Below are 72,089 nucleotides of genomic sequence, written 5' to 3'. Positions count from 1 at the left end.
AAGGCAATGATCATTTTAGTCAGAAATTTCAATTATTAAAAGGGGTATTTTTGTCCCATTCAAGTGTTGGTAACTTTTCGCTAGGTGAAAAAGTTATTTATCCACCTAAGAAATGGGTATGTTTTTCCTGGTCCCCACATAAATCTGAAAAAAAGAATGCCCCCTTAAGCATTATATTGTGTGTAATCAACTGTAGGTATTTTGATAGGGTATTGGAGATCCATTATTCAAGCAGTGTAGTCTAAAGTAATGTTTTAAAAATTGATCTAGAGTCGGAACCACTTTGATCATTAATTTTTTGATCAGTGGTTCAACTGTTTGATTTGAATGAATGATGCTCGTTGCGATTTAAATAAATAATTAAAATAAAAATGGTCAAAACCATTGTTTGGACCAGACAGGTCAATGATTAATCGCTTGAATCAGTTGGTCATTGACAAATCAACAGCTTTTGGCAAAAGATCAGATAGGAGTAAAACGGAACCAGTTGCCTGGATGCTCTTCCATCACACAGGTCAATGACCGTTTGAAAATCGTGTCTTCAAGTATTCAGGTTCAGTTTTCTATCTTATTTAAATGATTAAATTAGATTTAATTTGTAAATAAATAATTTACTTTATTTGAGAAAATACGACCTGTATCCGCACCCATATAATGTTTTAATTTGCTAGATTTTTCATTTCCAAAAAATAAAAAAATAAAATGAGATTTGATTTGTTAAAAACGTTATGTTCCTTTGTGATGTAAATTCATTTAAACCAGCACAAATATATCAAGACTGAGAATGCGAAAAAAGTGAAGCTAGAAGCTGGAATTTAACTAAAACTGGAAGTATTACTAAGGAAATGGAAAGATATGATACAGCCCCAACGTGTAAATTTTATAGCGAATACGAGTGGTTTTGCAGTAAACAAACATAACCTGCTTAGCATAAAATTAAGTCAAATTTTATTTCTTTTTAAATGAAAAATCCAGTGAATTAAAGCATTTTATTAGTGTGCTTATAGGCTTTATTCATTCAAATTTCAAATTTCAAATGAAGTAAATTATTTAGGCTGTATTTGATTACAATACAAATAAATTTGCACTGATACAAAACCATGGTAGTGCATATGATTTGAGTGTAAATTCTGGCTTATTTTTGTTTCAAATTTTAGCCTATTTTGTTTGATTGCAGTACAAATGAAGTAAATTAAGAGATGAAGCAGAATGAAGTAAAACCCAAAACAAAATTAAACAAGAATTTACATTTTTTATATTTACACTCTCATGTATTTATACTAATACAAATAAATTTTCACTGCAACCAAACACAGCCTTAATTACAAATTAAACTTAATTTAATCATTTAAATGAATACTTAAAAACTGAATACTTAAAGACTGGACCGCTTGGATATATAGTGGATGTCAAAGACCCAAATAAAATACTTATGATTGATTATTAGACAATAAAACGCTTTGAGTGTGGTGTTTGTTAGGGCTGCAAATCAGATTGCCTGATTTGAAGAATTTCAACCACATCAGACCGGAGTTAGGATTTGGGCGCATTGAATACTTAATAACTCCGAATCCAACCCGACCTAACTTGCAGCCCCAATCCTTGCTCCTCCAAACATAACAAGATTACAGCAAAAATTATACATATAGGGCTTAGATATAAAATTACTAGAAAACCCAAAACCATGCATCAATTAAAAAGTTTTGCATTTTTCGAGTGTGTCTCCCATCTATTGACCTCGTTTAATGGCGTTGATGGATATAATATTTATAGGGTCAATGAAAATGCCTTAAGTTCAGGAATAAGAATATCCCAACTACTTTAGAAGAATATAGCTGGGAGCCCATCTAGGCTTGGGGGCTTTAGTTGGGCCTACATCAATTATATGCAGAACTTATTTGATCTCCTCCACAAAAGCTATGTCACAAGAACTTATTTGCTCATCAGAACATTTCATGATGCAAGCAACAGACAAGTTCTAGAAAGAAACTAGTATGGTGCACTTGATATTGCTCTTCTAATCACCAAAAACACAGAAGTTTGGCTAAAACAAAGAAAAAAATTGGGCCAGGCCCCACCCTAACTGAAATTAACCCCTAGGCATAAAAAATAAAACCATAAAAAGTCAAAGTGCTCAGCCACTTGACAATATAAGTTCTCAAACTTGAAACTTGTTGAAGTTCTCACCAAATTGACTAACCACAATCAAATATTTCTCAGCCAAGAAAGGCACCATGATTATTTGAGTTGGTTGAGAATTACTCAAGTTCTTGCTACTGCAACTATCTTGGGTTTGCTGTGGTGGCGATCAGATTCTAACACCATGAAAGGGATGCAAGCTCAGGTAATGACAGTATAAGTTCTCAAACTTGAAACTTGTTGAAGTTATCACCAAATTGACTAACCACAATCAAATATTTCTCAGCCAAGAAAGAGGCTACAAAACCCATCAAATGACCAACCTAGTAGGATGAACTTCAAAGTCAAAGTGCTGGTTGTACAGGCTCTTGTTCCATCTCTGAACTCTTCAATGCTCCCCCACCAACCCATCACAAGAACAGCTGGAATGACTCTGGTGGAAATCTTGAGGTGGTCCACAAACCTCAAATGATAAGTTTCATTCTCCCTTCTAAATAATTAAATTTGGTTTAATATGTAAATAAATAATTTACTTTATTTGAAAAAAAAGGACCTATATCCACACCCATATAATGTTTTAATTTAATGAATTTTTCATTTAGAGAATAAAATTAGATTTGATTTATTATCAAGTCTTAGTTTGGAAAGAGTACAAATACAATTATGTACAGAATAAATACATACAAATTAATACAAAATGCAAGATTTAAAAAATCAAAACTTATGTAGCTTTTTATTTATTTAGTATTTACCATTTGCATTTATTTTTATTTTTCTGTTTTTACTCAGACTAAAGTTCCATTACTATGCAGGTATAGCTTTAGGTATGGTGTTACTTTTTGCTAGTTATTGGTTGTATCATTAGAAAGTTAAAAAGATTAAAAGTTATATAGCTTTTATTTATTTACTATTTATCATTTGCATTTATTTTTATTTTTCTGTTTTAACTCAGACTAAAGTTTTGTTACTATGCAGGTATAGCTTTAGGTATGGTGTTGCTTTTTGCTAGTTATTGGTTGTATCAAATTTGGAAGAAAAGACAAATCAAAATGCGCAAAGAAAAATTCTTCAAAAGAAATGGTGGTTTGTTATTACAACAAGTCTCATCAAAAGAAAGTATTGTGGAGAAAATAAAAGTTTTTACTGCAGAAGAGTTAGCAAAGGCTACTGATCAATATAATGAGAATAGAATTCTTGGTCAAGGGGGACAAGGTACAGTTTATGAAGGCATGTTATCAGATGGAAGGAAAATCAACTTGAACCATTCATTAATGAGGTTGTCATACTTTCCCAAATCAATCATAGTAATGTGGTTAAACTATTGGGCTGTTGTTTAGAGACAGAAATTCCTCTATTAATTTATGAGTTCATCTCTGGTGGAACACTTCACCATAATATCATCATGAAAATGAAGATTTTCCATTGTCATGGGATGACCGCTTAAGAATTGCTACAGAAGCTGCAGGAGCAATTGCTTACTTAGCAGCTTCCATGCCAATCTATCATAGAGACATAAAATCTTCAAACATTCTCTTGGATGATAAACGTAGAGCTAAAATATCAGATTTTGGGATTTCAAGGTCAATTGCAATTGATAAAACCCACATAACTACATTGGTGCAAGGGACTTTAGGATACCTAGACCCTGAGTATTTTCAATCAAGCCAGTTCACCGAGAAAAGTGATGTTTATAGTTTTGGTGTTGTTCTAGTGGAGCTCTTAACAGGGGAGAAACCAGTTTCATCTACTAGACCAGTAGAGGAAAGAAGCATAATCATATATTTTGTTTCTTCAATAAATAAGAACCGGTTTTTTGAGATTCTTGATGCTGAAGTCATAAAAGAGGGTAGGAAAGAGGAGCTACAAGAGGTTGGTAACCTTGCAACAAGATATTTGAGGTTAAATGGGAAGGAAAGGCCAACAATGAAAGAAGTTGCATTGGAACTTGAGGGATTGAAGAGATACAAAAGATCTTCCATTCAAAAGACCATTCAAGAGGAATTCGTAACAGATGAACCAATAGGTTTATGGGATACAGGTTCAACATCAACTGGAGGTAAAAATTTGGAGAGCTATGTTACATTGCAAGTAGATGAACAACCACTATTGCCTAATCCAGCCTCTCGTTCATCTTAAATAAGATATTGATATAAATAGGATTGGTGTTGAGGGTTTCCTAGATAGATTGTGTGGACCATAAAATAACAGCTCCGATGTCACAAACAGGTCAGAAAATGAATAAAAAGACCTTGAAACTTTCCAAAGATCATTACTACTTTTGACCCTTTTTTGCATCCGGATATATGAATATTTGAAAGTAGTTCATTTTTAATTGTTATGTTGCCGTGTTATGCTTCTGTATTGTATGTAAATGGATTATGTAGTCGTTCTTGCTCATATATCCTTATTGATTTATAATGCCTGCTGCTTTATGGTTATATATCGCACTGGTCCATATTTAAATCATTTACCAGTACCCTTTCACAAGGAGATCGATGGCTACCTCAGGGTTACTTTTTCTTTCATTTCTATTTTTATGTAGTTCTTCTTTTAGTCACCTCAAGCTTTTATTGTCGTCTTCCTTTGTTTATTTTTCTTTTCATTGGCTGTTCTTTTGTGCCAGTTCTCTAGGTCAGAAGTCTCAGCTCTCATGTGATCCCACTGGACCCATTCCCATTTGTCTCTTCACGAACAACCTCTTTCGTTTTAAGAGGCTATGCTTCTGAGTAGGGCTGCCAATATTGGTCCATTTACAAATGGACTGGACCAAATCCGGCCAAACCCATTCAAACCGGATCCAGTCCAGTCTAATTGAAATGCAAATGGACTGGATTGAACCCAATCCAGTTCAAATTAAATGTTCTCCTCACAAAATGTTATTCCTAGAAAATATTTTGGTTGCAACTAAAATAATGAAGGGAAACAAAATGTTTTCATCAGAAAATAATACTCAATAAGGAATAAATTATTTCTCTAATTTCTCAGAAAATAAACAAAATAGTTTCCATCTCCATTTGCAATCAAACACCAACAAAATAATCATTTCTTAAAGAAATTGTTCATATCAAGAGGACCACATCCCGGTGCAACACTTGGTGGACTTCACCTATATCTAGTCAACAGACTAGATATTAAGTCAATTGTTTTTGCATTCTGTAAAAGGATGTTGTAGACAGTTTGACCATCTGAATCATTCTGCAATAGTCCAAGTATCCTAAAGAAGTTTGTTATCGGCATCAACAACTCATCAATAATCCAAAATATAAACAAGTATGGAAGAATTGTGCTGCACTCTGTTGCATGCTCAGCACTATGTATTACAAAAGAAACAAATACAGATGAAAGTTTATTTTACTAAGCATAAAGAGACTGACCCAAGGAGTACTCATCAACACTACCAAATGGCCATTTCTGGGTAAACAATCTTGGTGACTAGGCTATACAATGGAATTCATGGAGTGGAACTCAACCAGTGAGGCACCAAATTTACAATGTCCAAACTTTTGAAATAATATATGTTATTTTAAGAAAATAACATATCTATTGAAAGATAACGGAAGGTGTACAAGATTTGAAGTACACAAAGTATTTAAAGATGTAAAATATTCATCCTCAAAAATAATGGAGTGATAGAAATTACAGGACAAATTCTTCCCACTTCCCTCCTAACTAAATTATCAGCCATAGTGTTCTATTCCCTGATGATCGATCCATCTCAAAGAACAAAAGAGGAGTTCTAGATATCTAATATTTCTAATATCATTCAGAAAAGTAGCAAGTCTCTAAGGACAGGATCCTACTTTCCATGCCCATCTGACGGCATTTGATGAATCTCCAAGAACAAAGATTGAAGTACATCTCATTCTTTTAGCAATTCTTGAGCCACTAAGAGGGCCCAAACTTCGTCTTTAGTGGCATCATCCACAATAGGCCGACCAAAGTATCAGAAAAAATCTGCCTTCCAAATCTAGAAATTCCCTTCCAACCCTAGGCAACACCGCAATTGCCTTTAGAGATGCCATTGAAAAAGAAGATAATCTGCCCTCCCAGAACAGGCATCAGAAGTGAAGCATCACAAAGAGTTATCCCCTTTAAGATCAAAGATTTTAGATTCAAGATACAGAGTTCATTTCAATGTGACTTCTTCTACAGAGTGATTCCTTTAGGCTATGTTTGGTTTGAAGGAAAAGGCAAGGAAAGGAAGAGAAAAGTAGGAAAACTTATACAAGGTTTGCAAAGGTTTCCCTATCTTTCCCTTCCTTTCCCTATTTTTTCCTTCAAACCAAACACAACCTTAAAATCTCAACCCAAACAGGTTATATATGTAAGCATGACATTCTTCTACTTCTCATACAGCTTCAGAGGATTTTTGGACCATTGCTTATTTGCAGATGAGCACGCAATGGAGATCAATGTGATCAAGATTACCCAGCCTCAGAGGTACAATATACCATTTCTTCTAGAGAGCTTTTCTTTTATTCTTGTTCTTGCAATGGGGCTAACAGGTACATGTGTACAAGGGGAAGGTGGGAGAGCATGGTTTTTAAATGTATTTGATGAAGGCAGATTTGGCCCTCCACTGACATCATGACACATGGCATTTCGGAACAATTGGGTGACACCCCAGAACCACCTAGGTGACAACTTGCCTTAGGCAAAATGATGGAGTCCCAACTGGCGACTTGGTGACCTAGCGACTTGACGACCTACCTCTGTTGCCGACCTGGCGACCTGGTGACCTGGAAACCTAGGTGACCCCAGAAACCTCGAGGGCTTGTTGACCTGATTGAGGTCCAAGTGGCGACCTGCGAGATGTGCTCGCCGACAATTTTTGCATGCATCCCACCACTCCCGAGTCTCTCGAAAGTCAACTCTTACACCGAATGTTTTGGAGGAAACCGAGTAAGTCGCAAAGATTGGCCTACGTGCACAACTACCTCCGAGGACTTCGGAGCAGTTAGGCACGTCTTCCCGAAGACCCGAACGCATTGCGTGATGCCCACGCCAAACAATGCCTATATAAAGGCCTTACCTCCAACATTAGAAGGGACATGCGCAATTTTGTTCTTGCAGCAATCTAACTCTCAGACTTTCAGCTTTCTCACAATATACTCATTTTGAATATTTAGGGTTTGGACTAAATTAATGATTTTTAGGTTTTCAAAATATGTTAGAAAATAAAATTAAAAGGTTGTGGATTGGATCGGGTCAAAATTAGGTTGAGCCATATTGAGTTGGGTAAGGTTAAAAAATGCATGTTATTGAGTTGGTTTGAGTCAAGTTACATGAAAACATTGGAAATAGTCGGATAAGCCTTCAGGCAAACCCAGACCGAACTAGGCCTATAATGGCATCCTAACTACAATAGTAGTCCTTCAAGGTTAATTAATTAGTTAACTAATAATAATTAAAAGTTTTAGTTAATAAAAACATTTTAAATATTTAATCATTTAAAATATTCATCAATATAAATATTTTATAAAGTATAATTATTTTTAAATTAACTAAAACTTAACTTTACAATTAATTCATTTCATAACTAATTGATAAAAGTTTTAAAATTAAATAAAAATTAAAAAAATAATAATAACGGTAATAATTTTAGAGATAGTAGACAGCGTTTAACATAATTGTCATTAAAAGTTACGCTTTTTGTGGGAAAGACTTTAGTGAGGTTTGTTGTAAACGTCGTCAAAACGTAAATGAAATGATGCAAGAAACGTCATTTAGCAACAGTTATTGTTAACCGTTGCAATAAATGTTTTTTTGCCACAATTACTATTCACGTCACGAAAAAGTGTTCTTCAGCAACGTTTTATTTAAGCGTCGTAAAACAAACGTCGCAAATTCTGCATTTTTTTTAGTGATAAAAGGGAAATAAATTCTTTGATTAATAATCACACTTGGAATTATGATACTAGATTGTAAATGAATATTTAAGAAGAAATTAAAGTAAGATAGTACAAAAGATAAATTCAAGACTAAATTAATTATCAAATATTGTAGACAAAAGAAAAATATAGACTTGTTTTATATATATTCCCTAGTTACAAGGTTAACTATAATTAAAGTTCTATTTGCAATAGCATCCATATACAAATTCATGTTTTCAAGAAGGGAACCTTAATTTCGGTAGATCCCTAGCCCAAACCATTAAATTTTGAGCCCTCGATAGAAGGAGGGTTTATTTATCATTCCAATTAACATTTTCTTTTTTTTTTAACTACATGAATGGACAATGTTCAGAGTCTTAGGTAGATATTACCTTTCATCATTCACTAACAAATGTTCCATTATAAAGCATTGACCTATGTGAAATAGAATCAGTCCAATTACTTATATATAAACTTAAATAGGGTTATGGATATCACCAGTTCACCACTAGGTTTCTAGGTCCACTATACCACAGGAATGGATTTGCATTCCCATGGCCAATTCAGTGTTAGAATTTCCATAGTGGAATCCACAATTCAACCCATGGAAAGTTTAACAACATAGTGAATCACCAACATATCACAAACACAACACACCAAAAAAAAAGCTATACACAATATAGTTCTACGAATGAGCTGGATATAAGACTACTCGTACTTAAGAACTTGGAATAGATCTAGTCCTAAATTTCCTTCCAATGACTGCTTGTTCACAAATATGCACAAGCAACAACATGTTCACTTTTGGCAAAGACTACTAGGTATTTGGCTATGATTTTCAATCCTATGTTTACTTTTTGGCTTAGGGTTCTACTTACTTGAATCTTGTGGAATTGAAACCACATCCCTTCTAGGAGATCAATTCCAAAATTTTTGTGGAATTGATACCCTTAATCCCTCAAGTTTCTAAGTTAAGAAAAGCACCATTCCTTGGAGCTAAGCCATGAAATCCATCTACTTGAGGAATTTGATGCAACCAACATCATTTCCATCTCAAATTCCATTGATGTAGCTTAAAATCAGTATGTGATAGTTGGGAATATCTTAATATGTAGTAGTAGTAATATCACACAACTATCATTATGTGATATGATCTTATTCTCTTGTAGAGGCTAGTGGTGCCAACTCTAGACCCAACCTGCCATCCCACCCAAAGCCATCAAATTTTGTCCTTTGTGGCTTAATTTATAGTCTATAGAGCAATTCAACATTTTAATAATAATGGGTGCACAAAACAACAATAAGTTAAATAAAAACAGAAAAGAAGAAATAATGAAATTAAACGAACAAAATGTTGGAAGGGTTAGAAATCAGGTTTGTCATGGCTGAACCAAGTTTGGTGGTTGGACAAATTTTTAAAAATTTTCTAACCAACCCGAGAATTGATTTTCCCATTGATTTTAAAATTTGAAATTTCAGGATTGATCTTGCACTGAACCAAACCATATTTGAAACTCAAACTAAAATTGACCATTCCTGGTATGAATACCACAATGTGCAGCTCCTAGAGTGGTAGTTAATGCCCAATATCAGTCACAAAATCAGCCTCGAACTGAAAATGACACAATGTGTGTGTGAAGCTGATTCAGCAACATCGCTTTAGCAAAAACTAGTCTCTAACTTGTTTGGATCAAAGTGGGTATGTGAATCTGATATGCTCTAATGTTTTTCTTGCAAAAACACAATAGAGGACTGATGAAAATTGGTCCTTATCAAAGCTAGGTCTAATTAAGGTTTCTAGGAGACAAGGGAGAAGATGAAAGACCAAGAGAATGGGGATCCAAAATCAAATTTAGATCAAGAGTTTATTTTTAGTTGATAAGCAATATCTTCTTAAGATGATAGGTGTTCCATGTCCATTTTCAGCATAAGTCACATGACAACTTAACTAATCATATTAGTAATGGACCTTAGGGTGATTTTCTCTAATGGTTCACGTCCCAAGGTGTTGCATGAACGCTTTGGGCTTAAGTATTATTTGGCATGGAACCCACAAAGGTTTCACATAATTCTATAAGGGTTCGACCTTACCTTTGGAAGAGGTTAGGCTGAATTCATTGCTCAGGGCAGTGAACCCTTGACCCAATCAACTTGGGCTTAGTTTGGACCCGATATTTACACATAAATGATCATTGGATTCAGCCACCCTATTAAAACCCATGGATAATGGACTAATATAAGATAAAACCCGTTAGGTAATCAAACATGTAATGAGTTTTTACTCTTACACCTAACCTCGACTCATAATCATTAGAACACTGCCTATAGGAAAGGACCTCTTCCATGACTACAAAATGCACTGTCACACTCTTTTCTCGCATGGATCTTATAATTAAAACATTTTGCAAACCATTTTCGTAAAATAATAATATAGCATATAAATATATTTTTGGAATCAAATTTCAAATACAGTTGAAGTCCATTATCGGTTGTATAGGTTTTTATCAAAGAGAGTGTAAACTCTAACATTCACACCCTTTGACAAAGGGGTCAATTTTATCACTATGATCATTCACTCAAGTAACTTCCCAAACTATCTCAACATGCCCAAATATTTGAGTCTTGATGGATCTCACTAATTGGTACATCAAATGTACCTTAGTCCAATACATAGTGTAGTATCATAATCAAGTTTGGGGTCAAGCATAACATTTTAGTTTTTCCATCTATCTCCAAGGTCTAAGGCATAATTGGAAATTGGTCTGCATTTTAGTGTTTCATTTAAACATCCACTGGCTATGCTTAGGGTCGAACCCTAGCAGTTGAAACAAGCTACTCCATTAGTTTAGCAACACACTAATGTCAGCCTTGTTAGGATAAACTCCCTAAGTCTATCCAATGGTTAAGAACATTTTAAACTAACATGAGACTTTTAAGTGTTCAATTTAAGGAGTAATTCATAGAAGTATACAAATTTAACATAAAATAACGATGTACTTTATCTATTTACTAATAAATGTTTGTATACAACAATCTGATTAGAGCTAAGGGCATACACTGTCTAACATAAAAGACAGTTTCAACGTGTTAATTATAAGTAAAACAAACAATAATTAAGTGGCTACAGGGACTTTGTATATGGGTCCATTTAGGTTCCTAACACATACTAAGTCCCAAAAGATGGAGGCAAAGAGAAAGTAGACCAGCTATATGCCACCCCACTAGGGGTGTTACTTAAGTGGGACCAACCCAACCCACAATTTTACACATTCTGGGCTTCGATTTTTGGTCCTTAAGGCTAGATCTGGTCCAAAAGTTCAAGCTTCTTTATTTTTTGGTAGCCCAAAGCTAGCCCGAGGTCAACCCTATCTTATTCTAACCCAAGCATAACCCACCTTTGTGCATACATATATGTATATACAAACACATATATGCACTTACGCTTTGATAAATCATACACATGCATATGCTCACATTAAATTTTAGTGTGGGCTGATTGACTAACCGAAGCCCAACCCAAGAGCATCAAATTTCAGTTTTAATTATGTCCATGTTGAACAATTTGGGCTTGACCTTAGGCTTGAGCCTTAGGCCCAATGAGTCCATTGCTTCTACGAGGGAGCATTGGGCACTTGAGCAATGCGTGTGCCAACTGCATATTCAGCTGTCGAGTCAACGGTTAATTTATAGGAGACATTTGATATCAGTTGAATTGGCAGAACTGAAAAACTTATTAATTTGTCTTTTACTGAATAAGTTTTGAAGGAGGTTATGAGTTTTTTAAAGGCTGAACTTGAAGTTGGGCAAATAACCAGGATATCCTTCAATATTTTCTTGTTTAATCATTTACTTATCCATTAATTAAGTTGAATAAATAATTTTATTTAATAAACTTGTTAATAATTTTCCAAAGAAAATGAAAGAGAAAGGAATCAAAACCGAACCTGTCTTCAAACAGTCACATTCTTATTCACCACAATAATCGTGTTTTTCTTATCCTTCTCCCAACAAAGTTTATGTCATAAACATTAACACATGATCAACTGAAATATTATTCATTGATATAAACAACCATTTATAAACCTTTCTGTTTTAAGAATCCCATAGAGTGGAAATGTAGTAATAAGTACATCAACCATTTAATTAACAAGTTAGTTCAACAGCTGTCTTTATCGAAAGGAATTAATTATTCTAAAAAAGTTTGTCATATAGTCAGCTCACCAAACCCAATAGTAAAATGGCCTTATTATCACTTGAATTGATAAGAATTGGGAATCTAATTTCATATGCCCCTTATGCGTGGAGAAAAAACTAAAAACAATCATATGGGATAAAATAATATTTTTTCTTTTATATACAAAATAACAACAATAAATAATAATAATAATAATAATAATTGATGAGAACAGATTTGACCCTCCACTAACATCATGACATAATGATTCTGAGCTAAAAGAGTAATATTTTCATGATACTGAATCATTGATGTTTAATTGATTCTTATTATCTGTAATTCATGATCCACCGAAAGCAAGTAAATGGTTCAACTACCTGAATTAATGAATTGTTGACTAAGTCGATGATTTTTACACAAAAACTGGGTTTTGAATTAAAATTGGACCAGAATCATGATCCGATCTAACGCTTTGATGTAGGCTTGAAACCAGGCCCAGTCCAACCTTGGCCCATGTAAGCCTGGACCCAGGCTTATATTTTGGCATGGGTCTGAGTTGGGCTTAGACTTCCGGTGGGGCCCAATTATTACTCCACTTTGGCCCCCTTAAACATGGAGAGAATGCTCTATAAACGGTGGGTATCAAAGGCACTCTGCCCATGGGATTACAGTTCACGAACATTAAAAAAAAAAAATTGTCGGATTGATATTTTCCTCGCTTTAGAAAAAATCTGTGCCATCATAGTCTGTCACCACTCACCACGTTATTGTAAGGGAGACTTCTAAGTTTTCAAGGTGGCTCACAAGTTAGCATGGTACCTAGGTTATGTTTGGTTTTAAGGAAAATTAAGGTAGGGAAAGGAAGGGCAAGAGGTAGGGGTGTCAATTCGACTGGATTTGGTCCAATCCGATCCAGTCCAATGTGAATCCATTATAAATGGATTAGGTCTAATCCAATCCAATGACTGTTTTGGACCAATTTAGATTGGTCCAATTCAATATTTAGATCATTCAATCTGTTCAAATTCATTTTGATTTAGATTGGTTTCAATGCAAACCCGGTTCATTGACACATATATTCTTATCTTATAGCAAATTATAAATGCACCAAATATTGGCTTAATCCAACCCAATCCAATATAAATTTGTTATGAATGACAAAGTCCAATCTAATCTTTAATAAATATTTTGGATCGGATTAGTCCAATCCAATATATCTTGTTGGTCTGTCCAATCTGTCCAAATTGATCTTGGACTGTGATCGGATTAGTTCCGCTGAAGGTTTTGATACTATTACAAGTTACAAGTACACCCCTTATAATATTATGTGGCTGTTAATTAGTTGACAAAAATTGCATACATCATCAATTGATGATTGAACATTTTTAAATTTAAAGATTGCCGTTACATCGTGGCAATCGTGGGATGTGACTGTAACAGATCCCAATTCGTCACTTACAAATTCCATCTCGGGCCGACTTGATGGTGGGTTCCAATGTCAAATTAAGGTGTGCGATGTAAGATGATGTTGACAGAAGGTTGACACAGTAGATACCAATTTCACCTTGGGCCAACAAATTAAGGATGATTGCCTGATTTGCTACCCACAGTTTTATCAAGAATGATGACTGGTTCGACTCAATCTTTCCGTAAGCAAATTATGCACAAATTTTATTTCAGTTTTTTATTTTGAAAGGGAGCTATTTGTGTTTGGTTTGCTAATTTCTCAAAGTCAGCTCACGGTAATTCAGTTTGAGTTGAGTAGTTGGTCAATTCAGTTTGAGCTATTTGTATTTTTGTCTTTGTAGTATAAATAGAGGAAAATGAATTGTAGCAACACAAACTACAAGTAGATTAGTATTGGTCTATGCGTGAATCTATGCGTCATCAATTAATAACGGGACAATTACAGATCATTGGATAGTGGTCATTGGACCAGTATTGCTGGTGGAAATACTCTCTCTCTCTCAGATTTTAGCACTCAAAAAAAGAAACATTCTTTCTCTTCTCCTCTCTTCCCTTTCTCTTCTCTTCTTCTTCCCTTCATTGTATGACCAGATCTTAAAAACAAAGACTTTTCCAATTATTTATCAAGAAAAAAAATATTTTGCTTTATAAATGCCGTTATCTATGCAAATGGAAAGAAAACCCTTTAAATGATCAAGTCTCTCAGAGTTTCCTCTGGGCTTTTTGTTTAAAAACACTAAGATGATAAGAAAAGAAAATTTACAAACGATTCCATAGATATTACCATAACATCATGTATTCTTAATTTATCAAACATAATACTTAGATACTCAGACCCCTCAAATGGTCCATTTCCAAGACTCCGTCCAAAAACAAGGCCAGGTTCTTAAAAAAAGCACAAAAGTACATGGCCGCCACAAAGGCCAAGGCCAGTGAGCGCCTCTAAAACTAGAGGCCAAGTCTAATCGAGGAGCCATGTACAAGAAAAGGAAAGACAAGGGAGGCCACGACCACGACCGTGCCAACAAAGGTAGTGAAGTGGCCAGTAAACACATATACTAATGCAAGTTGGGAATGAGGAGTACATGAAGTGGCCAGCCAAGATTAAAAGTAATCCCAAAAGAAGCAACCCCAAGAAGTACTGCAAGTACCACTTGGCATTGGCTACAATACTGAGGACTGCTATGAAATCCATGATGAGATCGAGTCCCTCATCTGTCGTAGGCACCTAAAAGAGTATGTCAAAGACGATGCCAACACCTCGTCCTCGCAACGCTAGCAGCGGGCTGGGCCCCAGGCCCATCACCCCTTGGCTGGAGTTATTGATGTCATCGCTAGGGGATCAGACTAAGGCAGAGCATTGACCTCGGCCCAAAAGTCATATGCTCGACAACTTAACATCCAAAGCCTGGAGCCTAAAAGATTGAGGCCGAAAGATGCCATCTCCTTCACCGACAATGACCTACAAGGGATCTCACTGCCCCACGACGACGTGTTGGTAGTATCTATCACCATCGCCAACTATGTGGTGAGGAAAGTCCTCTTAGATAGCAGCTCCTTGGATGATATCTTGTTCTACAACATGTATGAGAAGATGCACATGATGCCAGATCGGTTGCAGCATATGGACACGCCGCTAGTCAAGTTCTCCAGAGAAGTCATCAAACCCAAGGGGAAGATAACCCTGCTAGTTACAATAAGGACCGAGCCTCGACAGGTCACCCGAATGACCAAGCTCTTGGTCGTGAAGATAGGCTCCCCATATAATGCCATAATAGAGAAGCGGTCGTCTCATCCTATCACCTAGCCATGAAGTTCCCTACTGAGCATGGCGTGGGAGTAGTCAGGGGGACCAACAAGTGGCTAGATAGTGCTATGCTACAACGCTCAAAGGCAAGAATTGAGGAGCCTTACCGCTAGGAGGGGATCGACCTTAGGGATGAACCGACAAGTCAAGGTCGAGCCTAAGAAGACAACATGAGCCAGGTCGAGCCCACCATGAAAGCACCAATGTCAACAAACTCCTTGGTCGAAGGCACCTTCATCCAAGCCTTCAGCCAGGCCACCAAAGGAGATGAGAAGCCTTGGTTCGCCTACACTCTGCACTCGAGTGGAAGACTAGTACTTCGCACTTAGAACGCTAAGGACTAAATGTATTGTCAATAATGTAAATATGACTAGTGGAAACTTTGTGAATAAAGTATGCAAGTTCCTCTCACCTTGGCTTGAGTCACTTTAGTGTTAACGTTCTTGTCTCTTCCAATCACCAGGACCCCTCGGCCATAGCACACAACCTTAGCCAAGGTTATACGCTTAGACTAGATGTCAGCCCTAGGAACACGACTCTTAGAGGGTCACATGCCTAGTCACCTTCTTTAGCTAAGGCCAAAGCTTGCGGGACCTCGACTAAAGTTAATGAGCAGGCTTTGACAACAGCCTCAGCCTCAAAGACCCCCCAAAGGAGCGAGTCTTTGTGTAAGCCAAAGAACTGACATCGACCCTCCACTTAACACAAAACACGATGCACAAACACACTAAATGAACAATGCTACCTTACTAAGGCAAAGTCACTCTACGACCTCGGCTGAGCACCATTCGTTGGGCCTCCGCCACACATGAGTCCAAACTCTAAACCCTTAAAGAAGAATACACCAGGCAGGCTAAGGCAACCACCTCCCTTATTTCTCGCGAAGGAAGTGGGTACCGAAACCTCGGCGATGAGAGTTGGCCTTGGCTTGACAACCTTATGGAGGAATGCCTTCATGAGTAGCTAAGCCAGGAGTTATGAGTTTTTTTTTTTTTTTTTTTTTGCAAATTATGCCTCTTTTGGGGAGGCATTGACCCCTTGCATAAAAAGAAAGAAAAGGCACAAATTTGACAAAAACTCAAAGTATGTTCAATGACCATTCCACTCTTTTCAAAAAGAGGCCTCTAATCGAGGAGGTTGATTCCCTTACAAAAGGAATGACAAAAAAGATGCAAAAGGATGTCTAGTGGAAGCCTCAGCCCTACATAAATGCCTTCATTGAACTTCGACATCAACACACTCGTCATCGGCCACCTCTTGTTGAGTAGGTTGTTCATCACCTTCCTAGCCCTCGGCTGGCCCTGTCACCTTGGCCGCTTGTTGGCTTGAAGGCTGCCCTAGCTGGCCAACATCAAAGTCTAGGAGAAGCGCCAGCACCTAAGCCTTGGAGTCCTTGATGCCCTCTAAGTATGGAGCAACACCGAACTAGGCCATCTCGTCCTTATAGGCCTTAGAGGCCTTATACTCCTCCACAGCTTGAACTGAGGCCACTTATAGCTTATGATCCGCCTTCTAAAGCTTTTGCCCCGCCTCGTCCAAGGAAATCCTTTCAGCCCTCAACTGCTCCCTCTTTGCTGTCACCTAAGCCTTGAGCTTCTTCAACGATCATGCTCCCTACGAGCCACCTCGAAAAAGGACTCTCGACTGGCCTGCTCCTCAGCTAGCTGACGCTTCAGCTATTTGTTCTCCTCTTACGAGGACTGGAGCTACTACAGTAGAACCTCTACTTTGTCACAAAGGCCAACAGTGTAGGAAGGTGTTTGCAGAAACACAAAGAAAAAATCTCCATCAGCTAAAAAACAAAGTAAAAATGAGCAAGCACTAAGTGTTAGATAGTGTATAGCTCCAATCAGCTTGATGTCCATTATGACATTTATTGTAAATGAATAAAGTACATACTTGATTCATGTTATTGTGGTAATACCCTTAAACTGGACACATATGAGACTCGTGTTAGTTTAGAATCTTCACAGTCGTTAGATAGATCTAGGGAGATTTATCCTACCAAGATTGACACTAATGTGCTATTGGTTGGGGTGGCTTGTCTCAGCTGCTAGGGTGAGACCTGAGGTGCATGCAGTATGGGTTTTCTTGAAACCCTAAATCGGACTAAATTCCAGTATTGCCCTGGACCTTGGAGATACATAGGCAAAACTAGAATGTTACACCTCACTCCTAGACTCAATTATGGTACTGCACTAGGTGTCGGATTGGGCTATCTTTGATATGCCAATCAATGAGATCCTTAGCGGGGGTCAAAACCTAGGTATGTTGAGACAGTCATTGGGCCTTCATAAGATGGCTGGACCCAATGACCATTTAGTGTAAATATTGGGCCCATTAAGAGCCCATGGTGATGGACTTAGGGGGTCACTGTATTCAGTAGTGAATTCGGCCAAACCTTGTAATAGAGGCTAGACTGAGCACATGTGGCTGATGTGTATGTCAATGATAGGGTCCCATGCCATACAAAGAGAGACAAGCTATCTAGCATTAAAAGGAAGTGAACCTAAAAGCTTAATGGGCCTATAGCCCATTTCCAATTGGGCTAATTTGATTAATTAAATAGGGGCAAATCTGGGTATGGATCAACAGATAAGGATAAGAAGATAACTCTTATTCACTTAAAGTGTCCAGATCCAAATAGAGATTTGAATCAAGAAACTACTAATTTTATTAGGAGTTGTTGATCTTGATATGTAGAAACGATAAGGGATTATCCTTATCACTTAAAGAGTTCAGATCCAAATAAAGATTTGGATCAAGAAACTCCTAATCAGATTAGGAGATCATCTCTTTAAGTCTATATATAAAGAGCAAGATGGACCTGAAAACTGATATCATAGAAAACACAGTTTGACTACTTCTGTCTTTAGTTCTTTCTCTCCCTCCTCTTTCCGCCCTACCCTATTCGATCTCCATTTTCTTGGAACTAATCAAGATTAGATCTTGATATTGTTTCTTGTTAGAAGAAACAATTTTGAAGCTGCGTTCACTACCCCACTCGATTCTTACTGAAGAATTAGAAGTTCTTGGTGAAGAACTACTTGCTGATCCTACCGCATCCTAAGCTGTCATCTTCATTGAAGAGAGGAGTTGGTACACTCTTTGGGCATGAACACCTGCGTTTGGAGGAGCATTTTTGCGTGGATTCCATATCAGGTATACCTCTCTCTAATTTTGGTTTCAAATTTGGTCCGGTTTGGTTACAAGAACGAACCTTGAAAATGCAGCTTTCTAAACTGGGAATGCGATTCCCAGATGGGAGAAAATGAATTTTTAAAATTTTGCCCAACTTTCCCACAAGGTTCGGCCATCCATATGATGGATCTCCCATCCCTCCATTGGTATCAGAGCCAGGTGCTTATCTTGAACCAAATTAGATCAAATCTGGATCTGCGCAAATGGGCGGAAGGCGTTCTATCGGATTTGCGCAGTTAGCATTTTTTCTGGGAATTGGTTCCCAGATTATGGGTGAATGATCTGGAAAATAAATCTTTATTGCTCTGTTATATTTATGAAATTGTTCTGTGAATGTTTCTGGAATATTTGGGCTACACGTGTGATGGAGATCGAAACTTTCTGGTGCCAAGATTTGCGCACCCTACTATTTCTTTTCTATTCAATTTGGTCTGTAAATAATTTTTTTTTAATTTTTAGACAAATTGTATAGGAATTCGATGTGATGTAATAATAGAAATATTTATTTTCATCTACATATTGCTGGAGTGCGTGACAGAGGAGAAGAAGATTTCACAGAAGGAAGTTCTACGATCTGCAATTTTGAAGATTTCAATTCTGCAATTTGTGATTAATTTTCTCTGTAGGTTTGTAGGATGCCCAAGAAAATGACAATGCAGTCCTCTGATTTCATTTTCTTGATAATTTTGATTATCTGGATTTAATTTATTTTTTAAACCGTTATTCTTGAATTAAATCTTGAACTGGACACCAAAACTTGGGCTGATTTGTACCAGATTTGGTCCAAACTATTTGGACCAAATTGTTGGTTCGATGGGGTTGGTGTTTTTGACCCAAATTTGATTTCGGCCAGAGGGTTGATGGCCCACTTCATGTTTTAATTCGCCCCCTGTAAAACACAGTTTTAATATGTTAAAACAGCACTAGCCCTGATTCAGCTATATGGGTCGAATTGCTTTTTGCAATACAACCCATGTACCTAGATTATGTTATATGATAATGTTATGGGCTCTATTGGGCTAATACTGATTTAACCTAATTAATTTAGGGTTTTAGAGATATTTTAATTGATTGGATCAATTTGTTTCATGCATGTGATGTATGGATGTGTGATGTGTTGAATGCACATCATTGGCATGGTGTCCATGAGATCATTGGATCATCTCTCTGATTGATGGGCCCTACATCAGCTTTCTCCCCAAGGGGAACCGTGAGGAACCCTAACTGTTTAGGGCCCGTTTAAATCTAACTTTGAGAAAGTCAGTGGGAGCCACTTTGATTTGACCTAAATCAGAACTAGGGCATAATATTTTGTTCCCTCTTGTGAAATATATATGCATGTAATAGGGAGATTCATATGATGACTCACTAAAGGCCTTCCATCATTAGCATGAAGATGGGCCCTTTAGTAATGACGAGATGCACCATAAAATTGGGCTATCCATTTGTTGTTGGATCTGTTGGATTGTTTCATTAGATGATAGGGGCATCATAGACTGATGTGGGAGGGGCCTATCCTAAAATGGAAGACTCTCTCACAATACCTTGGCGTTCACGAATATGATGGGTAAAAACTTATTAGACAAAAAGGTTTAACCTAAAATGGCAATGAACTTTGTTTGATAAAGGCCAGAGGAACATCTCATAAGATGAGTGGATATGATCCTTCATAGAAGGTGGTGGGGCTATGCAGCTGAAACAATTGGCTTCATGCACTGTATGTGGTTTCCCACATTACCAGAGACATAGTTCGCAGTTTCTGTCACTGAGATAGGAGGGAAATCTTAGAGATGAACAAATGGAAATGGAATATTGATTAAAAGTCATTTCTATGCAGATAACATGAATCAAATCAGGTTGTGGACTAATATTTGCTTTGCCTATTATTAGAAATGGCAAACAGAAAATTCGCCAAACTGTTGGACGATAATAAGCTTAAGGGCCCAAATTATGCTAACTAGTTCCGTAACTTTATGCTAGTTTTGACGTCCAAGAAATTGGACAAAGTTGCTAAGAACCCTGCTCTGGATTGTCCGGGTGATAGGGCTTCTGAGGCCCGCAGGAGGGAATATCAAGAATGGGAGGAGAAAAACTCTCTTGCCCAGTACTACATCATAGCCTCCTTAGACAAATAGAGACAACAATAGTTCAATCAAATCGAAGTGTCCAGTGATATCTTGGATGGTCTAAAGACCATGTACGAAGAGCATAATCGTTCTACTTGTCGAAAGGTCCTAAAGCAGTTTATGACCGCACAAATGTCCAAGAACCAGCTGGTTCATGACCATTATCTTAAGATGATGGGATATATTAATGAACTAGAGGCTTTTGGATCTGTGATAGATTATGTCACCAAAGTTGATGTCATCCTGAATTCTTAGCTCCTTCCTTCAATCAGCTCATTATGAATTATAATATGAACAAACTAAATGTTAGTCTTCAGGAACTCAGCAATATGTTGTAGAGGGCTGAAGAACTGATAAAGAAGGATGAGCTCATAGCCATTGTTGAAGGTGGCAAATTGGACAAGAAGAAGAGGAAGGCAAAGAAAAAACCTCAAAAGAAAGTTAGCAATGCAAAAAGGCAGAAGAAGGACAAAGCATCAGATGCTTGTCACTTTTGCAAGCAGACCGGCCACTGAAAGAGGAATTGTCCTCAATGTCTGGAGACCAAGAAACAAGGTAATTTTGAATCATTTGTCATAGAGACCAATATGTTCGTCACTTCTGGTTGGTGGCTGAGGTCTTTAGGATCACAAGCGAGAACTCACGGATCGAGCGAATATTGAGGACTCGCTCAACCAGCGCCCCTGTTTAAAGGAAAACGCACGACTCAGATTGCTTTGATCCAACGACCATGGAATTGTCGAACTGATAGCCTGAACCAACGTGTTACATGTTGTGTCGACCTCGGGGAGATGAAACAATGCTGAAGGAACAAGTCGGTCCGCCCATTGACTCCAGGTCAGGAGCAACCCAAACTAGATGACCCTTCATGTCGTCTTGCACACGGCCACAATCGTTTGACACTGACACCCATCCCGCACATGGATCCGCTCCGGATGACGACGACACCCGTACGTGGCATGGCTAGCGAACGTGGACCCTTCACACCCGTGTTGGCCACGATCCTACGCTCTCGGCCCATCGTGATCCTCTAATTAGGCGAGAAGCAAACAAGAAAATAGTCGCCACATAGTCGCCAAGAAGAGTCCTCAATAGCCAAGACCGACACCTCCACACAATTGCATGATACTCTCTTCGACTGAAGCCGAGGTCTTTGCTCAACACGCCATCCGATGCCTCAACACAACTATATAGTACTCTCTTCAACTAAGGTTGAGGCCTCTGCTTAATGCACTGCCTGACCTCGAGAGTGGGAGGCAAGTGATGTAGGTGTACTTGACAGGCCCCATATCACACCACATGGCATCAGCCAGATAGGATCGTAGTTGCACATCTCTAATTGCCTCCAACCACTCCATGGCAAGGTCAGCTATAAAGGGGGTGCTCATCTCAAGGTAAAAGGATCTTACTCTCACTTGCTCGTTTTGTATTCAGAATTTCATGAGAACTTTCGGCTAACTTGACCGTTCGAATCTCCGCCCCTGACATAAAACTTAGGGCCTATGACGCTTATTTTTCTCCTGCTCACAGGTGGGAGCCGTCTGCCTCGGACACCAGCCAAATCCCCTCGGCCCCATCCTTAGCAGCAACAACACAGATTGTTGTTGTAGAAAAAAGTAAAAGAAAAGGGGAGGGCGTTAGATTCAACGACCAAAATTGGCCTTCAACAGTCAACACCATGATTTTGTCGTGTTTTCCAAATCTCCATGGCTGCCTGAGTTGGTTCTGCCCTTGCTACTTATCTCCCTGGATGATTTTGTTTTCAAAACCTTTTTATCGTTTGGGTTTTTGTGGAAATTCTGTTTTCTAATGGATGCGGTATTGAAATAACACTTTCGTGCTATCGGGAATGAAAATTTTATTACCTATGCAGACTTGAATCACTCGAAATTTTGTCTGTGAAGGTGGTGGAGGAGGAATAGGGATGCAACCACTCCCATTTCGTCTTCCGTCGCCCTCATGGTCTCCCAGCCGTATTTGTGCAAATCGTTGATGGTAAGCAGTCATTCAAGGTAGGATCCGAGCATTCATTTATATCTGCAAACAATTTATGAAAAATTGGACTAATGGAGATCAAATTTTTAGAGAGACTCTTTTTTTCTGTCAGAGTTCAGGAAGGTGAAATTAAATATTAAAAATCAAGTACCTTGGCATCCATGTTGGAGATAAGGGTTGCCTTGGTATCCATCCAAACATTTGCATAGATATCCAAGATCGTTAGGAGACTTATGACATCCGCTGTTGTTGCCACACGCGTAAGTAGTCGCGTTTCTCATTGTAACATTTTCGCAAGATTCATTTTCTATTGACCAGTCCATTACTGTTGGAACCCTTCCTCTGTTCTTGGTATAGAAATCAAAGCCAAAAAGATCAGCTACCGAAAAGTTGTACCACTCCTTGTCAGCCATGAACGAGTATAAGCATGGATTGAAATCGGAGGAAGAGAAATTCTTGTTTACGGCCTCCAGAGTACAAGCAAAATACTTTAGTCCCCTGGTATTGGGGATGGTGGTCCGGCAATAACCCATCCCTGGATTGGTTGAAACCGGCGGCCTCGATACCAGACGGTACTAGCAATGCCGGAAACAATGTAGGCTCGAGCGTCGCAACCGATGGCTGTGAATATATTGCGGGTGTCGGAATAAGTGTAGGGCGTATCGCTCATATTCATGAGGCAATGAGGTCGTGTTAGGGCTAACGATTGAGGAATTGTTGTAGCAACTGTAGCCCATAAATGAATAGACGCGCAGTTGGCCTTGCAATGATACTTCTTCAACTTCCACTACCTTATCAGTAGACCAATAATCGATTTCCTCCCCTTTTCTGTCTTCACGAATGGAAATACCTGGTGCATACAATTTAGGAGGGATGAAAGTGTGGTTGCAGATTAGTTGGAAGCCAAATTCTTCTCTGTAACAGCGCGGTCGTCTCCCATGCCGAATGGGTAGGGAACGGTGATGTTCCCACATTTATCTGGGCAGCCGGGCTTTGCCGGCTCTGACATGACTGACGATGATGATGTTGTCGCAGTTGTTAGGCACAGGGAAAGGAGAAGCACAACCTGCAAAGCCATTGTTAAGTTGTGAGAATGAGCTTCCATATGTGTATTGTTTATGTTAAGTTAATTACTATATATGAGTAGAATATAAGTCGGCCGGGCTTCTTCCTTTGATTTCAACTCAACGACCTGGACTCCAATTTGAATCCTTCATGGAAGGATCGTCCTTCACATATTTAATTATAGTTTAAAGTTTAAACCTAATGTCGTTGATGACTTTGACAGGCCGGAGACGATCACGTAGTTACGGTGTGAATGAGGTTTGCCTTTTTCTTTTGGTGTTTTGAAATTTTTTGGTCTTGACCAGGCTTAGAAGCTCAAGCTAAAGCGATAACAAGAAGATAATTATCAAACCGTAAAGCTTGTTTGTTTGTTTCTTGAGCCTTGTATTGGGTTGGGATGAGAGGGTAAGGTTGTGTTTTGTTGTTGGGTTTTGATTTATCCCTCATTTGATAATGGTTAATAAAATTTTTAGATGGCCGACCTTCCACCTGAGTGAATTTAGGGATGAAAAAGAAAATCTGATGTAGAAAACCTTCCGCCAATAACATTTTACTATGGCTGTGTTTGGTTTGAAGGAAAAAGGAGGGAAAAGAAGGAAAAGATAAAGGAAATTTATACACGCTATGTAAAGGTTTTTCTACCTTTCCCTTCATTTTTTTAGTGTACCTCTACTATTTAAAAATTGATTAACCCTTCCCTTATTGTTTTTGACAATTGACTAGCTCTACTTTTACCATTTGTATCTATTAATATTCCGTTAAATTCATATACAGGTGATGTATATATTCTTTTTAAAACCCAATTTTACTCGTATCATCTTTTTCCTTTCAACAGAAAACAGAACTGGTTCGGTCCTTAACCTGCTGCTACATTAGCCTCCTCCACCTCCAGCTCCTCTCTCACACACACTTCTCTCCTTCCCTTTTGTTTTATCTCCCTCTCTCCTTTGTTTCCTCTTCACTATTGCTTGGATTCTCAATGTCGAAAAGGGGTTGCAGCCAAAACAGGGTTGTTGAACTCGATTTAGAGACCTACTTTCTTAAATAAAACCGGGTCGTGAGATCGATAGATCTAGAGGGTTTGGGTTCGTCATTTTTTGTGATGAGTAGTGAATGAGGATTCTGCAGACAGGTTTGGGTTGAATCATGAATCATGAATCAATCAGGATATGCTTTACATATGGCCTAGACATCCCAATTACCAAACAACAACAAATAAGAGGATTCGCTACACTTGATAGATTCACCAACAAATAAACAAGTTGGCTTCTGGCGGATCATTGATATGTTTAGTTTAGCAACCTGTGATTCATTGGCTTCTTAATGGTCTGATTCCTTTGATTCATCGAATAGGTGCTTTTGAAACCAAAAGAGGTACACAAAATCTTGAAGCGTAAAGGGGAGATGGGGGTGGAAACCAACACTATTTGATTAGGAATTTTGACTCAGGAATTTGATAGTTGTGGTTGTGCATTTGTTTCCCTGACCAAGTCTTAACACCTGGAGTAAATATGTTGTATGAAAAAGTGTATTTTTTTTACTTAACCATTGATACCTAGCAAAGCATTGTTTGATTCATTTTAATTGTTTAGTACAATTATATTATTAGTATCCTTAAAATTAAGATATCCCTGTAGAATAATGCCAGTCCTGAACTTACCTTTCTATCATTGTTTTGCAAAGACGTTGGTGTTGGTGGCCCGGTCGGAGTGTTGGATTGCCGATTTGGTGGAAAAGGGAAGAAGAAACAGGAGAGAGAGAGAGAGAGAGGGGGGGGGGGGAGGGAGTGCAGGTTGAGAGAGTGAAATGGTTGTGTACCACTAGCACAACTACCGCCGGTGGGCAGTGGAATAGGGGAGAGTGGAGGAGGCAGGGAGAGAGTGAAAAAGAAAATGGTTGAAGGTCTTGATTATAAACAAAATTAGTGGACCCATGTGATGCACGAGTTATGTTAATAAAAGAATCACTACAAGAAAATAGATCTGTAGCTACAGACAAAACTGTAGCTATAGGTCTATACCTACGGACTAACTACAGTCAGAAAACAGTAGCTATAGTCGATCATCCGTAGCTAAAACTAACCTATAGCAGCTATGTGTGGTTTCGAATTTGACTACAGAACAACTGTAGATAAATGCTGCTCTATAGCTATGGTCCAAGTAGCCTGCTGCCAAAAAAACATGAATCATAGCTACGATTTTTAATATTTGTAGCTAAATTTATTGATATATGGTTGATGGCATTTTTTCCTATATCAAATACAAGCACAACATATTCCATTCATAATAAAATATGAAACTTGAATGCAAAATTCCAATGCAAGATTTTATAATGAAAAAATGAATTACATCTCAAGGTGTTTCAATACATCCATATGTTTACAATTTATTACAAATTCAAGGTTCTTGAAGAGTTGTTGAGAGGCTTCTTATGGACCAATTCTGACTCAGCCAATCAACAACATTGGGTTGCTTAGAAAAAAATTGTGAGACCTTTCTTTGAAAGAGGCATCCAAATTAAGAGTTTATATGATGTTCATAAAGCTCTATGGATGAAGGCTCTGTGGCGGGTGCTTTTTGACAAATCTCTATGGGTTGATTTCTTTAGAGCCAAGGTACTAAAACATTATCATTTTTATACAACCATTCCTCCTTGCTACACTTCAATACTTGGAAGGTAAACATGGATCTAAGAGTTGATTTAGTTCATATTTCTAGGTGGATAGTGGGTAGGGGAGAAATCAATTTTTGGCTTGATAAGTGGACTATGGATGGCCCCTTGATTGGTAAAGTCATTCAGCATGAAGGGCTAAATTTGCAGCTGAGGGTTTGTAATGTCCTTGATGAAGAAGGGGCTCGGCGCCTAGATCAGTTTCGTGGTTTTCTAGAGGAGGATGTTCTAAATAGCATTCAGGGGTCTAGTGTGAGGCTCTCTAACTGCCACAACAAAATTGTTTGGCTAGCTGAGGCAAAGGGGGAATTTTCTATAAAATCAGTTTAGTCTTTTTATAGGACTGCCCATCCTTCTATGAACTGGTCCAAGGTGGTTTGGAGTGTTTTAGTGCCAACCAAGATAAGTTTCTTTGTCTAGAAACTTATGGTTGGGAAGGTCAGTGTGTATGCTGATATTAAAGAGCTGGAAATTCCATTGGTGTCTAGATGTGTGTGTTGTCATGATCTTTCAGAAGAAGATATTAACCATCTGTTGGTGCGTGGCTGTTTAGCTCGAAAAGTATGGTTCTTCTTCAGCAGAATTTTAGGGTTGCCTTTCAGGGGGAATGAGAATATTAAGGAGCTTCTCTCTAGTTGGTTTTTAGCGACATCAGCTTGGAATCAATGGACTGTTGTGGTGGGGCTGATTGCTTGTTTTATTGTTTGGGAGATATGGAAAGAGAGAAATAGTAGCAAGATGAAAAATAAATTCAGATGCTCAAAGTTGGTGATTTGGGTGGTAGTGCAGTAGCTTCATGAGGTTTCTTCTTCTTTAATTTTGACCTGTAAGGTAAATTACAACCAGCAGATATTCTTGCAAGGTTTAGGGCTATGGATCCAACCGATCAAAGGAAGGAACATCAAAGTAGTGCACTTGATGGCGGTTCTAGAAGGCTTTCTGAAACTTAATGTTGATGGTGCTTCCAAAGGAAACCCGGGCCCTCGTAGAGGAGGGGGTATTATTAAAATGGAAGGAATGGTTATGTTTGTGTTTTTTCTAGCACTTATGGCTCTGAAACTAATTTAGTTGCAGAGTCTATGGCTTTTCTGGATGGTTTAAACCTTGTCATTGCTTTAGGTTTGAATAAGATTATGGTGGAGTCGGATTCCAAAGTCTTGATTGGTATTCTTAACAGAGATTGTACAAACCATTGGAAGCTTTGGTTTTGGTTGTCTTAAGTACATGAGCTTAGGAGTGGACTAGATTTCTTTTGTGCACATATTTATAAAGAGGCTAACCAACCAGAGGATGCACTTGCAAAGCTTGGTTGCTTAACTTCTTAGAAAATTGTTTATGACTGCATAGAAAATTTTCCTTCCCACATCCAGAACTTGGTTACTGCAGATGGTCTAGTTCTTCCTTTTCTGCGAATTTGTTGATTATAGGTTTCCTGGACACCTGATGTTTATATGAACTAGGTTTCCTCTGTATAGTTTTGAGGGGTAAGGCCTCATGACCCCACATCCAAGGTTTTTTCCATATGAATAAATTTGCGGTGGCCACCCCTCCACTGGGAGTAAATTTTGGGGTTAAAAAAACACAAAATAGGGAAATACAAAACACGGACTGAGAAGCTGATGTATTATAAGACAATGCCAAAATGAATCATAATAAAGTAAGGCCACAATCATAATAAATTTGGGGTGGCCACCCCTTCACTATAGGAAAGTGCTTGGTTCCTTAGGCCACAATCAATTCCTTTGGCGGCAGCCATTTTATAGAATTTTATTTTAGCTTAATGTATTCACTCAGCACATAAGACTCTGGATGCAACTATCCATTTTGCCCATCATACTCTAAATTGGGAACTGCTAGTTGATAATAAAAAAATCGGTGAAAGTTTAACACAAAATGAAGTGAATATCTATGTGTATGGCTATAATCTATATGCTTCAGGAACTTTGATGGGTTTTGAAGGGCAATGTCTTGGCCAACGACCATACTTTTCTTTAGGATGCCTCCAACCACTGATATCTTATGGGTTAGAAGCTACCACCTTACTCATGGGATTCAGTGTTAGTTGGGGATGCTCCAAATGGAACCAATGTTGTACTTATAGGTCCAAAGCCCATTAGTACTAGTTAAACTCGTATTGTTGCAGTGAAACTAAAATCCTTGAACTCAATAAAGACAACTAGTCTTGTTGTTGTTGCAAAAGTTTCTATATTGCCATAGTTATTTTCAAAAACAAAAAGAAAAAAAAAACAAAAAAAAAACTATAAGGTTAAGATGCACTACCAGCTAAGTTGAAGGCTAGAATTTTATCTTTGGTTGGTATGCAAAGCTTGTTCTAAAGGAAATTATGACTATTTATTTTATCTTAAAGGAACTCTTCTTGTAAATCAATAGAAGTTAGGTTGTATGGTGTATATTCCCACAATACAGTTCCTTGTGTACATATTGTGATTGTAATACCTTTGGGTGTTTTCTAAAAAAATAATCAGCACTGAAATCCAAAAAATGTGATTTCTAACTTACTGTCTATTATTTTCTTATAAGTTTAACATGCTAAAGAAGATACTTCGCATGTGTGGATGGGGACAAATTTGATCAAATTTTACATGTCATGTTTTTTATTGGGGTTGAACTTTATGTATTCAAGAACCTTGAATTTGTAATAGATTTTAAACACATGGATGTATTAAAGCAGCTTGAGATGTAATTCAGTTTTTCAGTATATAATCTTTTATTGGAATTTTGAGTTCAAGTTTCATCTTATATTATGAATGAAATAAGTTGTGCTTGTATTTGATACAAGAGAAAAACACTTGAAAAAAGTAATGAAGAAATTCTAGGATCTAGCCATCAACCATAGATCAACAATCTTAGCTATAGATAGTTAAACACTGTGGCTATAGATTCTTGTTTTGTTTGCTACAAATTACTTAAACCAGACATAGGTTTTCACTTTTATATACGCCCAATCTAAATATGTAGCTATAGATTTATATTTTTTAGCTACAATCACATTAAACTGTAATATAGATTCATATTTGTAGCTATGGGCATCTCAAAACCGTAGCTATAAAGTGACATTTAGCTACAGTTGTGAAATAAGCTGTAGGTAGAAAGTCAATTTTGTAGCTATGGAAAACTAAAAAACTGTAGCTAAAGGTGTGCATATTATTAATTCAAGCTTTAGCCACAGGCATTGACTGTAGCTATATGTTAGTTTTAATTACAGATTCTATCATTCGTAACAATTGCTTATAGCCATCATAGCAACAACTACTATTTTTTTATCGTAGTTAGTCTGTAGATATAGATCTATAGCTACGGTTTTGTTTGTAGCTATAGGTCTATTTTCTTGTAGTGAATGATCAATATGATAGGATCTATTACTATGTTAAGACAGAGAACTCTTTGTACAACTTCCTCTTTGGAGTCTTGAATATGCCAATGGTAGGATTATTTGAATCCTCAATGGTAAACCTAATGGTATTGGAAGTTGGACAACATGTCATAAAGACAAGAAAGGGAAAATCCCTTCCCTTAATGTGGTGCTAAGTGTTTATAATAGAGAGATTGATTACAAGTGATGAATTGTGTTGTATTGACTTAATTATCACATAATGGGCTAAACCAATAGACTTAGGAGTGTCAACGGTATTTGAAAATCTGATTTCAAATTTGAGACTCGACATAATCGAATCGAATTCGGATAACTTGAATATTTAATCGGTCGAATTCGAATATCCTATTCATACCGATTGTTAATTGGATTCGAATTCGGATATGACCTGATTTGATTCGATAAATATTCGAATTTGACCAATTATTTAATTCTTATATATAATATATAAAATATTTAAATGTCTTATATAATTTATATAATAATTAAATTATATAAATAATTTATATACTTTATATACTTTATATAAATAAAATATTTATTAATTACCTAAAATAATTAATTAGTTTAATGCAAAATGAATCTAATATTCGAATATTTAAATGGATTTGAATACGAATATTAATTTTTAATATTCGTCGGATATTGCATCGAATTCGGATATTGAATTTTCTAATTGGATTCGATGTCGATCCATTTACACCCCTAAATAGACATGGGTCTTTTGGATTATAAGGTTCCAAGTGATTTTAAATGTTTAAACACTTAATGGGCCTAATTACTTAAGTTCTTAAGTGGTTGGTCCCACTATCTTATATAAAGCATGTGATATGTTAGCTCTCCCATTAAGTTGTGGGTTCCATACCATACAATCTATAATCTCCTATTTAAGCTTTTTCCAGAATTAAAAGAATGATAATGGATAAATAAGAGTCTTACATAAGAGTCCTAGTCAAATTATGCGTTTGATAAGTCTAGTAAGACTAGGATTTGACTATTTACATTAATTCCAATCTACTGGTTGATTTAAAAGAGTTAGACTCTCTCTAATCTTATCACAAATAAGTTAGGAGTTGTAAATAGATTAGGAGAGGATTCTTGCATCCCTCACAAGTCTATAAATAGAGAGGAATTAGAAGGGATTAAACTATGCAAGTTCTCTCTTACTAGTTGAATTTGATTCCACAATTGTGAAACCTATCAACTAGGGTTTTGAGCCCCATTTGACCAGACCTTCTATCCATTGTTTCTAGAACTATCCTAGATCTATTTTGAGTCAAAAGCATTACCCAAAAACGTGAGAAAGTTTGGACCTTTGTTGCTTTAATTTTGGAGAAAGAATTTCAAGATTGCAAGGATAGAGTTGCACCATCTTCAACTTGTTGTAGTGCTACCGGGAAGATTCAAGCTTGGGCGTGAGCATTACTTCGGTTTCTACACTTATGGATATCAAAATTAGATAATACACTCAATCTTGATCCAAAATATCTGATGTTTCATGATCCAAGAACCCAATCTATCTAATGAGGAAAACTAGTTATCTTACTTGTATGATTTCAACATTAGGATTCTATGAATTTTTGAAATTCTACCTCTCTAGTTGTTGGTATTTTTGGCACAATATGATCATTGGATGATCAACTTTAAGGATTTTCATGGTTGGTCATGATTACCAGGTAGTTAAGAGAGCCACAGAAGGGGTGCTATTGTAGCTAGGAATTGTTGGCCCTGAAGCATCTATAACCATTTTAGGTCCACATCCACAGTGGCAAAACATCCTAGACGATTACCAAGACATGTTTGCTACATCGAGAAGTCTTCCCTCTAGTTGCACTCAAGACCACAAGATACTTCGAATCCTATGAGCTAGTCTTGTATGTGTCTGTCCATACCGGTACCCACATTTCCAAAAGACAAAAATAAGGAAGATTGTTGCTGATTTACTAGCATTTGTTATGATCCAACACAACAATAGTCCATACTCAACTTCGGTGTTGCTGGTCAAAGATAAGTTCCAAATATGTGTACTAAACCAACTTACCGTTTAAGATAAGTTCCAAATTCCCATGATTTATGAATTATTAGAGGAACTGTATGGAGTTTGTTATTTTACCGAGTTAGATTTGAGATCAAGTTATCATCAAATATGTGTACCCTCAAACATAGACAAAACCGATTTTCGCACCCACCATGGTCATTACGAATTCCTCGTAATGCCCTTTGGGATCACAAATGCCCCTTCTACTTAATTTTCAGCCTCTTCTTATGAATGATGTATTCTGAAATTACCGACAAAAGTTTGGTATACAGACATATCTAGAAGGAGCACCTTAGTCACCTAGCTTTGATCCTGGCCTTACTACAGGACCAATACTTATTTTTCAAGCAAGCGATATGCTAGTTCGGCCATCAAGAAGTAAAGCATTTGGGGTATCATTAGCCCTGGTAGCATTGTAGTCGATAAAGACAAAGTCGCAACTTTGGTAGATTGTTCCAAGCTTTCATCTCTCAAAGCTATAAGAGGATTGTTGGGATTTTTTAGGTATTACAGGAGGTTTATTCATGTCTATAGAAAGATGGCATCTCCTCTCACCCAAATGTTTGATTATTTTTTTGATGAATGCTCCTCTCACCCAAATGTTGAGGAAGAACTCTTTTACATGGATAATAGTAGATGAGACGACTTTCCAACTTAAAGGAGTTAATGACCAAGTCCCTAGTTTTGGCACTTCTTAAATTTTTGTGGTTGAGTGTGATGTAATTAGCATGGGAATCAGTGCAATGTTCATGCAACAAGGTACTTCAAGGACACAGGGGTGTTGGGCCCATCAATGAACATCCCAATTGAGTTTGGGGTTTATTTCACTCACATGTGCCCAATCTAAGACTCTTCTAGGTACTTCAAGGGGGGATAGAGAAGGTGTTAGGCAATTCTCTTCCATCTCTCCCATAATTTACCTGTAGGCAATTCTCTTCCAAGTCTGAAATTTGTTCTGCACTCTTAGTGGTTGGTGCACATAGCTTCAGTCCTTGCTAGGTATGAAAATAACCTTGCATGCTTTTATATCGGCACTATTGGGTTTTAAATCTTCATTAAACTGTCCAACTCCTGTCATACAGATTGGTCATTACTTCAGTTTTTTCTATGTTGTAACAGATGTTTAGCAGTACAGGTTTCTCTTTCATATTTCAAGTTGGTGTACAATACTAACTATTTCAGCTACAATTTCTCAGCATAGGATAAACACTGGATGTTCTACTTTAACAAACATAGACAAATGTTTTGGTTCACATCATCCTGTGTTGCATCGATCTTGGGTCGATGATCTAGAAAGTTCATTCTTAATTTGTTAACTTTTGGAACTTTTGTGGTGCTTTAACTTTATGTTACCCAGATATGGCAAGACCACTACTGGACATAAGTACCAGATATGTAGCTTACACTAAAATTGTAGTATCCAACATGATATGGAACCATTGCACAGGTATCCAGGTACCATAGCTTTACTGCCCAGGTGCACAAAAATGGTGTTTGTGTTCATCTCTACTTATTCTTGGAGTCTTAAAGATGAAAATTTCTATTTCTTGTTAAATATTAAAACATGGAAATGGGGTCTATGAGATTTTACACTGGGAATTAAGTGTAGAGGTTTCATGGATTCTACCTTTCTTTTGAAGGGGGTTTGAGGTTTTATCTTACTGATCATTCAGATTATGTCCAGCTTTTTACCTTTTCTTTCTTCTGTTCTTCTGAGTTTGTAACTTTTGTCTAAGTCCATAAGGATCAGTTCGTACATTTTCCAACCTTGGAGTCTTGTTACCTGATCACAATGCATCGAGGAATTGATCCGAAGAGGTTTATAAACATCATACTAGGGTCCATTACTTGGTGCAATGATGAGTTTGTAACTTTCAGATGCAGCAAGCTCCAGTTTGAAAGCCATAGTTCTACCACCCCAACGGAGAAATGTAGGTAGTAATATGCTAAAGCTGCTTCTTATTCCAGAGGCTCTGAAGATGCACAGATCTGCATATACCATAATGTCCTTTTAATAGAACTTTTATATATTTTCACTATGTTTGCATAGTGCGTGCATGTAATTGAGATTTGAAAAATTAGTACATATGATGGTGGATCCTATTGGTGTTTCTTGCTTTGACATGATTTTGGATGGCATGTGTATGATGTGAATCATAAGTTTATTTTTCTGGGTCTCATAAATATGCTTTATTCATATTATTTAAGTTCTTTTGTTAATGATACACTAAACTACATAAAACCCTTGGGATTTCAGGAGGGAAGAATGAGGGGTCAAGCTTTTGTGACATTTCCATCAGTTGATCTTACTAATCGTGCACTGGTGTGTACCTTATTGAATATGATGTAATGTTCTAACAAATACCTGGAGTAATTCTAGGTTGCAATATTTGCTATTGTTTAAATATAGTTCTCTTCCTCTCTGAAAGTAGGCAAGTAATTAATGGATAGATAAAAAAAAAAAAAAAAGAGTTAAAATACATTTTCTAACAACAGGAGGGATTTAAAAAAGCATCAACTTTAGACCTTCCAGGGACAGAGCAAAGGAGGCAAGGGACATTTTCCCCTAGCAATTTATGAAAAAAATGCAAGTTCTTTAATAACTCAAACTTAAAAAGAAATATTTAATATGTCACCCACAATTTAAGAGAGGTATTAAAAGGTTCCACAGTTGGGATAAAGGCATGGATGATGATATGCAGCTATTAATCCATTGTGCTAGTTAACCTTGAAGAGCAGCTGTAACCTTGAAGAGCAGAGTCACTGGGAATTTTCATTTTTCTGTTGTAAGGGGTAGCCAAGGCTACTCAATGTTGTAACACCTTTCTATTATTAATAATACTGCTCTTTTTTACTGATGAAAAAAAACATAAGACAAACAACTTGCCTTGTTTCAATAGTCATGTGTTTCTTTCTTTCTCACAAAAATCAGTTACTAATAAAAATTTTGCATTTAGGTACTTTCTTTTATGGTATAGTAGAGCTACATAAAAATGAAGAAATTTCTAGTTTAGAGGTTCCAATAAGTACAAAAACTACCAGTCTTTCCATAACCGCAGTCCCACTCTCAGTTGTTAGGGTTGTGTATGTGTGTGTGGCAGTTGATCATGTTCTTCGAACAATAGGCTGTGTAGTAGTAGCTCTTGGCAACAGTGAGGAATGTTTTCTTGATTGCAGGATCAATACCATCAGAGGGCAGGAGCACACATTGGACCAGCTCTTGCATTTCTGATTCTATCTCAAAGGTGGTGATAGTGCTCATATTTGGAATATTGCTGTCCTGTCCCTTCACCTGATCACCAAAATTATCTCTTAATTTATTTGTTGCAAAATGATATGGTTTCATTATATGCATGGTTTTGTTTTCTTTCTCTTTTTATTTTTACTTTCGTTTTTCACAGATAGCTCAAATTCCGCTGCCTAAATTAAGTATGTCATTTACTTTTTTTAATAAATTTATAAGGAAATAGACTGAAGGCATTTAAAGATTTCTTGAAAGTAAATTTTTTTCTGAACAACCTCAACCTCAACCTCCTGTGAATCCATCCTAATGAAATTAAACTTGAAATGATGAAGGTTTTTTAAACTAAAATAAAATTATTCCATTAAAGTATACACATGCGCAAATGAGTCTAACATGACCTTATCCCAACCTGAGCCCAGCCTCACCTAAGCCCAGTAACCTGGCCAAAATGACCTAGCAATAGCCAAGGTATTGACCCAAGGTGACACCCTCTCAGCCAAGGTTCTCCATAGTAGCCAAGGTACCAACTCAAGGTGACACTCTCAACCAAGGACTCAGCCAAGGTTTTGATATCTTTGCTACCACAGTTCTTGGTTGGATTTCCAGTGGACTAGGTATAGTGTAGGGGTGAATCATGCAAATTTCCAGTGGACTAGGTCCGAAAAACTGAAATGCCCTCTTTTTTATTTTTTAATATTACAGTCTCTACAAAGTAGCAAAACTGAAAAAGTAGATTTGCTATTTTCAGATATCAGATCCGTAAAAAGAGCTTTTCTGCTTTATCAAACACCACCTTAAGTACTATTCACTGAATATTGAAATCTAATTGCTTGGTATTAGCATTTTTTCCTTATATCCAGTTCCAAGTTTGAATATTTATGAATTTGTCAGCTCATGTTCTATATATGAAGTTTTTCTTTTTATCCTCAAAAGGAATACAACATCAGCTGTAACCATTGTTGCTATTGTTGTCCCAATTGCCATTGCAGTGTTACTTTTATCAACTCTCTGCTATTGTTGGCTGATTAGAAAGAAGAAAAAGGAAAGAGTAAATGGTAAGAAGTTTTGGTCTTTTACCATCAACTCTGGATCTGTTACAAACAAGACATGTACAATGAGCTATGTAACCAATCATGAGTATACATCTCAATTGCTGTTGCTGATAACAGTTCGGATTGATGCTGTTGTTTCTTTTTTTTCGGAGAATTTCCTAATCCATTTATATAATTTCCATGCTCAGGTTACATTTAGCAGAGTTAAAGCAAAGCTGAAATTAGAAAGTATTGGAAGGCATATACCACAACTTACACAGGCATGCCTGCATATATTGCTTGGAAACCTCAGAATGCATGTCTTGCATTGTAACTAATACTTTATTGTTTTAGGTTGGTCCCATGTTAGTCACTCACTGGGGGCTTAGTGGACCAGTGATTCTCAGGTTATCTGCATGGGGAGCACGTGATCTCTTCAGTTCAGGTTACAAGGGTAAGTATGTTTTTGTACGTTACTTGTCTATTTTGTTTTATTCTATCCTTAAATAATGTTCTTTCCCATTAACAGTTTAACCCGATAATTTTGGGTCCAAATGCAGGACTCCTACTCGTTGACTTCTTACCTGATTGTCATGTAGATGAAGTGAAGTCTAATCTTATTCAACACAAGGATCAGTTTGCAGTTTAGTCATTCTCTCATGGCCTACATTAGCTGCAAATGCTTTCTGTGAAGTCTTCTAAATTTGATGGGATGGTTTCTTCTGTTGTTCTCTTTCTTATTTTTCCTCTATTTTTTAACCTTTCTCCTGTCTAACAGCAATTTATGGAAGAACAAAGCTCTTAGGTTGGAAACACGAGGTTGCTGCCACAAGAGCTCCGTGAGCAAGTTAGCCAGTACGATCAGAACAAGTGGTTGGAAACACGAGGGGTGGAAGAAGAGAGCTTGGTTCAGACCCTATTGAATTCCTGTACAAACAAGAATTTATCAATTTTTTTATCAGTAGATATGTATTTTATTAAAATTCAGATTATAAGTAAACAAGAATTTATCAAATTGAAATTAAGATGTATTTGTAATTCAAATATTTTGAAAGGAGAATAGTTTTTTAAAATTTATTGTAATTGATGTTTTTTTTATTTTATATTTTATTTCAGTTTAAATGAATATAGAGAAAACAAGTAATTTGATGAAAATTAGAAAAAAAAAAAGGTTTTAAGAAAAAAAAGCATACTTTTAGCCACAGTTGCGACTGCTGCTAAAGAAGTCCACAGCTGCCGCTAAAAAACACGCACCAAACTTATAGTGGCAGCTGACTTAGTATTAGCAGCAGTGGCGATTGCCGCTAAAAGTTGTTTTAGTGGCAGCCAAATTGGTATTAGCGGCAGTTGTTTTTCTATTAGTTCTCCCTTTTACCACAATTAAGGCTAAGGGAACCACCTTCTTTAAAAGGGTCCCCCATTTATGGACATTTAAAATTTAAAATCCAAATTTTAAATTTGAAATTCAAATTTCAAAATTGAGAGGTAAATATGGAGGGAGGTAGCTAGGGTTTTAAATTTAGGGTTTTGGGGAGGGTTTGCCATCGGTTGGGTAGATCTTAGGATGGAAAAAGAGTGTGGCTCAAATCTAGGGCTAGGATTGATTATAGGTTTAAATGGAGGCTTTAGGTGATTTCTAAAGATGTGTCAGGACCTAAATGAAAATGTGCAAGGGGTTTTTGCAATGAGAGGGCAAGTCTAAGGGGTGTAATGTGTAGAATTCAAGTGATAGGACTAAACCTCAAGATGTCTGGATTTATCTCAACTAACAAGTCTATTCGAATCAAAATTTTCATAGGAGGGATAAAATGGAAAATTTTGTAATAAAAATTTCCATGGGGTTCTAGGGTGCTTGAAAAATTTCCATAGGAGGGATAAAAGGGTATTTATCTCAACTACAACAATATTGTAGTGTAGCGGCATATTTCATTCCGACGGAAATAAATCTGCCTTATACACCTCCCTTCCAATGGCATTTACCAAAAAGTGCCACTATTGGTCGGAATTTATCATCTGCCTTATACACCTCTCCTTTTTGGCTTTCCCTCGTCCCACCATTGTTGAGAGCAGCCATAAATGTCGTTCTTTGATTTTCTATTTTGGCCTTGTTTGAGAACACTTTTAATAAGTACTTTTAAGAAATATTTTTTTTAAGACATGAAATATTTTTTTTAAGACATGGGATCACACGTTAAGTGGTTTTTAAGTACTAATGGGTGTTTGGTAAAAAAGTGAGAAAAAAGTACTTTTTTTAAAGAAGTACTTCTTTGAAAAAGTGACTTCAAGTTGTCTTTTTTTTTTTAAGTACTTCTTGAATAAGTACTTCTCCAAAATATTAGGACGAAACCAATCCCTAACAAATTTGTATAATGACTAAAATACCTCTCCCTTCTCCACTCATTCGATCCTCAAACCCAAGCAATAGTGGCGCACCAGTTGTTGGTCCACCGGCAACGATCGGCGGTGAGGAATCACGGCCGGTGGACCTACCGTTTGGCCTCTTTCTTCTATGCTTTAAAGTCAGATCTCTGAAACATAGCTCGTAGCTCGATCTCAGATCTCTAAAGCAGAGCTCGTAACTCGATCTCAGATCTTTGAAATAGAGCTCGATCTAGTAACTGCCGCTGCTAGTTGTCTTTTGGAGAGGAAGATGAAGAGTGTCTTGTTCGTGGTTCAATGGTTATAGAAGAACAAAAACAAAGGAGAAGAAGAAGAAAAGGAGAGAGAGAGAGAGAGACTAAGGAGAGGTTGTCACGCTCTTCATCGTATTATTATTATTATTGTTAACATTAGTTATTATTATTATTATTGAAAAGTATTGTATATAGTATAAGAGAAGTAAAAGCTAAAATTGTTAATTGAATAAATATAAACACTTATGAAGAAAGTAGCTTACTAAATATTTCCACCCCAATAAGTACTTATAAATATAATAAATGATTTGAAAAAATGAATTACCAAACAGGCCTTTGTGTTCTTTCTTTTCTTATTGTTCTTCTAATCTTCTCCACTCTTGAATCATTAGACATTTCATTTTCGTTTTCTTACCAACAGGTTTAACCGGAGGCCCCCAAAATTCCAATGACAGCCATTAGTGCTACGTACCCATTGTTGTCAATCTCTCTCTATCTCTAGTGGACTGGCAGGATGATGAATATACTGGAGTAAGCGCTCACTCTTTTCATCATCGAGAGCTTCTTGATTCTCTGCATCTCAATGGCGATTCACAGAATCCTAAAATGTAAACAGAAACCTAGATGTCAAATCCTCTTGCTGGTCATCTCCATGACCGTCAGCCATTGCCTTTCTTTAGCTATTTTTCTGTTTCAATTCTACGTTAGGGTTCTCTTTTTCCTTTGCAATAACCCTAGTTAATGTGAGGGGACTGAAGAAAGACAGAAATTATGGGTTGGAGAAGTATTCGTATCGGGGGAATAGATATGATTAATTGCCCAGGAAAACATTGTGGTTCCTGCAAGGGTTTGGGTCATCAAGAGTTGAGCCTAAGGGGTACTCTTGAAGAAGGCTTGTTCCTTTAGAGGTAATTTCTTTTCAACATCTAAGGTTTTGTTTATATTTCGCTCCTACCCCTTTTTTGTGTCCTTTTCCTACTTCAAAAAATTGATATTTTTATCATCTTATTTGGGCTAGACTTAAGTCATTGATATATTTTTTGACTTACATTTTTTGTAGGTCTTCCTTATTTTGATATCTCTAATGTATTTAATTAACACGCTTGTAGTTCTAGATACAGTGGCCATTATTTAAGAGAGTTCAAGATCTACAGTTCTACATTATGGGTTGGAACTTTACAGGTTCCTTTTTTCTTTCATTGCTTTCCCATTTTGTGGTATTTGCTGATTACTCTTTCAGTTTGACCTGAAAGACACTTGTTAATCCCCTTGGCCTTAGCTAACAATTTTGGCCGATTTGCTTATTACATGGAGCTGAGAACTAATATTTCAGTTGTTTAGGTTGGAGAAATTTCAATGGCCCCCCTCCCCCCAAATTTGAAGTCCTGATTTTGTTAGTTGAATCACTTCAAAATTATAATGCAGTTAACAATGACTTTTATAATGCCTTCAAGGATGTGTAGTAATCCAATACATAATAAGAAAGGGATCCTCCATCAGTCCAAAAATGCGAATTTAGAGGAAGAGTGAGTTTCCCTCCTTGTCATTTAAAAAGAAAGAAGCTTTTTCTTGCCATGAAATATTTCGTTTCTCCATTTCAGGCTTCGACAAAAATTTAGGAGGGCTCCTTTTTTTTTTCTCTATTTTTTTACAGTAAACAACTGCTTCCTTCATCTCCCTCCCCCTGCAATTGTAATTTTTTACAACTATATATTTCTCCTAATTTTGCAAACAAATACGTAGAAATTTATTTTTGTCCACAATCTGAAGATGTCTGATCTCATCTCGTAGGTGGGCAGCAAGCTCTTGTTCCATGGACTCTTTGTATGATTTGCACCTCATCTCTGATACCGTGCCTGTAATCCTTGTATGATCGGCACATGTCGATCTAAATTAAAGTTCTAAATATCTATACAATTGAAATATGAAGCCAACTTAATTATTATCCTAGCAGCCAGATGTTCAATCTTTGTTTGTTGTGTGACAATACTATTTGACTTGAGTTAGATGACTGATGTGGGGTGTATCTAACACTATACAGTATCCGGGTACTATAGGTTTTGCTTCAATATTCCTTTTCTTGTTTAATGTTTTATAGTATTTGAGTTTGATTTTCTTTTTGTTTGTGGAAAATTAGTTGATGCCATTTTGAATATCAAAGAAACATATGGTGTGAAGAGAAACTGGCAAGGAGATGCATGCCTCCCAGAGTTACACTTGGGATGGTTTGCAATGCAGTTATGATAACTACAATTCCCCCAGCATCATACTACTGTAAGTGTTGTACAAACTTTAGGACTAATTAATTCCATTTTTATGATGTGTATATTACAAAATCATTATAAATTAGTTCCATTTATTAATGGATTTATTTATGTATTATAAGCAGGGACCTATCCTCAAGTGGATTGATTGGGAAAATAGCCCCTTTTTTGTAGACAATACTTGAAGGATGGAGTCTGCCTAGGCATGAATCTTAATTCGGTCATAGAAAGGACCCCACCTATGGGTTTGGGTGCTAGTACAGCCTTCCATTTCTGGTTTGGGATAATACAGTAAGCATCATATCTCTTTGAACTAGTTGCCTTGAGTGTTTTGTCTAGCTGTAACTATCATCTTCACTAGCATCCTGTGATTAATTTTGTGCTACAGAAGTAACAAGTATCCTCTTTCACATGAGAGTACATGTGTTAGGCTAGGTAATTAGACCTTCCTATTGGGACGTTTGAATGGTGATCCTAGGCTGGACTATGTGGCAAAACCTCATGGAGATTGCAGTCTTTAAAAATTTAGCTTCCATTTAAGAGAATTCCCACACCGAGATAGGTTGTCAAATAATTTAGGACTAGAGGCCATTCAACATGTGACCATAGAGATTGAAGGTCAGTGGGTAGGTGGATAGCAAGTTGACCCTCATGATTTAAGCATCACCATCTTTTATGAAAATGCAAGTCTGATGGTGTATACCCTGGATCAGTTGTACAGGTATAGTTCTCCTAGTCTCTCTTGGACGAAATGCAAACCTCCAGGCTGAAGTAACTGCAGATCCAGTTGAAGTACTTTAGACTAAAAGAAAGAAAGAAAAATAATAAGAACACAAATGAAGTGTTAGCCCTCAGGATGTTTCCCCTGCTTGTGATGTTTGGAGATAATTTAGGTAAGTTCAAAATTCACTTGAACCTTGATAAATAACCTTTTGTTGTTTTACTCTTGTAGGTTCCCAAATCACTAACCTCTTCATGTTAGTTTTAGTTTTTCCTCTTTCTTAACTTAATTAGTTTTGGAACCTTCTTGCTGAGTTTTGCTAGTGGATGACTAGTCTTTACTCTCCTGTGTAATTAACTTTGTGACAGCTTCAGCCCTCAGTGTGTTTAGTTCACCTTGTGAATAAGCCACCTGGGTTGGGTTAGAACCTAATTGCCTCTTTTAGTGGTACATGGCTACATGCTATTAATCAAATAGTCCAAATGTCTTCTTTTAGGAACATGTGCATCACAAAGGTTGAAGCTTGCACTTGGAAATAGGTGCCTATCGTTGGCTGAATTAACAAAATTCAATATTGATGGCTAATTTAAACAAATCCCGAGACCGCTCCTTCAGACTTTAAGGACCTGATCTAGGTGTAACCCCCTAGGATTACTTTTGCGGTTTTAAGGGCCTGACCTAGTACAGCTTCTGGAACCTTTCAGGAAAGTCTCCCTTGAACTCTGGATTGGCCTTCTTGATTTAGAAGCCTAAGGTAAACCATGGTAGGATTTTCTTTTAGAATCAAGGACCAGATGGTATGAAACATGAGGATCTAGGTGTGCTTGAAGTTGAACAAGGCATCTTAATTCAGTTGGTATGCCATCCCAAGCTTGCCTGGAACAGGGCCCACCCAACTCAAATTCATCAGAAGAAGGCCAGACTACTGATAAAGGTACATTAATTTCGTTCAGGCTTGAAGGGTATGAATAACAAGAAAAGCTTCACATATTTTCCATACCACAATATCCCTTGGACATATTTGTTGAACCAGACTAAATGAAGAGAAGGATCCCGCCTACTCATTTTGTACAAGCACATAAGATAACAACTGTTACCTATCTTTAGTGCTTGAAGATGAGTATGGTGTATGGCTTAGCCAAAAGATTATGTAGTTTTTCTCACCCCCATATGATATCTCGTTGATACTAAATTTATCATTCATCAAATGTAAAACTGAATATCAAATAATGAGTATGATAATGTCAATCCCTATATGGATGTAGGAATGATTTTACACGTTATGCAGATGTGTACTTTAGAGAGTTTGATGATAGATTGTCTCATTGAACCTACTTTGAATGATCCCAATGTCTTTGCCTCCGAAGGTTACGACAGTGTAGTGTTTCCACCTGGGCGTTGTTCACCTTTTTGGATTAAATGCACAATTGGAAATTAACTACAAAGCCATAAATTGTTACACATAATATCTTGCTTGCACATGCATCATCTGCCGGAGGACTTAAGGATCCTTTATTTTTTGGAGACTACCCTGCAGCTGTGAGGAAGATTGATTGCTTAAGGATCCCTTCTTTCGCCCTAAATCAATTTAAACAAATTAAGGGCTCATATGACTTCATTGAGCTCAATCACAACAAGTCAACAACACTCAGAGAGCTTCAATGTTGATCAAAGAGATTTTATAAAATACATGATTGTGATGCTTAAAGGTAAGCTGACTTAACTCAGATGAACATAGTGCAAATTAAATATATGTCAGAGTCAATGCAAACTCATAAACTTAAACTCCAATGTGCAATTCAGACGCAAAACTTGACTTTTTATTGAAACTTGATTAAGACAGATTGATAGCTTTGACTATCATCCTTCTATTGGCTATCCTTTGGTGTAGTAGTTACTTGACGATTCAAACTTTGGTGTTTCTCTAGTAGGTTCTAATTGAAACCATGGAACTTACTTTAAACTTGCATATTCTGTAGCTTACTATATATGATGGAGTGCACCAACCAATTAACTCTCACCTTGTTATCTGATATTGGTAAGCTCAGTTCCCCATTGAAGCATCTAGTCTACAAGGTGTGTTGGAGTATTCCAAACAAGTTTATGACAACCGTCCTATATACATCCATGAAAATGGTACATGATATCTTCCTCCCCTATTTATTCAACTATTAGAGAAGGCTATATTGGAACTTCCATTAACTGAAAATTAAAACAATTGCAAGCTCTAAGCTTACTTCTGGAAATTACAAACCATATTAGCCTTTCCTCTTGCTTTTTTCAGAGCCATTTGTTTATACCAAGCCACTACTTACTGGTGCAGTTATAGGTCCTTTTTTGCACCCTTGAAATAAAGTATACCTCAAATCAATAAATCCCACAAAGCAAATTGAGAAATTTATAAGAAATTTTGTTTAAAATCAAAAAGATTTTCTTATGAAAAATCTAAAAATAATAGACTCATGGCCAAATTAAATCTATGAATTCGTGCACAATTCAATCCGTCACCCACTTCCATATCTAAGTGTTTTCACTTTGGATTATCGTAAAGTAGAATTCTTAGGTTCTTTTTATGTCTTTAACTAGTCTTTAAACATATGAACCTTAGATATTTGTAAAATGTTTGAATTCGGGATTACTTATTTCATTTTGATATATATAACAAACAATCTAATTTTTCTATTTGTTTTCTTTGTTTTTCAGGTTGAATCAATACAAGAATTATATAAAAAGGCATTGCTGAAGATATTGGTGATCAATATTTTACATTTTTGTTGTTTAATATTTTATTTAAAAATAATTTGGTATTTTTCTATGAATTAATGTATGAAACTAATATTTTGATGTACCTTTATCATTAAATAAAATATTCACTTTGTTATATTTTTATTTGCAATTTTTGCGAGATGTCAAAATTGAGCAGATTTCTTGTATAATTACTACTATACGGGTTGAATAAATAAAGTGGCTCAAATAATATATAGTAGTGGCGGATATATTCACTACTATATATTAAGTCATAGATCTATAGGGGCGGATATATTTGCCAATTTATATTAAAACATGAATTTATAATGGCGGATATATCTACCGTTTTGTATTAGTATGTAGATTTATAGTGGCAGATATAACTGCCGCTATATTATAAAGGTAGATGTTTGTGGCGGAAATATCCGTCGCTACATATAAAAATTACATACTTATAGCAGCAGATATAAGTATTTGTGACAATTGGACAACCATTTAGCGATGGATGTATGTGCCGCAATAATAAATTTATCTGCCATTGTTGATTATTTGTAGTGGCAGTTTTAATATCTGCCACTAGAACCTATCTTGATGTGACATACAGCGGCGAAAGACAATCCGTTGGGGATCCGCCACTATAACTCTATAGCAACAGATTTTTTTACTTATTGCAGCGGATATGTCCGCCACTAAAAGCCTTTTTTTGTTGTAGTGAGTGATGGGGTTTGATGGTTAGGCAGTGCCAATGCGAGGAATTGTGATTTAGAATGTATCGAGCAATAAGGATCGTCAAATTGGGATATTTCTTGATGGAGTGAAATGGTCATTTTGGGTATAGGAAATGAAAGATGGTCAATCAGGACCTCCAAGAAGGTGATGGCATGGTGTATGTGTATCAGAGGGCATATTGTGATGCAAATCTGTAATTTGGATAATTATGTCTGATGAGAACTCTCGATTTGGAGTCTTTTCAAATGAGGGATAAAATGGTCATTTTAGGGTTTAAAGCTTGTTGGGTTATTGACTGGGAGGTTTTGATAGGTTTTGAGGTTGGATGGTGCATGATAACGAATATCTTGAATTTGGAGAGTATTGAGCCATGAGGGTGGTTTATTTGGAATCATTTTAAACGAAGGGTAAAATGGTCATTTTAGAGTCTAAAATGCAATAGATCATCAATTGGGTGATTTTGATGGGTTGGAGGTGTCAGATGATGCATGACGATGGATAACTTGAATATGAGGCGTATCAAGCGATATGGTGATTTATTTGGAATCTTTTTAAGTGAAGGGTAAAATGGTCATTTTAAGGTTTAGAATTTGATGGATCATCAATCAAGAGGTTTTGATGGGGTTTATAGGTGTTGGATGATGTATGACAATAGATTTCTTGAATTTGGAATGTATCGAGTAATGAAGGTGGTCCATTTGGAATCCTTTTAAGTAGAGGCAAAATGGGCATTTTAGGGTCTAAAATTGGATGGGTGGTTGATCAGGAGGCTGATGAAGGTTTTGGTAAAGTTTAGATGTTGTAAACTGTGTACAAAATGAAGATCTTAAAATAGGAGAATGACGACCAATAAGGATGGTTGATTCAAAATCTTTTCAGATTAGGGGTAAAATAGGTATTTTGATGTAAAAAATTGGGTGGATGGTCGATCAGAAGGTTGATGGAGGTATTGGTAAAATTTGGAGGTCTTGGATATTGTGCTGCGATGAAGATCTTGAAATAGGTGAGTAGTAGCCAATGAGGATGATTAATTCATAATCTTTTTGGATGAAGGGAAAAATGGATATTTTGAGGTCAGAAATTTGGTGAATGGTCGATAGGAGGTCTGTTGGAGGTTTTAGGAAGGCTTGAGTGTCTTAGGGGAGGTGTCGTAATGGAGATCTTAGATTTGGAGATTGGCGGCCAATAAGGATTATTAGTTTGAAATCTTTTTGAATGAAGGGCAAAATGGGTATTTTGAGTTATGAAATTGGATGGATGGTTGATCGGAAAGTTGATAGAGGTTTTAATATGGTTTGGGGCCTTGGATGGACTATCTTGATAAAGATCTTGGATTTGGAGAGTAGTAACCAATGAGGATAATTGGTTTGAAATCTTTTTAGATAAGGGGCAAGATGGTCATTTTGAGGTTTAGAATTTAGTGGGGGGTTTTAGGAAGGTTTGAGTGTCTCGGGGTAGGTGTTGTCATAGAGATCTATGATTTTGAAACTAATGTGTAGCGAGATTGGTCGATTTGGAATGTTTGCGTATATAGGGAAAAATGGGGATTTCAAGGTTTGGAATTTGGTGGATGGGTATCTTAGTGTCCTTGGAGTAATTAGAGTGTTTGATGATTTTAGAGGTGTTGGAATCAAGAGAATCTGAGTCGTGGGTGTTTTGGCCAATGAGGGGGCTTAAGATGCGATCTTGATTTGATGGATGGGTAAATGAGGGGATTTTAGTTTGAAACTTGGTATACTAGCATGAATTTAAATTACATGGCTGGGAGGGTTTGATCATTTTAGGGATGTGTGGATCGTATGTTCTAGGCTCGAAAATTATCATAGTGTCAGATGCATTGAAATAGAATCTCTTATGGATGAATAGCGAAATTAAGGAATTTAGGGTTGAAATGTGGTGTGATTAGTTGTTCAAGGATTTTGTTTCATACGATGGACTCTAATCATATGGCGAGTGTGGTGATGTTGCATAATCATTGCTATTAAAAGGGAATTTTGTAGATTTAATGGTAGATTTGAGGGTATTTGAGTTTTAGATTTGGTTTGCTAGGGTTTTGGCATGTTCTAAAATGATTGGTAAGGTTTGATCCAACACCCAAAGTGTGAGAAGTGGGTTAAAGAGGAGACCGAGCAAAAATTTGCTCTTTTAGAGCTATTTGTTTATACCAAGCCACTACTTACTGGTGCAGTTATAGGTCTTTTTTTGCACCCTTGAGACAGAGTATACTTCAAATCAATAAATCCCACAAAGCAAATTGAGAAAGTTATAAGAAATTTTGTTTAAAATCAATAAGATCTTCTTATGAAAAATCTAAAGATGATAGACTCATGGCCAAATGTAAATCTATGAACTCGTGCACAATTCAATCCATCACCCACTCCCATATCTAAGTGTTTTCACTTTGGATTATCTTAAAATAGAATTCTTAGGTTCTTTTTATGTCTTTAACTAGTCTTTAAACATATGAACCTTAGATATTTATAAAATGTTTGAATTTGGGATTACTTATTTCATTTTGATATATATATATATATATAACAAACAATCTAATTTTTATATTTGTTTTCTTTGTTTTTCAGGTTGAATCAATACAAGAATTATAAAAAGGCATGGCTGAAGATATTGGTGATCAATATTTTACATTTTTGTTGTTTAATATTTTATGTAAAAAGAATTTGGTATTTTTGTATGACATTAATGTATGAAACTAATATTTTGATGTACCTTTATCATTAAATAAAATATTCACTTTGTTATATTTTTATTTGCAAATTTTGCGTAATGTTAAAATTGAGCAGATTTCTTGTATAATTACTACTATACAGGTTGAATAAATAAAGTGGCTCAAATAATATATAGTAGTGGCGGATATATTCACTACTATATATTAAATTATAGATCTATAGGGGCGGATATATTTGCCAATTTATATTAAAACATGGATTTATAATGGCGGATATATCTACCGTTATGTATTAATATGTAGATTTATAGTGGCAGATATAACTGCCGCTATATCATAAAGGTAATGTTTTTGGCGGATATATCCATCGCTACATATAAAAATTACATACTTATAGCAGCGGATATAAGTATTTGTGACAATTGGACAACCATTTAGGGATGGATGTATATGCCGCAATAATAAATTTATCTGCCGTTGTTGATCATTTGTAGTGGCAGTTTTTATATCTGCCACTAGAACCTATACCGATGCGACATACAGCGGCGAAAGACAATCTGTTGGGGATCCGCCACTGTAGCTCTATAACAACAGATTTTTTTACTTGTTGCAGCGGATATGTTCGCCGCTAAAAGCCTTTTTTCTTTTGTTGTAGTGAGTAGTGGGGTTTGATGGCCATAGGCAGTGCCAATGCGAGAAATTGTGATTTAGAATGTATCGAGCAATAAGAATTGTCAAATTGGGATATTTCTTGATGGAGTAAAATGGTCATTTTGGGTCTAGGAAATGAAAGATGGTCAATCGGGACCTCCAAGAAGGTGATGGCATGGTGTATGTGTATCAGAGGGCATATTGCGATGCAAATCTATAATTTGGATAATTATGTCTAATGAGAACTCTCGATTTGGAGTCTTTTCAAATGAGGGATAAAATGGTCATTTTAGGGTTTAAAGCTTGTTGGGTTATCGATTGAGAGGTTTTGATAGGTTTTGAGGTTGGATGGTGCATGATAACGAATATCTTGAATTAAGAGAGTATTGAGCCATGAGGGTGGTCCATTTGGAATCATTTTAAACGAAGGGTAAAATGGTCATTTTAGGGTCTAAAATGCAATAGATCATCAATTGGGTGGTTTTGATGGGTTTGGAGGTGATAGATGATGCATGATGATGGATAACTTGAATATGAGACGTACCAAGCGGTATGATGATTCATTTGGAATCTTTTTAAGTGAAGGGTAAAATGGTCATTTTAAGGTCTAAAATTTGATGGATCATCAATCAAGAGGTTTTCATGGGGTTTATAGGTGTTGGATGATGTATGACAATAGATTTCTTGAATTTGGAATGTATCCATTTGGAATCCTTTTAAGTAGAGGCAATATGGGCATTTTAGGGTCTAAAATTGGATGGGTGGTTGATCAAGAGGCTGATGAAGGTTTTGGCAAAGTTTAGATGTCGTAAACTGTGTATAAAATAAAGATCTTAAAATAGGAGAATGACGACCAATAAGGATGGTTGATTCAGAATCTTTTTAGATTAGGGGTAAATAGGTATTTTGATGTAAAAAATTGGGTGCATGGTCGATCAGAAGGTTAGTGGAGGTATTGGTAAAATTTGGAGGTCTTGGATATTGTGCTGCGATGAAGATCTTGAAATAGGTGAGTAATGGCCAATGAGGATGATCAATTCAGAATCTTTTTGGATAAAGGGCAAAATGGATATTTTGAGGTCTGATGGAGGTTTTAGGAAGGCTTGAGTGTCTTGGGGGAGGTGTCGTGATGGAGATCTTGGATTTGGAGATTGGTAGCCAATAAGGATTATTAGTTTGAAATCTTTTTGGATGAAGGACAAAATGGGTATTTTGAGGTATGAAATTGGATGGATGGTTGATCGGAAAGTTGATAGAGGTTTTAATAGGGTTTGAGGTCTTGGATGGACTATCTTGATAAAGATCTTGGATATGGAGAGTAGTAACCAATGAGTATAATTGGTTTGAAATCTTTTTAGATAAGGGGCAAGATGGTCATTTTGAGGTTTAGAATTTAGTGGGGGTTTTAGGAAGGTTTGAGTGTCTCGGGGTAGGTTTTGTGATAGAGATCTCTGATTTTGAAACTAATGTGTAAATTGGTCGATTTGGAATGTTTGCGTATAGAGGGCAAAATGGGGATTTCAAGGTCTGGAATTTGGTGGATGGGTATCTTAGTGTCCTTGGAGTCTAATTAGAGTGTTTGATGATATTAGAGGTGTTGGAATCAAGAGAATCTGAGTCGTGGGTGTTTTGGCTAATAAGGGGGCTTAGGATGCGATCTTGGTTTGATGGATAGGTAAATGAGGGGATTTTAGTTTGAAACTTGGTATACTACCATGGATTTAAATTACATGGCTATTGGAAGCGTTTGATCGTTTCAGGGATGTGTGGATCGTATGTTTTAGGCTCGAAAATTATCAGTGTCAGATGCATTGAAATAGAATCTCTTATGGATGAATAGCGAAATTAAGGAATTTAGGGCTGAAATGTGGTGAGATTAGTTGTTCAAGGATTTTGTTTCATGTGATGGACTCTAATCATATGGCGAGCGTGGTGATGTTGCACAATCATTACTATTAAAAGGGAATCTTGTAGATTTAATGGTAGATTTTAGGGTATTTGAGTTTTAGATTTGGTTTGCTAGGGTTTTGGCATGTTCTAAAGAGATTGGTAAGGTTTGATCCAACATCCAAAGTGTGAGAAGTGGGTTAAAGAGGAGACCGAGCAAAAATTTGGTGCTTACACTTCGGTATTTGTTATTAAAAATGACAACATTATCTTTTGGGCTGCCATTTCATTGTGAAAATGGATAAGAGAAGTCTCAAGTATTTTTGGAATCAGAGAATTACAAATCCTACACATCAAGAGGTTTTGATGGGGTTTAGAGGTGTCAGATGATGTATGACGATGGATTTCTTGAATTTGGAGAGTATCAAGTGATGTGAGTGGTCAATTTGGAATCCTTTTAAGTAGAGGGTAAAATGGCCATTTTAGGGTCTAAAATTGGATGGGTGATTGATCAGGAGGCTGGTGAAGGTTTTAGTAAAGTTTGGGTGTCATAAAAGGTGCACAAAATGATGATTTCGAAATAAGAGAGTGATGGCCAATAAGGATGGTTGATTTAGAATCTTTTCAGATTAGGGGTAAAATAGGTATTTTTGATATCAAAATTGGGTTGATGGTCAATCAAAAGGTTGATGGAGGTATTGGTAAAATTTGGAGGTCTCAGATAGTGTGCCATGATTAAGATCTTGAAATAGGTGAGTAGCAGCCAATGAAGATAATCAATTCAGAATCTTTTTAGATAAAGGGAAAATTGGGTATTTTGAGGTCTAAAATTTTTTGTATAGTAAATAGGGGTCTGATGGAGGTTTTAGGAAGGTATACGTGTATCAGGGGAGGTGTTGTGATGGAGATCTTGGATTTGGAGAGTGGCGGTCAATAAGGATTGTCAGTTTGAAATCTTTTTGAATGAAGGGAAAAATAGGTATTTTGATGTTTAAAATTGGATGGATTGTTGATTGGGAAGTTAATGGAGGTTTTGATAGGGTTTGGGGGATTTGGATGGAACATCTCGATAAAGATCTTGATTTTGGAAAGTGGTAATCAATGAGGATAGTTGGTCCAAAATCCTTTTAGATAAGAGGCAAAATGGTTATTTTGAGGTTTGAAATTTGATGGATGGTCGATTGGGGGTCTGATGGAGGTTTTAGGAAGGTTTGAGTGTCTCGGGTGAGGTGTTGTGATAGAGATCTATGATTTTGAATCTAATGAGTAGCGAGATTGGTCGATTTTGAATGTTTGGTATAGAGGGAAAAATGGGGATTTTAAGGTCTAGAATTTGGTGGATGGGTATCTTAATGTCCTTAGATCTAATTGGAGTGTTTGATGATTTTAAAGGTGTTGGAATCAAGGAAATCTGAGTCGTGGGTGTTTTGGCCAATGAGGTGGCTCAAGATGGAATCTTGATTTGATGGATGGGTAAATACGAGAATTTTAGATTGAAACTTGGTATACTAGCATTGGTTTAAATTACATGATTGTTGGGAGGGTTTAATCGTGCTATGGAAGTGTGCATTGTAGGTTTTAGGCTTGAAAATTATTGTAGTGTCAGATACGTTGAAATAAAATCTCTTATGGATGAATAGCGAAATTAAGGAATTTAGGGCTGAAATTTGATGTGATTGGTTGTGCAAGGGTTTTGATTCATATGGTGGAGTCTGACCGTGTTGCGAGTGTGGTGATGTAGCACAGTCGTTACTATCAAAAGGGAATCATGTAGATTTAACGGTGGATTTGAGGGTATTTAAGTTTTGGATTTGGTTTTTTAGGGTTTTGACATGCTCTAAAGACATTGGTAGGGTTTGATCTAGCACCCAAAATGTGAGAAGTGGGTTAAAGAGGGGACCGGGCAAAAATTGGATGCTTACACTTTGGTATTTACTATAAAAAATGGCAACATTATCTTTTGGGCTACCATTTCATTGTGAAAACGGACAAGAGAAGTATCATGTATTTGTGGAATCAGAAAATTACAAATCCTACATATCAAATATGGCTTTATAAGCTCATGGGCTTGATTTTCCTATTGAATATAAAAAAGTGCAAAAAATACAGTAGCTAACGCATTATCATCACAAAATTAAAAGAAGAATTCAATTGATACAATGGTGGGTTAACTCATGGCACTTTCAGAGCCTATTCCTGATTGGTTAGAAGCTATTAAAAGAGAGTAGGTGAACAACCCCGCCATCTAAAGGCTCAAAAATTTGCAAGAGATAAGGGAGCCTAGATATAATGCCACTCATGAAGGCTACTTGAAGACAATACATCGACTACATAGCACCTTCTATTGGAGGGATATAAAGTGCCATGTGAGTGAATGATAGATTTCCCATTTACCATGGGAAATCTATCATTCTTGTAGTAGTTGACAATCTTAGCAACTTTGCACACTTCATCGCTCTTACAATACATACATACATAGCTTAAAGGGTTGCACAGATTTTCTTTTCGATAACATCTTCAAACTATATGGCATGCCTAGCTAGATCCATAGTTAGTGTTTGGGACCTGATGTTCACCAGCATCTTCTGGCAAGAAATATTTCAAATACAAGGCAGTCCCTTCAACCTCACTTCGTCTTACCATCCCCAGATGGATGGACAAATAGAAGCCACTAATTGCACCTTGGGAATGTATTTATTGTGCTTTGTGGGTTCTTGGTCCAGGACTTGGTGCAAATGGTTGTCATGGGCCTAGTTTTGCTACAACACCAACTAGCATTCATCCATTAGAAAAGATCTCCTATGTGGTGGTGTATGGATGAGCTGTACCTTCCCTCATAGCTTATGTACTAGGTACAACCAAGTCAAAATTTGTAGAAGGCACTCTCTATGGATGACCACGTCCACCTTCACAATATGCACCAAGGCACTCTCTACAACTTTTGACTTGGTTGTACCATGTGCATGGGCCATTTAAGCCCACTTGGACGTGGTCAAATAGTTCTCTTGACAAATTGAAGGATTCTTAGGACTCTTTTTTATTTTTTTACTTGTTTGGCCTTTATTCCCTACTTTTAGGGGTGAGCAAAAAAATTGAAAAACCGAACTGATCGAAACCGAACCAAAAAATTGGTTAATCAAGCCGATCGGTTTGGTTTGATATTCTTAAAAAACCGATAGTTTCGGTTCGGTTTCGGTTAACCATTTAAAAAAAATGATGGTTAACTTAACCGACCAATATATATATATATATATATATATATATATATATATATATATATCTATATATATCTATCTATATATATATATCTATATATACAGTAATATATATTTATATAATATTATATTATATTTTATTTTTGAAAATCGAATACAAGAGTTCGACAGTCTGAGAGACTTTCAGCCTTTCTCTTTGAAATTTGAACATTTCAATTGAAAGTTGTTCGACAGTCTGCCAGAGTGCCAGTCTCCAATCTCCATCGATTTTCCCTTTTTTCTTTTCCCCAGATTGCCAGAGTGTCAGACTCTCTTAGTCTTTTCCCTTTTCTCTCTCTCAGTCTCTCAGTTTTCCCTTTTGTCTCTCTCACTCTCTCAATTCTTCAACTCTTCTCTTCGACTCTTCTTTCTTCTTCGACTTTTCTCTTACTCTTCTTCTTTGACTCTTTGTATTCCCTACCCCAGACGGCTGCACGACCCGTGACAACCACCAGCATGGCAGCACCAAGTAGCAACGCCGGTCACCACCTTGCCGACAAGCAAACACCAATGGTCCAACGCCATCTTTGACTGATTTCTGTATCTCTCTTCTCTCTCTTTCACCTATCCTCTCTGCGTCTCCGCCAGGCGCCACCTCTCAAGCTCTCACTTCAGGCACCAATAGCAACCACCGGCACTAACCAGACATTGACAACAACCACCAACAGTTTTAGTTGTTTTTTGTTTTTTTTAAGTGCATAAAAAAGCTGAAAAACTGAACCACGGTTAATCGGTCCACCGATTTCATCGGTTTGGTTTCGGTTTGGATATTTAAAAAATCGATCAGGTTGGTTCGGTTTGAAAAAATACATCACAGTTCAGTTAACCGCACCGTGAGCAACCCTACCTACTCTTACATTGAGTTATTAATGGTTGCATCAAATAATGAGTTTACACTCCCAATAGTTCCATCTCTTAGTTGTAACAGACTATATATAGTCTTACTATTATCAATGGAGTTTATCACTGGGTTTTATTTCTTAAACAAAACTATTGTTGGAACCCAGATTTCCTACTCACTCTTTACCCGCCGTGAATTGCACACATCTCTTTAGATGTGTGGCTGCAAGTCATGGCGGGTAGAGAGTGGGTAGGAATAGTGTGTAGGAAATCCCGTTTGCTAATGTTGAGGCCTGGGTTTCCTCGAACTAACCCAACGTATCTTTTTTTTTAGTCAAGAAAGGGAAGAACAGAGGCGGAACCAGGGGTGGCAGAGGGGGGCCATGGCCCCCCCTATGCCTTCAAAATCCCTACAATACCCATCTTAACTTTACCTATATTCTGGTCCCCCTACCTATATTAACTAACTTTTGGCCCTCCTATCCATGTTTATTACATTTTAGACCCCTCAAAAGAAAATCCTAATTCCGCCCCAAGATGTTTCCCTCTTCACCACCGGCACTCAATTCCAGCCAAGCTTCTTTGCTCGGATGCCCTATTACGAGATCCCACTCATATATATAGCCTCAAGAGTGCAACATGGCAAGTGACAAAACTTACATGCATGAAGACCAGAAACGTCCAAATGCTTATCTTCTCTATACTGATGGGTCATAGGATCCAGCAACAAACCAAGAGGCACAAGTGGACAATGTACAGCCTCAAGATGTTGAACAATGGCGAGCCATCAGTGGTTTAAGAGCAATTTTATGTAGAAATTGCACTCCAACCACCGAGTGCTAGTTTTATCTATTTATAACTTGCAACTGAATTAGTGTACAAACAGGAGAAGAGATTTTCAACTAGCTCGTGGTAGAAGGATGAAAGAAGTAAAGCTACGCATGGATGCAAAACGGATAGTGCAGCACGTGAATAGCTAAGAACAACAGAAATTTTAGATTTAAGTTCAATTATTATTTTGTTTAGTAAATAAACTTCCTAAACATTTTGTGGAAATAAATGAAGCTTAAAACTTCCTTTCTGTAAAAAAGAATATAACATATTAATCTATACTACTATTAAAAGTGCAAATGATAGTATGGAACTTTTGTTTGACTAAAATATTCCATTTTTTTTTGAATTTGATCACTCTCTAATTGTAAGGATAGCAATGTAATTTGAAGCACTTTTGTGCTCATTGAAATCCTTTTCATTAAGTCCTTTATTTAAGGTATCAATTCCCATTAACATTTATTGAATCTTATTCTTGACAAGAATACCCCTATTTTTGAATTTGGTCACTCTCTAATTGTGAGGACACAAAATGTAATTTAAACTACTACATTTCTCATCATTCAGTTCCTGCTCATTAAGTCTTATATTTAGAGTATTAACTCCGATTCTTTTGTATAATCCTATATTGATTAATTATATTAAAGAAAAATAAATATAACAAAGAATTATTGTTTTATTGATGATAGAAATAAAATACAAATTTAAAACCAACCCAAAAATGGAATTTGTTTTCAAATTGCATCAACCTTATATGTCATAATTAATAATAATAAAAATTTAAAAAGAGAAAAACACACAAAAGTATAAAAATACAAAAAAAAATTGTAGAAAACATTTGATCACATCTATAATATTGCATATTCATCACATTAAACAAAAATAAGTGTAACAAATAAGAATGATTTTTATAAACATAGAAATATAAAAAAAATATAAACTATGTACACACTTACTAGTAATTAGAAAAGAAAAGCTATTGTAAGTGTTTTTCCTTGTATAGGATCAAAATTAGTGTTGAGCTAGGTATGTAAACTAATAGCCAAGATATTATCTTTTTCTCTTGAATTATGCTAAAATATTGTCCTTTCAAGATACCATTTATACCCTAATTTATTAGTGTCAAATATGGATTATATAGCTAACTGGTATGCCTAAAACACAACTATAGTGAAGCAACAAGGGCATGTATACACATAAGCATAAGAAAGTTTGAGTAAACATAAGCATGGGAGAGTCTACATGATGCATATCTAAAACATTATGTCCATACAATATAAATACATAACATGTTAGATTTTAACAACTACACAAGTTCAATATTTCTAGTATACATCTTTATCCTAGTTAAGAAAGATGACTAAGAGGTTGGATCATGCAGTAGTGGTTGTACATCAAGTTGTGATATGGCATTATTCTCCAAACTTTTACATCCTGTTGAAGTTGAACCTGTATCCCATAGACCTAATGGCTTATCTATGATGCACTCGACCTCTTGAATTTTATGTTGAACTTGAGAATATCCTTCAAACCTCTTCAATCCCTCAAGCTCCAATACAACTTCTTTCATTGTCGGCCTTTCATTCCCATTTAAATTCAAACATTTTTTTGCTATGTTGGCAACCACTTGGATCTCATGTTCTCTACCACCTTTTACGACTTGAGCATCAACAATATCAAAAAGATGGTTCTCCATTATTGAAGAAATGAAATATGTCACTAAGTTTTTCCCTTCTGCTGGCCTAGTAGAAGAAATTGGCTTCTCCCCTGTTAAGAGCTCTACAAGAACAACTCCAAAGCTATAAACATCACTCTTCTCTGTGAATTGATTTGACTGAAAATATTCAGGGTCTATGTATCCAAAGGTCCCTTTTACCATAGTTGTTAAATGAGTTTTATCAATTGCAATTGACGTTGAAATCCCAAAATCAGACACCTTAGCCCTACCTTTGTCATCTAAGAGGATATTTGAAGACTTTATGTCTCTGTGGTAAATTGGTGTAGAAGTTGCTGAATGTAAGTAGGCAATTGCTCCTGCAACTTCTGTTGCAATTCTTAGGCGGTTGTCCCATGAGAATGGGATATCCTCACTTTGATAATGAATGTTGTAGAAAAGTGTTCCACCAGAGATGAACTCATAAACTAGTAATGGAATTTCTGTCTCTAAACAACAACCTAACAATTTAACCACATTCCTATGGTTGATTTGAGAAAGTATGACAACCTCATTTACGAATTGCACAAGTTGACTTTCATCAACTATCTTGGATTTCTTAATTGCCACAATTCTACCATCTGACAACATGCCTTTATAAACCGTGCCTTGTCCCCCTTGACCAAGAACTCGATTTTCATTATATTGATCAGTTGCCTTTGCTAATTCTTCTGCTGTAAATACTTTTATTTTCTCAACATTGCCTTCTCTTGACAAAACTTGTTGTTCTAACAACAAGCCACCATTTCTTTTATAAAATTTTTCTTTGCGTTTCTTTATTTTTCTTTTCTTGAAAACCTGGTATAGAAAATAATTAGAGAGAAGTAACATTATACCTAGTCCGGCGCCTGCAAAATCCAAGGAAATTGAGAAGTCAAGAATAACTGGAAACAGAAAATTGTAGAAGTTAATACTACAAAGCATTATGTTTGTTGAGTTTTCTCTAACACATCTTTGCATGTTTAGATGTACATAAAACTTAGGGACAAAATGTTATATACTCCTCACATTTTAAACAAAAAGATAATATATGATTTATACCAAAAAATACAAAATATTAAATATTACCTTACATGGAAAATGTAGCATAAATATAGTAAGGAAAAGTTTATGCATAGTTTGATTCGAAAATTTATATGTATATATGATAAAATTCCAATTAGATAGAAATGTATTACAAATTAAAAATAGTGTATTTTATGTTATATACATTATACACGTACAAACATGTAGAATCAATCTATTATGTATAAATTTAAATATATTTATATTATAAAAACCTATAATATATTTAATACTATAAAATGAATTTCAAACAAAGCTTCCTATATTTTAACATTATAATTTAATTATTTTCTAAATCTTCCTATCATTACTTCAGTCCAAAAGTGGAATTACATTTTATAAGATAGCATTCTTTTGTAGATTTAAAGTTGAGTGTTTTGACGTGGAGTTAGAGGAAAATTAATGTAAAGAGTATTTTCTCTTCTTTTCCCCAGGCAAGACTTGTGAAGGTATTTACTTTTCTACTGCTTGCTACTCCTTTGCATTTGAAGTATATTTATTTGGGTTCAACTATGATATGGAAAAGATATCATATCTAAAAAACTTCTGACCAGTTAACTGGAATCATAAACCTGGTAGCCAATCAGTTGTTATTTATCAAAATTCATGGGTGGGTTTTGATTGATCAGAACTCTTCCCATACCATATCTTTTCCACATCATAGATTTTCCCTATTTGGATATTAAAAGGAAAGCAAATGTTAGAGTGAAAAAATAAAAAAGAAATCGCATACATATATTGTAGAGCTTTGTATTTGTCGCCCCCCATGTTTTGATAATTAATTCTTACTTTATTTTCTTAGAAAAAACACCTAATCTAATATATGTTTACATATTAAAGTCTTCTCTCGAATAGAAGTCTTCTTCCTCACACATGTTTGTTTACTCTCAGAAAATGTGAGATATGGGTCCAAATTAGATATATGGCTGTTCCACTCTAAAGTATATGGGGCTATATTAATCTTTGTAATTCAATTTCCTAATTCAAATGAAAGTTATTATGAAAACGTTAAAATTACAAATTAAATTTGACTTAATTTTTTAAATTAGATATGATTATAGAATAAAATAATAAATACTGAATCTCAAATAAAATAATATTATCTATATGTATGTATATATAATATTGGACGGTCCATGTTAGCATGTCTCTCATTTCAAAGAAACTATTTATCTATTTTCTCTATCTTTTGTATTTTGTGTATTTTTCTTTTGTTTTAAAAGTATAAAAAGTAATCATTGTCTGTTTTGATTGAATCAATAAAAATGTACACTATTAGAGAGAGAGAGAGACCTTTGGGGTTTCCAATGCCTCTTATTTTAATGCATGCTATTATTATATTTAGAAAAAGAAATTTAAGTGAGAGAGATAGAGAGAAAGTGAGAGAATAGTAATGCAACATAAATAGGTTGAAGTTAAACAATCAAACATAAGACAAAAAAAATAAAAATATTATTTTAAAAAATTATTAATTTAAAAATCCACTAAATTTCCACTTAAAACTAATAAATATTAAAAATATTTCAATTTCACCTAAAAATCAAACTTAATAAACACTAATAAAACTAAAAATTTAAATACAAAAAATATTTATTGATAGTTTTAATAATATTATAATTTAAGCATGGATTCAATATATTGCAAATAGAACCTGTGTTTTAATGTTGTACTTTGTACTTTGCATTAATGTATTTTTAATTAATTAATTTTTATGAGTTGAAATTTTACTGTGTATAGTGCCCATACTACACAAGAGACTTATATAAAATAGAGAATCCATTAAAAATGATAAACAAATTAATGAAAATTTAAAATGTAGATCGAACTTGTTTTATCACTCATTTGAAGAAGACAAGTTAAATGGGTTGTATTGACCTATTTTCGAAAACAACTCTAATTCATCTAGAAACCCATAACATGTGATACAAAATACAAGATATTTTTAATACATACAATTATAACAATAGTAATAATAATAAAAATAAATATATAAATAATACTAATATATAATTATAATAATAATAGTAATCTATATATAATTTGAAACCTAATAATTAATTACTATAATTAATAAAAATTAATTAGAAGTTCATAAATTTAAAAACTAAAATACAATTTAATCTTATTTAAATATAATTAATATTAATAATATAATTAAAATTAATAATAAAAAGTAAGAAATTATGAAAAATAATAAAATAAACTATTTACATTCCATATTTTCTAAGGGATGACCATTTATATCTTAGCCCAACCTTGGACTCAAGAAAATATTTTCTTTTGATCTAGGTCTAGCTTAGATCTACACCAAGCCCACAAATAATGCAAGTAGTAAGGCTGTAGAATTAATAAAACAAATTTCTAAAGTTAATAAATAATATTAAATTTTAGCAGATTTTATTTAGCAACTATTAAAAATTAAAAAATTAATACAAATTAGTATTTATAAGATAATTAAAATTAATAATAAAAAGTAACAAAGTATTTATAACTTAATATAACCCGATTAGATCTATAAGTTTCTTGGCTCAAGCAACTATTTTCTTTTGAGTTAAGTCTAGCTCAGATATGCTCCAAGGCCGCACATAATGTGGGTAGTAGGGCTATAAACGGATCGGATTCAAATCAAATCTAGCTGCATCCACATCAACATCCGATTATGAAATCTAGACCTACATCCACACTTGATTATTATTATGTTAGATTTTGAATTTTAAAGTATAAGTGTGCATATATATAATTACACATAATATCTATGTCTATACATAATTATACTACATATCTACAAAATAATAAATTTTTATTAGATGTGAATTTTAATCAAATTGGATGGGATCAGATCCACATCCTATCTAATTATTAACCAGATGCAAGTTCTAAGTTCTAGCATCCAAATCTAGGATAATCGAATTCGAAGCCTAATTGGATATTGAACTTTCGAAATCTAATGACGACCCTAGAGGATAGGGCTCAAGCTAAGCAACCCCTAATAAACTCAACTTGTAAGCTATATGTATATATGCTAAACATTATTATATATTATTTAGATAAGAAATTTTATATTAATATATATAGAAATGTTATATGTTTTTTATACTAGACTAGAATTAAATAAAAAAATTAATTTGTAAGAAAATCATGGTTTTATAATTAACATGGGCAAGCCTGTAGGCCCAAACAAATATTGTTACACTTAAGGTGTGGATCGGGCTAGGCCAGTTAACCTTAAAAACTGGTAATACATTATCAAAATTACACTAAATGGGGGTAGCCCATCCTTCATACCTCCTTTGGCTTCAATACTATTTAAAAAATGTTAAAAAAACCCAAAAGTAATGCATGCATGGGTTGCACTCGGTTTAGTACAGTCCAATTACGAATATTACGATGCGTGCAACTTGGGTAGGTTGGATCAAGATGAGGATTGATCGAAGCCTAATCCAAAGTCTTAAACCTTGAGTTTGGGCTTAGATTAATTTAATTATGACTAAAAAATTAACTATAGATTAATTTAATTATGAGTAGAGCCTAACTTTATATATTTACTGATATTTAAGTATTTTAAATATTTAAGTGATATTTACAAAAAATTGAAACATTTAATCATTAATAAAGTAAAAATAAATAAAATAGAACACTAACAAATAATATGAAAAAGTAATTATTTTATTAAATAATTAGCAATAATTTGTTATTTTGTTAAAAGGTATTAATATAATTAATCCAAATAAATAAATTATTAAATTGATAAAACATTTTTGTAACCAATTAGTAAAACAAATATTTAATTATTGTAAGCAACATTACGTTCTTATTTATAAGTTTTAATTATTTCAATTTTCTTGATAAATCCCGTTCATCGCACCGGTTCTAAATCAAAACAATATATAGGTGTAATTGCCCGGTACTTGGTAGTAGGTATGGGATCGTTCCCTAGTGAATGATCTATAAATGTGCCAGCTGGTTCAGCTAGTGAAGTCGTACCGCAAGTTGTACATGTAGCTGTTCCTATTTATTTGGGACCGGATCCTTCTCTACCTTCCCCTCACCCCTTCTCCAAATTAGTCGATATGTGTACAAAAGATGACAAAATTGTGTATATTTACAAGTGCCATTGGACTTCTCCAGTTTGGAAAAAAGGTTTATAGAGTTGTGGGTCATAATAAACTAGCAAGTTGAGGGGACTGGAGTCTGGAGCTGATATATAAAGGCGAGATGGTTGGGGCTGGAGTAATTATGATTTATGAGACTAACTCTGAGTTAGCGGGACAATCCTGATTTCAGTCCGCTCACCTAGTTTTGAAGCAGTACTTTTTTAGTTATTATTACCTATAGAGACTTGAATCACCCGAAGTTTTGTCTGCGAAGAAGGAAGAGGGATGCAACCACGCCCATTTCTTCTTCCGTCCCCCTCTGAACCAGGAGGGCAAGAGCAGTTGTAAGTCCCAGGCATATTAGTGCAAATTGCTGATGAAGAGCACTCATTCATGGTTCCAATCGAGCATTCATTTTTATCTGCGAACAATTTATGGAAGAAGCAGATCAGATCGAACAATGGAAATCAAATTTTCTAAAAACGATCATCACGATGAAGAGGAAGGTAATTTTAAATAAATTTTCAATATTAGGTACCCTGGCATCCATCTTCAAGATAGGGGTTGCCTTGGTAGCCTCGAGAACAATTGCAAAGATATCCCAAACTGTTGGGCGACTTGTAGCAGTCGCTGTTCTTGGCACACACATAAGTAGTGCTGTTTCTCATTGTAACGTTTTCGCAAGAAGCGTTCTCTATCGCCCAGTCGAGCACGGCTGGAACCCTTCCTTCAGTTCTCTCATAGAAATCGAAGCGCAGGAGATGGTCTACTGAGAAATTGTACCAGTCGTCGTCAGCGATGAAAGAGTATCTACAAGGATTGAAATCCGAGGATAAGTAGTTTACGGCCTCCAGAGTCCCATAAAACATCTTCAGTCCCTTGGGGATGATAGTCTGGCAATAACCCATGCCTGTAAAATTCCCACTCAGCGTTTCCTCTTTGTCACCACAACTGATGGAACATCCATACTCGAAGGTTCCATACCATTTGACACTAACATTGCCGAAGCTGTTGACATAGGCTCGACTGTTGCAACCGATAGCCGTGAATCTGTTGCCGCTGTCGGAATAAGTATAGGGCGTCTCTCTCAAATCCATGAAGATCGTCGACACGTTAGGGGTAACAGACGAATAGTTGTGGCAATCGTAGTTCATGAAAGAATAGATTCGCAGTCGGCCTTCTAATGATATTTCTTTAACTTCAACAAATACATCAGTTAGCGTCTCGTACTCTTCTTCGTCGTTGTAAACGTCTATATAAGTATAAATTCCTGGCACAAACAGTTTGGGAGGGATGAAATTATGGCTGCAAGTTAAGTTGTAGCCCTCTCTGTAACAGCTGGGGTCTCCAACGCCGAAAGGATAGGGAATAGTGATGTTACCACATTTGGCTTGGCAGCCGGGCTTCGCCACTGACATGTTTGATGGTGTTGCAGTTGCAGGCCATAACAACGACGACAAAAGGAGAAAATGAAGCAGCAACACAACCAGAGCCATGGTTTAGGCTTATCTCCTTTGGGTTTTGTTTCGTGGTGGAATGTCTATTTGGAATATTACTATCCTTAATTTGTAAGCAAGGTATCTGAAAAAAGAGTTTTGTAAACAAAGACTTTGTGTTGACTTAGAAAGATGACCTTCAACTTGGGCTAAAACCGTGAAATACGGCCTCGACTTTTTATTATCACAGGTAAGATTTCAACTATAATTGGGTCTAGACTCTAGACTTCCTCTTTGATCACTCAAGAAAGTGCTCATCGTAAACATGTCTTATGTAGGGATTTCTGGTGGGAGTTGTGAGGATAAGGATCATTATATTTAGGGTAAAATATAAAAACCTCCCTGAAGTTTATCACAATCATAAAAACCTTCCTTGTTCACTTTAACAAAAATCTCCTCTTTATTTTTAAGAAGTTCAACAAATACATCCCTTTCGTCAATGATCAAGATGGAAAATGTTAAAGAGATGATCATTTTTTTTAAAATACCCATTTTAACCTTTTATGAATTAATGTGCATCTATTTTTACTAAAATAGCACTGTCTCAGTAACTTCATAATCCACTCGAACATTGTTCATCTTCTTCCTCACGACACACAACGACAAAATGGCGGTGCACTCCCCCCTCTAGACACATCACATCTTCCGATACCCAAACCATTGAGTTCACACTAGAGATCCAATACACCATTTCGCTCTGCAACACCAGATCGATGGTTGGCTTAAAGTAAAATTTGATCGTGCCTCTTCATCTCATAGTTAGGAGCAGGGATTGTTATCTGTGATCACAATGGTGTAATGGTTGTTGCTAGGTTTGTTCCCTTCCATTCTTATTCTCTAGTTGAAAGTGAAACTTGAGCACTTGGTGAAGCGCTGAAATTGGTCTTCTTGTTGATGCTTGATCACGTTTTAATAGAGGGAGATTCTCAGATTGTTATTCATTTTCTATTGGAGTCCACTTCTAACGTTGTTCCGATGATTACTATTGATGTTGTGCGATCTAACTACTCCCTGCTAGAGGATGATCTGGCTTCCAGTCGGACGGCGAGCTAAGTCTACAGGAAAAGGATCAGAGAACCCGGGGTGGCTAGCCCGGCGAGGTCGTTCCGTTGCTTAAGTTACTAGGCTGTTGCGAGCTGAATAATTTGGAGAAAGTAGAGAGCTAGAGAGCTAGAGAGCAGAGAAATCATGCGTACCTTGTGCCATCAGAGTTGGAGCCTTTATATAGCTGAGTCCCTGTGGGTTTTGTGGATCGGTTCTGGGATCTTCGTCATGATAGAATCCGTTTCCACTTTAATTGGAGGATAATGTTACCAACTGATAAGGCTTATCAATTCCACCCGAACCGGGCGAGGGGAAGATGAGGCTTGCCGTTACAAGGCGTGATCCCGTGAGGCCCGAGGTCTAATGGAGAGATTTTCGGGATCGTCACATAATGGTCCGAGTCAGTATCCCGGAGCTGATGCTTTTTAGTTCTGAACTGGGGTGAATGCCGAAGTACCTTAGGGCTGAGGTGATCCAATTGCGACCTTGTACCAAGGTGACCCGTGCCGAAGTGGTTGAATATCCGAGCTCGATCTGTTGTGGACTTGGCATGTCAGGCTAAGCTTCTATCACTTAGTCAGGTCGTGTCCACATGTACTCTTATTACCAGGTCGGGCCAAATCACCCTTCATCAATTGCCCCCCACTCCCCGAGCCAGGGGTTTCGACCTAGTGCGGGGAGTTCATGACAAGTCCAGGTGGATTTGGCACGAGGTTTAGGCAGTTTGCCGAGTGGATCAGTTGGTCAGACCTATTCGAACTTTCGGTTTAACCAGTAATAACCTAGGTCACGTCAGGTGTACGCGCGGACGTCACGCTGTTCATGGACTCTGCGAACGTCAAAAACACGCTCAACCCATTTCGCCCTTGAGCGTCGTGCAATCGGTTTTCATGAGAGCCGTTGGATCGAGCAGGTCTCAGCCGTTGATCGCCTCGCAATGAACTATAAATAGGGGGCTGAGGGACCCTTCTTCCTCACCAAAAATCCTCTGATTGAGCTCTCCCGAGGTCGCGTCGGAGTCTTTCAACTCGCTACTTCCTTCTTTGTATTTCGAGGTCATTCTCCTTTTGGTGAGTTCGTCTTTTTCTTGGTTCTCCTTTCTTGTTCTTGTTTTAACATGTCTAGTGTTAGTATTGATAGGCTCCTTGGCGATTCTAGTGAGCTCGAGGGTGCCGAGGTGTAGTCCTCGACTCCCGTTGAAGAGGTCAGCTCCTCGCTAGGTAGCTCCCCCCTTCGCCCCTTAGAGAAAACCTCTTTACCTGAAGTTTGGCCATTTCGGCCTGAGGAGCCCAAAGCTCGAGAGGAGAGACCGACCTCCAGAGAGGAGGTTCCATCTTCTTCTCGGGGTCGGGGTCGGGATCCGGATGACTTTAGTCCATCTACCATGACCTCGGATAGGCTGTTGTCTTTGGTAGCTCATTACCGTCTCCCTGATAGCTTAGTTTTAGCGTTCCTTTAGGTCAGTAACCTTGGGCTCACGATCACCATGAGCTCGCGGTTTTCGAAGAGCAGCTCATATCCGGGCTGCGCTTCCCACTCCATCCATTTATTATAGAAATGATCAAGTTTTTTGACGTCACCATCAACCAAAAAGAACTTCGCTTGTCTACGCGGGGATGCCCGACAAAGTTACTACATCTCTCCTCGGCCCGGTAGCCCGAACAAAGTACCGGCCTGGAAGAGAAGTTACTTTTTTGTTCGAAATTCTAAGGGATGGCCCTTCCCGACTCACTGGACAGTGGCTATCAAAGATCCCGGAGTAAACTTAGACGCGGAGACTAGGGCGGTTGTTAACTCCTAGAGGGACCTCGACCTGGAGATGAAAGATTTCTTGGCCGAGGAGAAGCTTGTGCAAGCTGGACTGAGCCCTCCTGGTAGGTCTTCACCTCGGTACTTACTTTAAATTTTCTTTAGTTCCTGACTAACCTTTTCTTTTCCTCTTGCAGTAGCCATGCCGGAGGTCGACGCTGAGAACCTTCTCAAGAGCTTCCAGAGAGGGAAGAAGAGGAAGGCTTCAAAGAAGTCTCGCCGGGAGGTCGGTCCTTCTGCCCCCATTCCATCCGAGGTCACTGCGCCTGAGCCGATCTCTACCGAGCTCCTAGAGGTGGAGGTCTGTCCTCAGCCTCCCATTGTGGACCTGGACGAAGACCAGGACGAAGGCGTTCTGCCTCATGAACCGGAGAACACTTCCGTGCCTGAGCCCCAGCTCTCGAAGGAAAGTATAATGACCCCTCGGCTCGGGTTACTCAAGAGTAAGGACGCCATTTTTTCCTACTGAGGTCACGGAGTGGGCTGACATGCCTACGAGTCAGCTCGGAGGCTGAGCTGCCAGCTACTGCATGGTGGTGAGTATTCTTACTTTACACTTCATTTCCTTGTCTGCTATTTAAATGTACTTACCTCTGCTTCCTTTGCTAGGTGAACTCCGCCATTCATTCGTTGGTCTACCAGTCCGAGATCCGCTTAAAGAAAGCTCGGGAAGCCGAAGAGAAGGCACGAAAACTTTACCGCAAGCTTCTTCGGGCTAAGAAGGGAGCTCGGAGTCAATAGGAGCTGATCATGGCACTGACCGAGGAGAAGGAGAAGCTTCAACGTGAGAATGAGAACCTTGAAGTGATGATCCAAGAGTGCACCGAGGTCTTTGAGACCGCCATACAAGAGGCGCGAGCTGAAGAGAAAGAACGTGCCATCAAAAGGTTCAAGGAGTCTCCAGAGTTCCACAACCTCCAGGTCAAGTATGGATCGAGCTCTTACCGTTCTGGCTTCAAGTTGTGTAAATATCTGATGCGGCAAAAGTTTCCTGAATTGGACCTCAGAGTCGTTTCTATGTCTGACCTTAATTCTGAGGTGGCGAAGGTGGTGAACGAAGAGCCCGACTCCTCCGAATAGGAAAGTGACGATGAAGTCCCAGAGGCGGGCCCATCAGGTCGAGAGGACGCGGAGGAGAATCATATGGAGACCGACCTTCCTGGTAGTCCGAATGCATAATTTTTTGTCTTTTCTCTTGGACCCTTATGATGTATACCCTGGGCCTTTGAGCTCGGTGCTCGGTTTATAGTGAAAATTTCTCCTTTGTACTAAAAAATTTTTACATCAATGAAATATAAACGTTTTGACATCTTTGTGTAAAATTTTCTAAGTATGAGCAATTCCCGAACTGGCGAACTAAACCAGATAGGAGTAGGGATATCGAAGAATTTTTTTCTAAGTGTTGGTTACCCCGAAGTGCCGAGTTAACGAGTTGGAGTTCGAGTAGGGGTAACTTATCTTTATTGTACGCCAAGGTGGGGGCACATCATAGGGTATATACCCGACCTGTCTGCTCGCGGGCTACTTGCTTAGGTGTTGGTTGTCCCTTAGGGTCGTGCCATCGGGCTTGACCTCAAATGGGATCAACCTACTGTTATACGCCGAGGTGGGCTAGACATCGTAGGGCTTATACCCGAACTGCCTATACCTTAGGCGTGAGGGCTGATTTGCCTATGCCGAAGTGGCGACTAGGACTTGTCTGTCTATATCGAAGAGGCGACTAGAACTTGTCTGCCCATGCTGAAGAGGCGACTAGGACTTGTCTTCCCATGTCGACGAGGCAGCTAGGACCTGTCTGCTCATGCCGAAGAGGCGACTGGGACTTATTCATAGTTCTGAGGTCATATGTTAGCTCGGCGTCATGGCCCTTGGGCTTTTGGGAGTGACTCACTGTCCTCTCTCTAGCTCGGTGATCACAAATAGTATCTTCTCAGGTTGTCGACGTTCCACACATAAGGTATTTGTTTCCCTTCCAAGGTTTCGAGCTCATACGTACCTTCCCCGAATACCCATATTACTCAGTATGGACCTTCCCAATTCGGTCTGAGCTTACCAACACCGGGCTCAGGTACCATAACCTTCTGAAGAACCAGGTCGCTAACATGGAAGTGTCGCTTCTTGACCTGGGCATTATAGTACCGAGCTACTTTCTACTGGTAAGCTGCAGTCCGGATGTATGCCAGGTTTCGTACTTCTTCCACTAGGTCTAGTTTGGTATGAAGCTCGTCATTGTTTGTCTCCTCGTTGTAGGCCTCCAAGCATAGCGTAGGCACCTCGATCTCTGCTGGGATCACCGCTTCCATGCCGTAAGTGAGATTGAAGGGAGTCTCACCCGTGGCAGTCTTGATAGTGGTTTGGTAGGCCCATAGCACACTGGGCAGTTTGTCCACCCATAGTCCTTTTGCTCGAGCTAAGCGAGTTTTCAGTCCACGAAGTAAGGCTCTATTGGTGACTTCCGCTTGCCCGTTTGCTTGGGGGTGTGCCACCAAGGTGAAGTTTTGTTGTATTCTCATCTTGGCACACCAATCCTGAAACTTGATGTCCTCAAATTGCTTTCCGTTGTCAGAAATGAGTACCTGAGGTAGCCCGAAGCGACATATTATACTCTTCCAGAAGAAGTTTTGAATGTTGCGGGCTGTGATTGTCGTTAGGGGTTCCGCTTCCACCCACTTCGTAAAATAATCCACTACTATGACAAGAAATTTCCTCTATCCTGTCGCAGGCGGGAATGAGCCAAGTATGTCGATTCCCCACTATGCGAAGGGCCATGGGCTGGTGAGGTATTTGAGGTCAGCAACGGGTCGGTGGTGGATGTTGGCGTGCCTCTGACACTTGTCGCACTTCTTGACTAGCTCGAGTGCATCAGCCTTCATTGTGGGCCAGTAGTAACCTTGTCGCAGTGCCTTCTGGGCAAGAGCCCTACCCCCCAAGTGTCTGCCGCACAAGCCTTCATGGGTATCGCAGAGAATGAGCTCGGCTTCTGAGGGTTGCAAGCAGTGCAAGTAGGGCAGTGTGAAAGATCTCCTGTACAGCTGTCCGTCTATAATGACGTACTTAGCCGACTGGAGCTCTACCCATTGGGCCGCATTGCGATCTACAGGGAGGATCCCATGAAGCAGATAATTCGCGAGTGGGTCAATCCAGCTCGGCTCTGCTTGTGCTACAGGAATGACCTCTCCTGCCCCCCCCGAGAATGCTAGGCCGAGGTAGGTCCTCTATGTACACGGTCTACATGGTGTTGCTGCTTGTGCTGGCTAGCCGGGATAAGGTGTCGGCTTCAGTATTCTTGGATCTCGGGATCTGCCTAATGAAATAAGATATGAAGCCGTGCAAAACCTCTCTGACCTTGGCCAAATAAGTAGCCATGGTGGGGTCGCGGGCTTCATACTTGCTGTTGACTTGGTCGACCACGAGCTGGGAGTCGCTGCATATGATGAGGTGCTTAGCCTTCACTTCTTTTGCGAGAGTGAGCCCGGCTACTAATGCATCATACTCTGCTTCATTGTTGGATGCTGCGAACCCGAACTGAAGCGCGTATTCCATCTTCACCCCGCTTGGACCGTACAGAATTTTGCCCGCACCGCTTCCTTGTTGGTTGGATGAGCTGTCAACGTGGAGGATCCAGGGCTCCTCATCCTAGGTCAGTCTTGCTCTAACCGGGATTGGTGCTGCGCTGGTTGAAGTGTCATCCATGTGCTCGAGCTCGGCCAGCTCGGGGGTTGCGGTGCCGAACGTACATTATGCCACGAAATCGGCTAAGGCTTGGGCCTTAATTGTCATCTGAGGTTCGTACCAGATGTCGTACTCACTGAGTTCAATAGCCCATTTCGTTAATCTGCCAGACACCTCAGGCTTGAGCAGAATCTGCCTCAGAGGCTTGTCGGTGAGGACGACAACGGTGTGGACTTGGAAGTACGGACGAATCTTCTGAGCTGCTATGACTAGTGCATATGCCAGTTTCTCGATCTCTGGATACCTAGTTTCAGCATCCTACAAAACCTTGCTAACATAGTAGATGGGTCATTGGACCCGATCTACTTCTTTTATCAATACCGAGCTGACCACCTCATCACTCGCGGAGAGGTACAACATTAAAATATCCCCTTCCTCGGGTCAGGTTAGAACCGGGATACTAGCTAGGTATCTTTTCAGCTCGTCAAAGGCGAGCTGACACTTTGTAGTCCACTTGAAATACTCTTCTTTATGGCCTTAAAAAAAGGCATGCAGCGATCTACCACTTTTGACATAAAAGGGCTCAAAGCGGCTATACGGCCATTCAGCGTCTAAAGCTCTTTTACTTTGCGAGGTGGTCTCATATCTAAGATGACCTTTATCTTTTCCGGGTTGGCTTTGATGCCATGTCGGTTGACTATGTAACCCAAGAATTTACTCAAGGTGACCCGAAGACACACTTGTTAGGATTTAATTTCATGTTGTACTTTCATAAAATTTCAAAAACATATTGCAAATCATTTAATAAAAATTTTGAAAATTGGGTCTTAACGACCATATCATCTACATAACATTCAACTTTATTTCCGATTAACGGCTCAAAAATTCTATTTACAAGTCTTTGAAAGTTTGCCCCGACATTTTTTAGTCCAAAGGGCATAACCTTATACCAGTACAATCCAAGCTCAGTTACAAAGGCCATTTTTTCTTCATCGGCGGGGTCCATCATGAATTGGTTGTAACCCGAATATGCATCTAGAAAGCTCTGCAACTCATGCCCTGAGGTCACATCCACTATGCGATCGATCTTGGGCAGAGGGAAATAATCTTTTGGACTGGCTCTATTCAGGTTGGTATAATCAATGCACATGCACCATTTACCATTGGCATTTTTTACCAGAACTGGGTTAGTTACCCAGCTCGGGTAATGGACCTCCCTGATGAAGTCTACCGCTAAGAGCTTCCTGACCTCTTCGTCGACTATCCTCCAATACTCCGGGGCGAGGTTGCGTTTTTTCTGTCTAACGGGCCTGACTAAGGGATCGGTATTTAGCCTATGAGTTAATATTTTAGAGTCTATTCCGGGCATTTCTGCCGTGAACCAAGCAAATACATCTAAATTTTTAAGTAAAAAACTTACCAGCTAAGAGCAAAGTGGTTCCTCGATTGAAGCGCCAATCTAGAGGGTCTCAGTTGGATCATCTGTTGAGACTGGCATGTGAACCGTCTCCTTTATCGGCGGCATACTCCGTAGGTCGCTCGAGCTCGATGTCAGCCACTAGCTTGGCTTTCCCCTTGAGGGCGGCGACGTAGCATTTGCGAGATTCAAGCTAGTCGCCTTGCACAACCCCTACTCCATAGTCCGTAGGGAACTTCATTGCCAAGTAGTAGGTGGATACTACCGCACGTAGTGAATGCGTAATGGGCCGACCTACTATAGCATTGTACGG

General features: G+C 37.4%; 1 protein-coding gene and 1 long non-coding RNA gene across 2 annotated transcripts; one reads left to right on the top strand and one right to left on the bottom strand.

The window, feature by feature from the left end:
* The first annotated feature begins 39,239 nt into the window (after positions 1-39,239).
* LOC148872145 (uncharacterized) lies at positions 39,240-44,738 on the top strand. Its single transcript, XR_016106978.1, has 4 exons — positions 39,240-39,765; positions 40,995-41,131; positions 41,247-41,412; positions 44,546-44,738. It is a non-coding gene; the product is annotated as an uncharacterized LOC148872145 (long non-coding RNA).
* An 11,918-nt stretch (positions 44,739-56,656) lies between these two features.
* Positions 56,657-63,963, bottom strand: LOC148872144 (wall-associated receptor kinase 5-like). The gene is made up of 3 exons (XM_088968597.1): positions 62,877-63,963; positions 62,574-62,759; positions 56,657-58,027 (listed from the first exon to the last, which is right to left on the bottom strand). Exons 1-3 carry the CDS (start codon positions 63,832-63,834, stop codon positions 56,826-56,828), a joined length of 2,346 nt encoding a protein of 781 aa, XP_088824723.1. The 5' UTR covers positions 63,835-63,963; the 3' UTR covers positions 56,657-56,825.
* Between the last annotated feature and the right edge of the window lie 8,126 nt (positions 63,964-72,089).

Source organism: Nelumbo lutea, chromosome 2 (genome assembly GCF_056320005.1).
Source record: "Nelumbo lutea isolate HS-2025 chromosome 2, American lotus-T2T, whole genome shotgun sequence".
Lineage (NCBI taxonomy): Eukaryota > Viridiplantae > Streptophyta > Magnoliopsida > Proteales > Nelumbonaceae > Nelumbo > Nelumbo lutea.
The sequence above is the reverse complement of the archived record's forward strand: the minus strand, read 5'-3'. Positions and strand labels throughout refer to the sequence as shown.

Coding starts and splice junctions, on each gene's coding strand:
- LOC148872144 (XM_088968597.1), bottom strand. CDS start 63,834: ATGGCTCTGGTTGTGTTGCTGCTTCATTTTCTCCTTTTGTCGTCGTTG. Junction 62,760..62,876: donor TCTTGAAGATGGATGCCAGG/GTACCTAATATT, acceptor AATTGTTCGCAG/ATAAAAATGAATGCTCGATT. Junction 58,028..62,573: donor GGTGATTCAAGTCTCTATAG/GTAATAATAACT, acceptor TGGATTTTGCAG/GCGCCGGACTAGGTATAATG.